The following is a 72,089-nucleotide window of genomic DNA, read 5'->3' on the forward strand; positions in this document are numbered from 1 at the left end:
TAAAAATAAACCATGGAGCATTTGCAGGAGAAAAAATGGTCAGTGATAGCTAGCGCACAGTGCCATCTCTTGTGTGAACTGTCCTAAAGGATGAATTGGAAAGATAACGTGTTCTAAACCTGTTGCTCAACCTGGATATGCAGTGTATGTGTAAGCTAATCAGGGTTCTATATGCAGACCCTTTACATTCCTACAGCAGCCTAATTAAGATTATCAGACTTGCCCACACCTCCATGCAGGTGGCCTCCACTCTTCTGGTGGACACTTTACACAAAATCTTGTAGCACAAACAAGTATTTTGTGATGTTTGTTAGTAAACCTTGCACAATAGATGTGAAAAATCCTTTGGAAGGTGTTCAGTAACTTTATCAGGGTTTTCTGCAGGCCACTGATATTTCCCCACACTAAACTAAACAAACCATATAGAATCCTCTTTCAGTAAGTTACCTTAACACAATTTTTGTGTAAATAATTGAGTAATAAATTACACAATATTATTAATAGTAAATAAGAGTGTAATAAATTTATCAGTCATTAGTGGGAGGGCATGACATTTATTAGTGCTGGTGTAGTGACAATTCAATGCATCACTCAATTGGGTAGTGTTTATTATACATGTGCATTTTGTGTTTCCATATATCTTAAATTGAGGACAAACATTTTAGCATTTTGAGTTCATAGGCACTTTTCTTTCTAATGCTATTAAAATGCATTAAAAAAAAAATCAGAAAAAAACTCAGAACAAATTATGAATTCTAAAACCCAAGGCAGCTAAGTGATTTACATGAAACCTATTTTATTCAATTAATTTAAATTGATTATGGCCCTTTCCTATATTTTCTACTGTGTTTTTTAAAATTTATTTCAACCTAATTTTTTTTTTTACAGTATTGTTCACAAATTTGCCAAGAGGAACATGGGCTTCGGGGACTATATATCAATTATACATTTTATCATTAATTAAGCTGTATATCTCTTCATTTTAAGTTCAGATTTTAACATTTTATTGATATGCCACGTTTTAGGAAATAGATTGGTATTGGTATTTAGTACCGGCATTCTTGTGGAATACACTGTGTGATGAATTGGAATAGAACAGAACCTTGATCAATCTCTGACATTTAGCAATATGCAAAATTGTATAATATTATCTTGTCTTTTGAGATGGAACTAAAACCAGGCTATGGTCATTCTATGTGGTTCAACCTTTGTGGTTCCAGACACTGCGAAGCAACTCACTCTCAATATTTACAATACAATCCCTGAAGTTTCCTATAGACCAGATCTGTGTATCAAAACTGAGGATTAATTATTTAACAGTGTCTGCAGTTACACAGGTAAGTGAGGTCTTGTTTAAAAGATAATGCACTGCTTGTTAATATGCATATTTAGATGTCCAAAGCTTACTCACGGTTTCACTTTATAAAAAATAAAATTAATGTACCAAATGTAAAGTAAAAATAAAAATAAAAACAGAAAGACAACATGGGGATAACAGAGGCTATTATGTTTATTGTGCTAAACAGACGTGATAAACTATTTAAGAAATATGATCAATAAGCAAGCAATTTTAAGTACAATCACAGACAAAGTCTATGCAAAGAGCAAGGCATATGTTAGAAGACAACAAACAAGATTAAAAGCAAACATCATCTTGAAGCATCTTGATATTTTCCCCTAATCCCACTAATGTGACAAGAGGAACCGGAAAGTGAAATGTCCAGTCTAGTTTACAGGTGACCAGGGACAACAAAGAACAGTCTTATAAAATTTATCTCCCACAAAAATAAACTATATGTATAAAAATTTATAATGTTCTTTCTGTCTGAGTGGTCACCAGCTGCTTTTGTTCAGTCTGAAAAAATGAGGTATAAGAAGCCCTAGGAGGTAGTAATGTCTTTTTCTGATTGTACTAAAACAAAGAAAACATACGGTTAGGTGCTGCAGAGCTGAGAGCTCCTCGGGGATTGATATAACATTAAGAAGGTTAATGCTTACTAGAGCAAGGCTCTGACTGGTCAATGACAAAATTGGAATCTAATTGGTGTAGCATGAACACCCCTTAGTTCCTAAATATATAGCTGTTTTATAGGTTTAGCGGACAAGGAAAATTCTAGTCATATGCATGGACTCTACGTAAATCTCCCTGTAGCAGACCTGCTGAGAAAAGACTTTCAAAGAAGTACATATAAAAAGTACCTTCTGGGGGTTTGATGCATTCAATTCATGGGAAAAGCAAGAAAGAGAAAATGTACTGCTTTTTCATAACACATCAGCTTTTTCTAACAAGTATATATTTTAGCAATACTTTTGCATTGATGTGAAAAGCAGAGATAATAGAAGACTCTGAAGTTATGTATGTCTGGCATTTAAATAAATGCAGTACACAAAATAATTCTGCAGAAATCCGCAAAATTCTTGTGTATCAAAGATTTCAAATTTACCGGCAGTACTTCCCATATGTGCAACCAGTCGTGTTCTGACTAGAGAATAAATGATTGCACCCAGGTTCTTTGTCCCATGGCAGTACAGCATTTTAAGTTGTTCAGAATAGAACAAAAACTTGCACATGAATCATTTTCATCAAATTATTCTATGTACTATAAATAATTTATATAAGTCAGGCAATGGCATTATATAGATGCAGAGAGGAAAGCCCTTTCTCACAAAATGCTCTGCAGAAACTAGAGAATAAAATCCTATTGGATCACAGTTTTGACAGAAAACCAAAGCTGGAGCATTATGGATGCAGTTGAATGTAACACGCCTATCACATAAAAGTCAATACCAGGTTAACAGAATTCAACAATCAAGCTTTTTTTTTCTAGCCGTTTTGTACCATGAGGATTACAAACTATACAGCTAGTAATTCCAATATATGTGATGCAGTTACATTTGTCTCTATTTTTACCAAACTGTGCACAAGTAAGCACCCCGAGTAACTCTTTCTCTGGCCCAGTTATTAATACAATGTTAAGAAACTTGTAAATACTGGCTAAACAGAGAATAAAATTCTACTTGAGAACTTAAAATACATCTTAATGCAACTCAATATAAAAAAAAAAAATCACATTTGTGTAAAATACATGAAAATACAATTCAATCCACTACATTAAACACATACTTATGATTGCATTATGCAAAAGCCAAGCTTGCATCTTCCCGCCTACAAAGCTTCAAGTTTCTTTGAAGGTTTTTGTTAGAAGGCAATGAGGTCCATGCTTATGAGTGCTATGTAATTACATTGATCACCATTCATAATAGCTGAAAAGTAGTAGGGAATCTACAGGATGGAGAAAAAATGTTACTTTGCTGGAGACTACCTCTGTTCAGCTTACCCACCATAATTGTAACCATCATGGTGGTGATACCTAATATTGCAGTGCAACCATCGAAATTAAACAAGGTCAAGTTTTAAAATGATGGACTAGAGGTGGAGCTTCCTTGGATTGCCAGCAGTGCAGTTTCACTGGAGCAGGTGCAATACTGATCTTTTATGGGTGAGGTGTGCGATTTTGCACCAGTTTTTGACCTCCACTGGACATCAGTTGATAAACCTAGAAATTAAAGGTATGTGGCATAAGGAAACCCGTCAGTGTTGCAGAGGTATCTCCAGCAGGGATCTAATTGTTTTTATACCTGGTTCCCTTCTAATAACACGAACCAATATATGTGTTTATTCGGTATGAAGTCCTACAGAAATACAACAAACAGGGATTAATTGCAGTCTTAGAAGTACAAATGTTTTAATGGTATCTGTCTGACGTCTGGAGGTACTGTTGTTTTTGTAAAATAATTAGTCCATTCTCCTTTAACAATACAAATCTGAGGTAAATATATGGACAGTAATATTTCAACAAAGGTTTAACATTTGTATTGTGTAAAATCAGAAAGATTCTCCTTAAAAACCTATAAGAATTCAGTACAAAAATATATTCAAGTTAACAGTTCAATATACAGAAATCCAAATACAAGTTGAAGGCAACAAAATGTTAATGCTGAACAAAGATTTTTTGCATAACTGTTAAGGTATGTATGTAGGTAAAGCATTAAAAAGGATAACTAACTGTACTATTAACATTTTCTGTAATGTACTGAGTATAGCAGCATTAGGTTTGAGTTGTAGGGATCTGTAATATTCAGAGGTAGTCATGAAGTGACAATAGTGAAGGAAATAAAAGTTGCTTGCCAAGCATTGGCACGTGATAGGCACATCCTTTTTAATCTATGACCCTGAAAGTTAAACCATACATTTTTACATAGGACTAAATGATGAAAATACATAATTTACAAAAAGGGTTTCTGTTTGTCATCTCGGATGTTTGTCAAAAAAAAAGTGTTAACTAACAATGATGCAAACATTTGCAATTAAAGATAGTTCAGTTTGCACTTTAAAAATTGTTAGTGAAATTCAAAAAGTTAATGAAGACATGTTACAGGGGTTCAAGCTACCAGAAGGCATAAGACTCTGAGGCTTTTAAAACACAGAGATCCAACAAACTAGGTAGAAACCCCACCTTCTGAAGTTTTTACTTCATGGAGTAATTCAGAGGGCTGAGTTTGAATAGCCAAAGATATTACTTGACTGACACTCCACCAAACACTGGCCTTCAGTGATGGGTAACATCTTTAAGTGATCAATACAACACAAATTAAGACTTATTAAACTAAATGTTACTGTCAACATATAATAAGTGTAAAGCTTCTGCTGTATTATTTGTTTTGCTGAGGTACAGACCTTGGTAAAATTGTGGAATTACCAAGTATTTTAAAATGTATGCTGTAATCTAATATTCAAGCATTTTCAACCATAAAAAGTTATTCCTACAGTTCTGCTTATATTATAACAAGACAATCCCTTTATGGGGCTTATTCAATGTTTTAGGATTAGTCTCTCAATTCCATGTGTTTGGAAACATTCAATTTGTATAAATGGAAGACCAGTCCTTAGATCACTGGTCACACATCTACAAAGACAACAGACCACTTTGGGATCTAATTATCTTTTTACTCAAAATTCACGTTTATCAAAAAACGTGTGAATCTTGGGCAAAAACCTGTATTCTGTTGCTCATCCCCAATAGTATAATCTTTATCACCAGTTATTTCTAATTTTCTGAATCATATTACTGATTGGAAATTGACCTCATAAACAAGAAATAAGAAACCGGTGAATGCATTGTTTTGTTTGAAAAAGTTGATATTCCCTTTTCTGCAGAATGCAACACCTACTATGTTTGAAGATTTAGCAAGAACAATTAAAAAAAGAAAGGTAATTCAGTTTTTTGAAAGGCATTTAAACTTAATCTAAATGGTACTTTTGAAGAATTTTCAAAATGACCATTTGCTAAGACATTTGATCCCATACTAGTAATAACATTTTAGGGTCATACTTGGCAATAAGCGTCATTAGTTGAGGAGTGCTGAAAAATGCACTTTGGCTTTAGTGTAGTATGTATTACAAAGAAAATGTATTCCCAAAACATGGCTTTAAATAATCCTTTTTGGGAGTTTTTTTTGTAAAAACCTTTTCTGGAGTCCATTGAGTGACACTGGAATATGATATCTTCAGGTATGTGGCTGCCTTCAAAAGAATTGAACACTGGTAAAAAAAAAAATAAAAACTTTCAACCAGCGCAAGATAGCCCCATCTTAATACCAGACTGTCAGAATGCCTCAGTTTGAAAGCAGTACCAAAATAATGATCATAAACACAAATGGACTATAGACTGCAAAAGGATTATACAGCAAGTTCTTAGAATAAAAAAATCACCTATTGAGGGACACAGGAATCTGATATCTTCAGTACATACCAAAGCAGTCAACTTAGAGGTGGTACCAGCAAATATCAACCAAGCATTTCTGAGGAGTACTCTACATGACAAGTCACCAAAAGAATCAGACAGTTGCCACAAGAGGACTAAGTTTTAATGTACTAACATTTCAGACAAGTGGTTTAAACCCTCAGAACTAAAAACAAGTGTATTGTTATGACAAGGGCAAAACCCCTCAAAGAAAAGAACTGGGGACAGAACTGGGTCTGACAAAATCACTTTGGCCACAGAGTTAGAGGGCCCCAAGAACTGGGGCACATCGGAAATGGATTCTACAAAAGAAAGAGAAGTCCGGTTGCTTGCTTTCAGGTCCACTAAGAATTTAACTTAACAATAAATACAACCTGTTGGGTGGTCCTGGGGGTCTTAGCACCAAGTAGGAGTCACTGAGTCAGCTAGCAGTCCCAAAGGTACCAGTAATAAAGTCCATAATTCCCAAACAAAAGGGAAAATATGATATCTAATTGTCCCCAGTGAGTCTATAACTAGACATGTTGCAGTTCATGTAGTGGTGGGGCTGCAATAAATGGGCCTCAGATACTTACGTCAGCTTAAACAACTAATAGCAGAAATTGATTGGTTGCCAAAGTGGACAGGGCCACAAAAATTGGGCAACAAGAATGGATCATAGTTTGAAGATCCACATGACTGTGCAGAGAAAAAGCAGCAATGAGGATGTGCTTCAGCTTGGAAGAACAGAAAATGCAAAGCTTGTGCAGAACCCACAGAATGGCTGGGTTTGGAAAGGAAGCCTAAAAACTTATTGAGGTAGCTCCCATGTTATGGGCTGATCATCCTACTCACCTATATGATTCCTTAGAGACAGGGCAAGCTAACAACTCTAAACTTGGTAAGTGCTCCCCTGCAAATTCATCCAGTTTTAGGTCTGGATTGTGCCTATACAAAGATCCCAGCACACAAAGATGCTTCCAGCAGTTACACATCCAGTCCAGTTGGCCCAGAGTCAGCTCTCAAGTTGTAGTTGTAAGAAAAAATAATCCTAGCATATTGGAAAATGTAATAGCCATAGCTGCAGGAAACCTGTCTCCCTGAACAGTAGTACAAAAATGAGGCATGGTAGTAGAAGGGGATATCCTAGGTTGGCTGTATGTTTTTTGATACCAGTATGCAATTATCCTAAAGGTGGAAGCATAACCAAAAGGTAATTCATTCCTGTGTCCCTGGATGATACAGAGGTTAGAATTACTTTGGGGACAGAACACAAATATTTAGACAACAATTTGCGACCATTCCTGTCAGAAAAAAACTCCTTTTTAATAGGGAGTCAAAGCAGGAAATTTTGACTATTTTAAAATATTGTCTCAATGGAAACAATTGGGGACAGAACTGTGTCTGACAAAATCACTTTGGCCATAGAATTAGAGGGCCAAAGTGAAATGGATTCTACAGAGGAAAGAGAAGTAAGCCTGCTTGGTTTTAGGACCACTAGAAATTTAGCTTAACAATAAATACAAAGTAGGAGTCACAAAGCCAGCTAGCAGTCCCAAGGATACCCAGTAATACAAATATCCTGAATAATGACTCCATCAGGAAAATACTGGAACAGGAGGGAGAATATGATATCAAATTGTAGAAGAAGGAGATATCCTAGGTTGGCTGTATGTTTTTTTGTTATACCAGTCTGCATTTCTCTTAAAGGTGAAAGGATAACCAAAAGGTAATTCATTCCTCCCTGGATGGTAAAGAGGTTAGAAATTCTTTGGAGGACAGAACAAAAAACATTTACAAATCTAGTTCCAATTCCTGTAAAAAAACCTCCCTGGTGTTTATCCCTCACAACTAAAGTTTATGATAGCTCAAAAAAAATCCTTCTATTCCCCTATATTTTTACTTTAAAATTAAAAAACATAGGATTATACAGCTGATACTGTATACTTAATAAGTAATTACGTCACTTTTAGTCATACACCATGTGGTATAACCATTTTGTTTCAAAACACAGGTTTTAAGCATGTTGCTTCCTTACAGAAACATATGAAGCTACTAAGCAAAAAGTAAAGATCTACAAGAAGCTTTGGGGGAAAAAAATCCCTCATCTTTGGTGTTCTACAGGGGTTTTGTCAAGTTTGGGTGTTAGCAGGTGTGGATTACACATCTTTGCACACCGAGCTTCACCCATTTCAATGCCCATTTTGTCCTTATGTGTATGCAGTGCAGTGAGTGACAATGATTAAACCTGATTCAAGAATGTTTGACCCACACATCTTTTCTCAACAGCGTTATTGATTAGTAGGTTAAAGATAAAAACAGCATTTTTTAAAGAGTTACCATTTATCTGTATCCCCTGTCTTACAGCAGTATTTTAGCACTAAACCTGGGACAGTTAAAAGGATTAGAAAGAAAGTATTGAACAGGTTCTTGAAGAAGTTTTTTGACTTTTGTATTCTGCCCAATGGACAAGAAGTGGAGAGATGGGGGTAGTACAAAGTAAGTGGTCAAAGCAGCGTCTTCTCATTTCTGAGATCCAGATAAGCTGAAGAGACTGAATCTGAATCTAAGAAAAACTGCTCTCTGAGGTAGAAATTCATTTTGGCGGTTGTCTAGTCCTCTTCAGATTCGTGCGAGGAGGCCTCTTCAGTTTCTTCCTAAAATTACCAACAGACAAGATCAAAGTTAATTACTTGGATTAGGGTTAAAAAAACAGAATCACAAAACAGTAAACTCCCTGTTATCTGGCACCCACGGGCAAACAGTAGATTCTGCAAAAATCTTGTTTCTGGTTGCTTGAGAGTTACTATTAAAATAGTATTTTTATACCATTTTAATGTAATTAGTATTAGTGTATATCAATATAGGCACAATAGAAGTACAGTATATGCAGAGTAAGACCCGTTACAAAGACTTGGCTTACGAACGGCAGTGCCGATGGCTGGGCCGTTTGCTTGAGAGTGCCGCGTGTTTGAGTTCTGTATAAAGGGGAGTTTACGGTTTAATACTATCTTTACAACAAAGGGGTGTATGCTTAAACATTGGCTTACTTTTGGTATTTTTATTATTTTACCACAAAAATTATACGCATACCCACTTATATTTAAAACATCAGTCAGTCAGCTCTACAAATAATGTTTTGTTTTTTACAGGTAAATTCTCAAACGTAGAGAAAAATGTAAAACCAAAAATATCTGCACAAAATCTTTCTGCCTTTAGACCTACTAGACTAGCTATGTATGTACGTACGTAAACAACGTAAATAACACTATTAGGTGTATAATTAGATATAAATATAATAGGTATTTATTGGATGTTATTACAACAGCCTGTTGAAGTGAAAGTACATCCAGCTTTTACAGAGAATAACAGAAGTCGGTGTTACCTTTAAATAGGCACAGTTGTATACAATGTTTACAGAACATAAGGGGAGAGGAGGTTTGGTTTACTGTACTTTATTAAAAAAAAAAATCTTTAAATTTAGTTAATAGTTAAAAGTATTTTTCTGTAAATATGAAATTGTACTTAATGTATCGTAATAAAGAGAGCAATGGTGACCAGTAAAGAAGATGCATGTGAAGATAATACATCAAGATGTATTTAAAATGTCTTCCAATTCTTCTTACAATGTACCATGACTGGTATGTCAGCTTAATTAGTCTAATCAGAATATGTTTTTTTTTATAATTTTTCAGGCATTTATAGATGAAATTTTGATGTCATATAGAATACTGAATACTGGTCCTGCAGGCAAAAAACTACATGCTGATACACATTTAATCTTTAAAAATCTGTCAACCATGTAACAATGAATGCTTGTTCTCAACACAAAACAGGAAACAAGACAGGAAAAGTAGCACAAGCAAAGCTGGCATGGAAACCTTAATCTGCTGTCCAAACTGAAAATGGGGTTATACCTTTTATATCCTCTTTTAATTTCATTGAGTGTCTATTAATGTTTTTCCTTTTGTGCCAAAACAATGCATTTGTAATTCATTCTTCCTTCCTAAAAATACATCTGGCTCCACAACTTAACAGTGCACAGGACAATCAATGTTACATATTTTGGACACAAAAAATGCAAATTCCATCTGCTTGTTAAAGTGGACCTCAAGTCCTCCTCCTTCACTTTTGATACTAGCTACCAAAACCACATATGAAAAGTGCGGTCTGAAAGTGGGAAGGATCTGTCACCTGTCTGCCACCTGTCACCAGAGATATAACATCCTGTTTACAGGCGAGTATAATATCAGCACATTTATAATGAACTTTAGATAACCAGAAGCCCAGGAAAAGGGTGGAGGGGGTAGAGTGAACTCTAATTTAAAGCAGATTTTAGGATTTCATTGGTTTGTCTGATTTTCTTCATGGCCAATTGATGTATTCAGACAACAAACTTGCTTTCCAAACTATGGCTACAACATCAATTTATTTATTGTGCATCCTTGCAAGATTTACTTTTTGCTAATATTCTCAAAACGTAAAGCCTTATCGAAGGAAAAAAGGTTAAATGTTTATATGAAATGCATAGTTGAGAGTTCTCTTACCTGCTAAAAAGATTTGTATTCCTGTCCATACAGTACTAAGATTTATACCTGTCTAGCAGTGCAGGAGCCCTGATTTTTTTCTTCAGCTGTTTCTTTTTAAAGGTCTGTCACTGAACAGTGAAAGGAAAAGAAGCACAGCCATGAGTCCCTTTGCTCTCTCCGCTTTTCCAGATGTTCCTTGCACTGCAAGCACAGCTTTCTGACTCCCCTGTTACTTTTACCCCTAAATTCTTACACAGAATGTACAGTAGACTGTAAAAGACTGACTAAGTCAAACTTATTATAGAGCTTGCATTTAAAAATACATTCATTGATGTATTTGCTGTGCAGATGCATGTTCTACCCAGAAGCCCTGCAAGAACATTTCAATAAAACTGACTGAATCTGCTGTTTCTTGACAAATTACTCTCAAACCTTCCTTATTCATCGACTTTGACCTCATGAGTTTTTTTTTTCTAGAAGTTCTACTTTAAGGTAACAATATGTCAAAACATTCCACATTTGTTGTTACTCTAAAAGCACATTTTAAACTATTACCTATATATTCAAGAAAACTTCATGTTCTATAGAAGGCACCTTCTGGTGCCCTTTTTATATCTACCTTCATTGCACATATTCTGGTTTATGCTAAAAGATTTTGAAAAATTCCAAACTTCAAGAAACGGGATCATATCGATATTTTACTGCTTCCCACAGTGCAGTGCTTAAAGACTGAGTCACATTGGGGTCTGGCCATCAGAGTATTCACGCCAGTTTCCCTTCTAAATACACCAACAAAAGTGTGACGACAATATTATCTATTATAAGGGTAAGTTGTTCTGCACCCTACCCTCCTAAAGAGGAGAGATACTTTTAATGACAGCATTATTATTATTTTAACGTTACAAAGTGTATATAGTCTAATACAGTATGTGTCTTTTGAATTAAAGCAGTGAATATCTGGTACTAACCCTTTCCGCTTACAAAACACTTTAACTAATGCAAAGTTTTAGCAGTTACATTTCCCAATAAATTCTGAAAGGTTGAAAACAACCAATCAAAACATGGTTTCTTCACGTGGGTAAGAACTTATTTAAAGGTAAAATTTTAGCAAATACGACAAAATCTTTTAGTTACAAGGAGAGCACAACCACTTTATACTAGGTGCACATACCAAGTTGTGATCAGGGGGGGCTGCACTGTAAAATGGTCAGTAGGTTCTTCTCTGATATTCGAGCCGGACCATCCAGGCTAGTGATTTCGTGTTTTTTTTTTAATCAAAATGTACACATTATGAAACCTACCGAAAACACTTTTACCTACACAGGGGGAAAAAATCCAACTCCTTAACCACTAGCTAAACCAGATTATAAAAGTGTTCATACTTTAATAGATTTAATTTTCCACATGGCTTCATTTTGTCTGGGTAGCTAAGTGACAGAATTTATAACCCTCTTCCTTTCCCAGGCTGCTATACTGCCTCTTAAATAAAGCATGCCTTCAAGTTCCTCTGCATTACATGAGCAGGCTTTCATTCATTAGTGTTTGAAACACTTCAGCTGTGAAGGAGCTCCTAAACGTTACCACGTGTGACGTTGCTTCAGTAGGGCACCCTGGTTAAGGATACAAAGATCCAGCCTTTATTGCTTACTTGAAGCCTTGTGCAAAATGTTGCAAAACACTGTCTTTGTTGTGATGGAACCCCGCCTCCAAAAACCCTCAAACTGCAAAACACCATAAACTGAGAGGATAAATATACACACTGAGGAATGGTTGACAGCTGCACAGATAGGACCACAGCATCAAGCTGTGAAATTTCACACTCACTGGTACTTTTGTCTGCCTGTAGCAATGTGGGAAATAAGACAAACATTAAAAGAAGCCCTTTCTGAGCCACAATGTCCTACAAAAAGGCAGCTTAGGTCACATCCATTAGCTGGCTGAAAAGAAAACCAATCCGCATGCCCAGTTTTAGAAAGAAATTTACACACAAGGGTGTTTAGTCTCAAGATGAGAAATATGCATAGGAAGCTGGATTGTAGCAGTGTTTGAAGTGAATCAATTCACTATTCACCTAAAGTATGCCCAGAGTTTCAATGACAGGCTCCAACTGCCAGGTCCCTGGCAGACTAAACTGCTTAGAGCAAAAACTGTAACATAAATGTTCATGTGTAATCTCATAAAAGGCTCTTCTTTTCCAATAAAAGCCATTTTACCCACTACTATTCTATTCAATATACTAAATGGGGATTATGATAACCTTCTCATATGTCTAATTAGCACTGTTATAATTTGTGCCTCTTTAGAGCTCTCAAAGTTAAGTCTGACCTGTATAATTGTATTCTTAATCCCTAAACACTTTGCTAAAATCTGATTTTAACTATTTCACAATGCTTATTTTCTAACCAGGGTAAAAGAACAACATACCGGTAAATCTATCTTATCTTCGACATAAAGTCACACCATTTTAACCTAACTTAAACTTAAAATTATCATTGCTGAAGCCTGTTACTCCCCTGGTCTTTATAGTTTGAAAAAAATGCCCTGTACTGCATTATATATACTTTGTTAAAATCCATTCCATGTGCATTTCAGTCCACATCCCTCTTTAGTTTCTTATGGCGTCCTAAACTGTAAACTCTTTATTATACAAAAAGAACATTATTGTGTTTTGTCTGTTATTAATATTAGGGGGTGTTATAAGATGTAAACACTACCATTAAAAATACCAATAAAAATGTTTGGTCACAGTTGTTTGAAGGTTGTCTGTAGGCTTCAAAACATTTCCATATGGTATAAGAGACAAAAAAGGAAAAGGTGGCACCAGATATACCCGAGTATAAGCTGACTTTTTCAGCACCCAAAATGTGCTTAAAAAGTTTATTATTAAATTTATTAAATATTGGACATTGTTATGCCTAAAAATTATAAGCCTACAATGAAAAATAAATTTCCATGCAAAAAAATGTAACACTTTTTGCATGGAAATACGGACAGAATAAGAATGCTAGGGGGGCTACAGTGGCTGAATGCAGTAATGCTTTCAGACACTTTTACTGGACAGAATCATACCGCCAGGGAGGTTAAAGAGAATTTAGTGGTTAGGTACGGTTAGTAGTATACCTACCTAACCGCTAAATTCTCACTATGGTATTTGTTCACCATATTATGGCTGTAATGGCCGTATTATGTAATTTTATTGGTATTTATTTTGAATATTAAAACTTACCAGTAGCTGCAGCATTTCCCACCCTCGGCCTATACTCGAGTCAATCAATTTTTCCTGTTTTCCCAAGGTAAAAATAGGTACCTCGGCTTATACTCCGATCGACCTGTACTCGAGTATATAGTATGTAATCCTGTCCAAGGTGACAACATTGCTCCTCCATAGATACAATATGGGGAGGGAAAGTGTGTTTGTTACTGGCAGAATTACCAAGTGAACATAAAATAAATACTAATGCAGCCACCTCATCTAAAAACTGGTAAATTGCAATATATCACATTTTAGTTCTTGGTTTGGAATAAACTTGATAAAATGATAAAAGTGATAAAAATAAAAAGTATCAGAATTCCAAAAAAGCATGCAGTTATGCTTGACACCCACTATATCTAATGGCTAACAAAATATCACACAGTCTCTGCCCTGGTAGAGGTTTGATAAACAGTACCCCAAGTGGACTACCATTAAAAGCAATGTTCTTTAATGTTCTATATGCCACATGGCTTCATCATTACTGTGAAATAATCTAAATTTCAGATCTTAAAAAGGGGAGTTCTGAGAAAATCTGTATTCAAGAGACATACATACACACCTCATTAAGGTCTAGCTATGTGGGAAGGCCAAGTTGCAGCTTCCAGGTCAAGGTATTTAGCCATTGGAAAGGGACTTCAGCAAAGCAACATAAAAGGCCCTTTCAAAGTGGAAGTGCACAGTGATGTTTTTATGAGTACCAGGCATGAGGGCTGCTGAAAACTGAACAGCTTACACAGTCACTTCCACAACCAATTCACAAAGAAAATGAGCACTGCAGCAATGCAAGGAACATTCTTTAGGTGGGGGTATTGTGAGGCTGAGAGAAGCAGGCATAGGTAGCGTTCTCTATGAACCCTTTGTGCTCTGGAATTTTTGGAGTTCAACGAGACCCATTCTGCATTATCATAACAATGCATTACCTCCCGATAAATTTTTAGGTATTAATTTTCATTTTTGTTTCCGTAATATTCTGTGAAGTGCGTACTTTCAACACTGCTGCATTATTATATTTTCAATTCCGGAGCAATAAACTAGAATAGACTATTATTTAGTTTAACATTTTATTTTTACCAAGTTAGATTCTAATCATTCTTTATCTATATATCCCCAAATAGTAATTTGTTGATTTCATGTTTACATGCTAAATGTGACATGTCCAGCTTTGCAATGGCATTGCTTTTGGCTAGTGAGTGCTAGTACTAAAACATATGGATAGCATAATTTTCTTTTTCAGTGAGTGGCTCACCACCCAGTGGGAGAACATTTCAAAATAAACAGGGAAAGGCCTGCTGGGAACAGATCAAGTCATGGACATGAATATAGTAAAAACAAGAAACCAAAATATAAGGAAGGTTTCTACCTCGGAGAAATATGAAGTAGCTTGTGGATGTGGGTCTGGTTTGATACAATATCTTAGTAACCAAGAGGCTAAGAAGCCATAACTTAGTACACATTTACAGTACAAGAGCTGCAATACAGACAAATATAAACTAAGCATTTTATGATTCATAAATAAACTTTAGTCAGTTTTGTTTTAGATGAATTGGATGAAAGAAAACAGAAAACTATATTGTCCTGGTTTAAAGGTGATCAAATTCACATTAGGTAGAAAAGAAACTTTGAGTACAAAAAAAACTAAAATATTTATAGAAATGTGAAAACACCAGTCTGCATTGCATAAAAAAATAAATTAACTTCAATATAGAAGAAAATAGATCAATAGGTATATTCTTAAAGAAAACTCATGGAAAGGGAAGAGATTCCTGTTAATGTTGTTTGAGATATACATTATCCTGCATGAACTTCCATGTAGACTGCATGTTTACATAATTTATCACTATTTCCTTTCACAGTTCAGATTAGAAAGTCCTTATGAGCTCATGTCCTTGTGAGTTCTTAGTCTAAACTCTTCTCCTTTAAAGGGAAACTATATTTAAAACAAAATAACTGTAGTGCAGACTGGACATGGCTTATAAAGTTTACAGTATGTGTCCAACATCCTTTTAGTAACAACTAGGCATGTCAGGCAAGGTTTCACACACAGTAACCGGATGAAAAAAAAATACTGCTTTTTTTCAGACAAAGCTGATAAATACCAGCCCAGTTAAGCCTAACAAAGGAGGGTATATGGGATTTTCTTAACCTGTTTGCAAAAGGGAGTTTATCTCACCAAGTGACAGATGTCATTTGATGTAGGGAGGGCAGTTCTTCCACTAGCCATATCTGTATGTTGCGACAGTATAACGATGGGAGTGTAAGGTATGTGCATGAAATGTTGCATTTTTGTAGGTTAGAGGGGGCTAACTGCAGTGAAGGTATGAATCTGAAAACCCAAAAATGTTGTATACCTGCCTTTTAGAAGTTCCCCCTTCTATATTTTCTTTTTAATCATTAAAGAGGATTTAAAACACAAATGGATCACAATCATTTTGTGTGTATCAAACAACTGCATTGTTTTTTTTCCTCTTTAGGAAAATCCTGTTTTGACCTATTTAGCCCATTACATTTCAGTGTCACTGGTCTTCTGTAGCCTCTATAAACCCCTTTTAATGGCAAAGACCCAAACATGGAATTGTCCCCATGTAGCCGGAGTATGCCTTATGTGGCAATGGGTCAAATTAAAGAGATCCAAAAGCCATATGGGTCTTGTGTCAATGTTCAGAACTGTTTCTTCCCCCATCAGGTCTATGAGAATGTTAAAGTGCTTGAACCAGATCAAATACAGGTTAGCTGCACCTGCACTGAATTATTAATGATCTTAGAACCGTCTTAAACAAATATCAAAAACACATCAAAACCTGTTGACAGAGTTACACGGTTGGCTTTTTACAATTTGGCAGCCATACTTGATAAAGATTTAGTTTGCTAATTAGGATTTAGTCTGCAGCAGCAAGAACATACCTGATCTAACAATGCAGGTATTGTAGTACAGCAATAAGTGACTACTTCAATCTATTCCCACCCAACATGTTCACTTTAAAGTGGACCTAAACTCAAAATTTTAGACAACCCTTTTATTTGAAGTAAAAATTGTGGGGTTTTTTTTGTACGTGCAACACGCTTTTTTTTTTTAATACCTACGTCACGCATCTCGGGAGGCTCTTGGCTGCTCCAAATCTCGGGTATGCTCAGAGGGAGTCCTTTCTTTAAAAGAAGAAAAAAATTGCCGATCTCACACATCATGCATGCGCAGTGAGATCGTCAATCTTTTTTTCCCATCTACATCACCAGATCTTGCGCCTGCACAGTGCGAGATTGGGCGATGTAGGAAAAAGAAACCTGAAGAAGAGAGAAGATGTTGTTGGCGCCCAACGCTTTTCCGTGTCAAAGTGGGACACCGTGATGACATGGAACCCAAACAAAGTAACCTCCTGGCGGTTGACGGATCTGCAGGATTAAAGGTGTGTTTTTTTTTTATTTTGGGTTTAGTTCCGCTTTAAGAAGAACATTGCTGGCTTCCAGTGTTGTCTATACCTTTTCTATTATGAGTACTATTGTACTCATTGGATTAAAAAAAGTAATTTTTAGCAACATTTTCATACTGGGTGCAGTCCCTGGGCCTCCTGGCGAGTCATGTAGTAGTGGAGACTGTCCAAATCAATATACAGCCCCCAACAAGGTAGCATCAGACTACTTCTGTCCATTTTACCCAACTCTGTTTTGTATTGAAAATATTGGTAATCTCAGAATTGTTGTAACCTGGGAATATAACTGCTGTCTATACCTGTGACCACCATTCTCCTCATTCCTTGTCCTTGTGTTACAGAGATATAGTCATACATCAATAAAGTCTGAGAAAAAAGTTTTAGCAGAATAGGGTAAAAACAAAACATATGTATTTTATAGCGACCAGAACACTCAAAAACTCAAAATTTTTCAGAGGTGAAATCAAAAAGTACTGATAACAAAATATTCTTACCTGACTAGATTTTTTCTCTTGTTGTGGCTACAAAAGAAAAAAAAGAACAAAACATATTATTACTGGATGTCACAAAAAAACAAACAAACATGCAAATGAAAAATATCCCTAAACAGTCTTCTACATGAACCAAAATACGAATGTTCAAACTTCATATAATAATTCACTAAACCCAATTGTTGCAGCCAATAGTATTCTTGCACTTGGGCATTTTAACCTTTAAAACAACCAAAACATGGTTTAGTTTTTCAAACAGCCAGAATCAAAGGGACCCATAGACATTAAATAGTGTTACAGTAGTACCCAAATTAAGCAATGACCCCTTGACCTTTCTTTATTTTTTTTAGACTTTATTTTTAAATTCGACATCCAAAAAACAAAATACAGAAAAAAGTTATATCAATATTAGGTATGTACAGCATGTACGTAACAATACCCAAGAGAGACTCTGGTAATACATTTAGATATACATTTTCATATACATCATTCGCCAACACATCTAAGCAGCATTTATTAAATGACAAAGTAAGGAGGAGCGATACTTTTTCCTGGACATGGAGCAAAGCTAGCTCTTGTTTATCCAATTTAGACATACCAGTGAGACTCTTAACAACATCCGCTACCTTGCCCCAAAATGACTGTAGCAGGGGGCAGCTCCAGAATATATGTAGCAACGTACCTCGCTCTGTCCCACATCCCTTCACCTTTTTCAATCACAGACCCACAGTCTTGTGATCATTGTTACCCTAATGTTGTTTGTGTGTTTCCCACATAGGGGTCTGTTTATAAAGCAGTGAATCCGACATTTGCTAAAACATTCCCTGGCAGAAAAACCTTCATATGTTTCAATGGGATTAATTGATTCTTTCCCAGGGAATGTTTCTTAGATTTACAGCTTTTTAAATAGACTCCATAGTGTCATTCTCCATCTACAAAAATCTACAATACATATATGTCAAAAAGATTACACAAGAAACCAGGCAGAAATTGCAAGCTATAGGGAAAAAGATCCAAAGCCCTTAGGTCTTAGATTATTTTTTTCAGGTTAGTGGTGATATAATCAGCACAGAACTGGGCACTACCTAATATGTTATGCTTAATTATAAAGTGTAAAACAGGCTCTAATTATTTACATATACAAATTTAACACACAGTTAAATCAGTTAAATGTAACTTGATAGATAATGTTATTAAGATAATATTACACACCTCTGTACCGTCAGTAATTATGCATTCTAAAGATCTGCACTGTCCACCAACAGACTGTGTTAGAATGTATCCCTCAGTATTGGAACTACATTACTCAGCTTAAAAAAAGCCTCTAACACTTGCAGAGGAAGCTGCAACAACACTCATACTGGAAAGACTGGAACAGACTGGCAGATAGAGCAAATATGAGGGCATCCGACTAAAGATATCCAACTAAATGATAAATATGCCTGACTAATACAAGCTACATACCATAACCTGGATACATTATAACTTTCACTGTCAGAGTAGCACACAATTTGAAGAGTTAGCTTTTGAAAAAAAAAAAGCTTGACCTATGGTCAGCAGCAACATTGACAGGTCCATGTTCTCTCCTCTCAACTAATAAACATTTAAATGGTGGGAAAAAAAGACAGGAGAAACTTCTAAATGGCACCAGATATCAAAATACAAAAGACAAACTCTGAACAGTATAAATACAAATACTTAAAATTATGTAACTAATGACTATTTTTTAGGTTACAAAATGTAAAATCTAAAACAATATTCTTCCTGCGTTACTGAAATTTTAAATCACACCTGAAATAATGTTAAAGCCACATCAAACACAGACATTCTTCTAGTCCAACTGTGCCCTGTTCCTCAGTAAATAAATCTTTGTGTATTGCTTCGCTTCAGGTCCTGAACTCATGTGACTTTGCCACACTGAAGCTCAATGAAAGAGCTGCCAGCTCAACCAAATGTTCCATGAATTACTTTTTGACACTTCAATGAGGGGAAAGACAATGTCTGAAACAGGGCCAGCTCTGGCACACTGCCCAGTATGTGTCATGGTTATTCTGAAAGCTGCCCTTCTTAAAAAAAATTAACTCCATACTTCTCAGACCTCCATACAAACAGACTCATGAAACATTTCAGTGCTTGTCAGGGTTATAACCGTGTGCATGTTTTTCCAGCTTGTGGCACCAAATGGCTCCAGACGCTACACGAAGGTGTTTTTTTTTTCATCTGTTCTTAGATTTATGAATGGTATGCTCTTGAACTTCTAGTAGATTCAACACACTATAAATAGACCTTAGTTTAACTGGGAAAAAACAAGACTAGCATTTTCTTTTTCTTTTTTATTTATCTGGAACATATATTCTTGGTCTGTGTGTGTTTTTTTTTTTAAATTTTTAGAACATGCAAAGACAAGAACTCTCTCTTACTGTACACTTTTTTTTATTCTGTAAAGTATAATTTCTGTTCTATAAACTCAAGGAACCCCTACAAAACTTACCTTTCCACTCAGGAGCTATGCTCTGAAAATATCCTGAAAGCTTTTAGCAACTTGGTTAACCTTCCCCAGGTTAAAAAAAATACTGCCCAAATCTGTACACACAGTTACACCACGTTGTGCACAGTAAGTAAAATCATATTAGACTAATTTAGCAGTTTATTAATGGATAACTAGACAGGACAGACACCAATTTCAGCCCACAAAAAGGCATGTGGTGTCATTTCTTTTAAATAAATACATTACTGGCAGATCAAAAGGTATCTTACTGTAGCTGTAGGGTCTTTATAAAGGGATAATGCATGGCAAAAAGCATGCAAGTGGACTCTTATCAGGCATGTTTGGTGGGTAAGCCAGGTTTTAGGATACGTACACGTCAGATGATTCTTGTCCTATAATAGCCTCAGGGCTGATATCAGACGAGAATCTGGCGTGTGTACAGTGCTCCTCGTTCATGTATCCTTCCTGGTGGATCCATGGATGGCGAACGATCGTAATGGAAATGAAGGGGAGAAAGCGCAGCGGGGTGTCTCTCCATCGGTCTCCCCCTCCCCTCTCCAATGAGCAGACCTGCATGTTAAGTGCTTGTTCATGCATCGTCCAGTCTTTTTCCAGTCATGAAAAATCCTTTCCAACAACAATTATTGAAGGTTTGTACGCAGCCTTGGTAGCATCTTTGGTCAATATACTTTAGTTGATAACTTCACAAATCTGTCCATATCTAGAGAAGGTAATCGAATATAAACAGAAAAATATTTTATTCAAATGCTAGATTGTGCTTTGGCCCACCCCTACCTTTGAGGGACCAATAGATATCTGAAAGGAAACCGACAAATCATGTAGATAACTGAGAATATGTGTTTTTCTTTTCATAGCAGACTATCTTTGAATTTGGGCTTTCAAGTAGAACACTAAGGTTTATTTAAAATCTGTGCATTTGCATTTACATCCTGCTTCCCAATTGATCCTCAGATGCTCAAGTAATTCCATACTTTACTGGGTGAGTAAATACTTGCTCCTCTGCCTCCATGCAATGCCTTCTCCTGCTGATCCCTACGATACATCAGATCTAGATCACCAAAAATACAGTTATCCACCCAGTCTAATTTTCCTATTGCATATTTACCTTAATGAACTAACTGCAACCCACAGGAATCTCCAGCACCACTAGCCGATATGTTATTTGTGATAGCTGTGCAGTAGAGAGAAATTGACTTAACGTGGCTCCTGCAGAGAGACAGCATCAAAGAATTCCTGCAGGCTATAGTTATCTAATTTAGGCAAATATACAATAAAGTTGGGTTGTGAAAGAAAATGCAGTGCAGTTATCCCTTAAGCTTACCTAAACTCAAATAAAAAAAAACGAAAAGACATGTACCGTATTTTTCAGCGTATAAGACGCTCCGGCATATAAGACGCACCCAATTTTAAAGGAGGAAAATCTAGAAAAAAATCGCGGGGGCACGTGTGCCGGCTTCTCCTCGCTCGGAGGAGGAGGAGACACGCGCTGCAGCCAGGAGGAGAGGAGAGAAGAAGCACGCGGGATCGCGGTATCGGGTGAGTATGATATTTTAATTATTTTTAAAAACTGTGTTTGCTGTATAAGATGCACCCACTTTTCCCCCCCAGTTTTGGGGAAGAAAAAGTGCGTCTTATACGCCGAAAAATACGGTAACTAGTGAGGATAGATGCAACACGAGCAACAGAGAAGCTGAAATGCTTAACGTTCCTAAAGAAAATGGATCCTGAGAACCATTCTACAACGGCAATGGCATTTTTACAAAGTGCAGAATCTCTAAAATGTGATTTAAAAGATTGCAAACCTCTTTCATTTTTTACTTTGTCATGCTCAAAGGTTTGGTATTTTGCAAAGGGATCTGCGGGCGATAATCTTGTTACACTGAGGCCACAGCCATGTGAAACAGCATCTGGTTGGAGGAAGAAACCACTTTTGTTGAACACCTGCACTTCACATAGAAGGTACAATAAGTTAATCAAACCATAATGCTTTCCCTGGTAAATTTAATGATAAACACATAACCAATGCTAGGAGGTAAACTAATAGATGCATATGTGGGACAGCTTATCTCCCACCATTTAATATTTATTAGGATTTTTAGTTAGTTACTGTACCACAGCAACCAATTATATTCAAACCTGCAATAGAAGAGATACAAATAAAGAAAATTAGAGGCTGACCGAGTACTGTGTATTAATATTTATACAGATGTATCTTGTATAAATTCCAGTTCCCAAAACCTCTGAAACTGCTTCACGGTAAGCTCAGGCCTTTATGAGATTTATGGGGACACTCTACTGTTGTCATCATTAAAGGAGAGAAGGTGAGTCTACATGCGCAACAGGTGTAAAAGCAAGGACAGCCAATCCTCCAAGAGAAAAGAGTCATTGGCAAGACATTTAAAAGGGCAAGTCAAAATTTGAATGTAAAAAATATGTAGTCCTCGACATCGTATCGGAAATGAAATCCCCGGCGATACATGGCGCTGGCCTCTTTTTTTTTTTTTTTCCAGCAATGGATTTAAATTACATCTCATCTGGAGAATTTTGTGTGAAACATCAGGGAGGGAAGCAATTTGGGCTCCATCTAGATCTACAGGTCTAAATATTGCCTGTGTCGTGGAAGGAAATCTGTCTTCAAGTTTTGGACGATCATCACCTGGGCAGAATATGAGTGGAAATCTTCTCTATGGGGGTTTTAGACACCAATAAAATTCTAATAATATTTATAACTCTTCCTTGTTATAAAAGATTTTGTATTACTTTCCCTGGTCCAGTTTCTGTTCAGAAAGGTGTAAGTCAAAAAGATGTAACCCCCATTATCTTGTCTGACACACAGATAGGAAGTAACCCCTACCTGTCCTTGTTCAACCACAATGTGCTTTGTGAACACAATACAAAGCTATCTTTGATTAGGCTATGTACACACCTGCAATAATTGTTGATTGATTGTGGTTGAATGATTGATGATCGATCAATGATTATGCACGAATATTTGGAACGATCCTATAGTGCACGATTCCGTATATGCTGTAAGGATATGATCGTTCAAATATAATCCACCAATAATGTACAAACACTAGATACGATCGTTTGAACGATGCAGGAAGTGAGGTGTATTAGTGAAAGTGTACTGCAGAACCATCCATGATCACTGAATGACCGTACACACAATAGATTGCGAACGATCGTCGCCCAATCATATCTGCCGGGATGGGCGTTCATTTCCAGCGACATTCCTCATTTGTCAGCATCGCTGGCCAGTCATTGTGCACTTTTTTTTGTTAAAGACTATTGGCTGATCAATCATTTCCAACGACAGTAATTGCACTTGTGTACGTAGCCTTAAGTAAGAAACAATAAAAATGAACAACAGTATGCAGTGCTAAATAAGAATTGCGTCTAGAGCCACCAGAACTACAGGGAGAGATGTATTGTACAACAGGTGCAAACAGTAAGTTTTCCTGGGTAATGCTGCAGTGTAGATATTACTTAATATCTACTACCTAAAGGTAACTTTAATATCCAATTACAATTCCTAAAATAGCTTTAAAACAGACCATCTGTGACTTCTTTAGGTGCTTATTACGTGAAGTTATTCTTGCTCAAAATACAGATAGTTTTACAAAGAGCCTCCAGTGTGTTTATTTGGTTTCTAAAGCCAGCTATCAATAGAAAAAAAGTACTACCATTTAACTGCATATTTACACAATAGAGTTAAGATAATCAATTCTACTGAAAAGACAACCAGGAGTAAAAAAGGTAAAAAAAAAAATTCCTACTGCTTTGTTTAAATCAGTGTTGCAAATAATATAAGGGTTAACACATGAAACAAAAAAAAAGTAAAAAACAATGATAACACTTGTATCTCATGTCCCAGTATTACCAAAATCCAAAAATAGGCGTGAGTCCTTGTGTGTAATATGTTAGTAAAACATAAATATTTTCCCATTAGACTGGATGTTTGTTTTAAAATAAAACTATACCCAAACTTTAAAACAAACCATCATTCACCTCTGTATCTAAAAGTATAGGGGAGAAATATGTGTTTCACTTAAGTTTAAGTTCACTAAAAGTCATTTTTTCTTTTAATTGCAATAGAATGTTGGCAGCTTGCCAACCCTCTTTTAAAGACACACAGCAGGTGTTTCTAAGATGTTAAGCTACGTACACACTTCCAATTATTATCGTTGGAAAACGAACGACGAACGTTCATGCACGATATATACGACCGATCGTATAGCACCGATCCTGCACATAGAGTTAACGACACGATCGTTCGTAGATATTGTACACACAATAGATACGATCGTTTAAGCGATAGAGGAACTATGTGCACGACAGGAAAGTGAACGGACGTTCGTTCATCACGCATGCTCTGAACATGGACGATCAACAAACGACCGTACACACGAACGATGTTCAACGATCGTCGTCCAATCCGATCCGTCGGTCCGGTCGTTCGTTTCCAGCGACTTTCCTCGTTCGTCGGCGTCGTTGGTTACTTTTTTACGAACGATTTTTTGCCCAATCGTTCGTTCGTCGTTCGATTGGAACGATAAAAATTGGAAGTGTGTACGCACCTTTAGACTGCATTCATATCTGTGTGGCTGTGCTAGCCTATTCATTAACTAAGTAAGGTAAGCCACAAATCACGGCTTACCTTGCGCTTGTCAGGAATGAATGAACTCCCGGGACTGGCTAATCAAGATGGCCCAAGATTGTAGAATTGTGACCCCCCCCCCCCCCCGCAACACTATAGGGATGGGTGAGGAATCATAGATTTATTTCCACTACAACAAGCACTAAATTAAACTTTTTCTAAATAGCTTTTAAAAATACACATAACATTATGCTACAAAATAATAATACTATTTCAGTGGGTTAAGAAAATATTTTGATCATTAGTTCTGTATAGAAATTAATGGAATATATATAGTTACTATGTTACCAATAAAATGTTAGTTTTGACAGGCATTCCCTAGATAAAATGGGCAGTTGCTAACAGTGTAATTAGGCAGTTGAACTAGACTTTGTTGCATGTTTTTACCTGATATATAACCATTTATTATAGAAGGAGGAAAGCTATAATTTCTGTTTCCTGCCTGGAGGCTGTGCTATACCTTACAATCTCCTAGATTCAACAGGCAATAGATTTTATTTGGGATAAGGCATGTCTTAACTCATTAGTCACATTTTTATCTCTAACATCACTCCATGGGAGAACTAGACCAATTTGCAGACACAGATTTGTTTCATCTATTCAAACTGAAAATTTCACATTCCTTCCTCCTCAATTCAGGTCAATGAAGGTCAACCTTTTTAACTTTTGTGGGCTTTCTCCTGATGCATAGGAATGGACAACTTCAGTATAGCTTATTGCTTCTAATGCATTAAATTATTTATATAAAAGAGCTAATAAACCACAAGCAGGACTTTCTTTTCACAAAATTAAAGGTGTGAAATCTATTTTTACCATACTGGGGTAGATGCCCTTTCAACCGATAATGTGGTTCATATCGATTTTTGAGCCTGTCTGAAAATCACTGCTTCCTTTTCTCCACAAAAAGAGAGATGTTGGGTTAAAGAAGCTAATTTTTAAAAAAAATGGACAGATCATTGATCTTTTTAATAAAAAATCATTACTTTGAACATGTATTGTCTATAGGACAATGATGCAATACGAGGGGGTGCGGAGAAGTTCCTGGCTTTTGCCCCTTCCAGATGAAATGGAAAAATGAGCGTGGGGCATAAGACAGCCTAATATCTTAGTATGTAACTGCGCAAATATCAGGTCTTTGCGATTCTGAAAACTGTTTTTTCTTTTAGTGAGAAGCTGTGATGGCAGAGGCACAAGCAAGTTTCACGTCTTTGGAGTTACGGGCCGTCATGAAGTTTTTCTTTCTCCAGGGAAAGTCAGCAAAGGACATTCACACCGAGATGTCACAAACACTGGGGGAGAAGTGTCCTTCAACTTCCACTGCCAAAACCTGGATATCTTGTTTCAAGGACTAGGCATTTCACCGCTGAAGAGGAGCTCGAGCTCCGCAGTTGGCACCCCCAACCTCAACTGACCCAGCAACCTGCGATGCTGTCCACAAGCTGATTATTAAGGACCAGTGAATATCCACAAATAAGATAGCCCAGATACTTGACATTTTACGGTAGCGTGTTGGGTTTGTTATCACCACTATCCTAGACATGCGCAAGCTTTCAGCGAAGTGGGTGCCAAAATGTTTGAACAGTGATCAGAAGAAGGAACTAGTTGAAGCATCCAAAGCCGTTTTGGCCCATTTTAAAGCTGCACAGCTGACTGAAGCTGACTTTTTGGCTAGGTTAGTGACTGAGGATGAAACCTGGCTCTACATCCATGATCCTGAAACCAAGGAACAGTCAAAAAATTGGCGCCACAGCGGGTCCCGAATAAGTTCCTAACCCAGAAATCGGCCAAAAAAGTAATGGCATCCGTTTTCTGGGACAAAGACAAGTATCACCAGACAGTATTATGTTACCCTCCTGGACCAGCTGAAGGAGGCAATTAAGATGAAATTCTGTGGAAAGTTGACCAAAGGGATCCTTTTTTTTGCAGGCCAATGCATCTGCACACGCATCCAAGGTTGTTGCTGCTAAATTGAACACCCTGGGTTTCCAATTGGTCCACCATCCCCCCTACTCACCTGACCTGGCCCCTTCAGACTATTATCTGTTCCTGAATTTGAAGAAACACCTGAAAGGGCAACGTTTTGAGGACATTTCTGATGTCAAAAATGCTGCTGGGAGCTGGTTTGCGGCCCAACCAAAGGACTTTTATTTGAGCGGTCTACAAAAGCTGCAACTACACTGTACCAAGTGCATCAGTCCCAGGGGGGAACATGTTATTTCATAACTCTGGCTCTCTTCTTTAAGGGAAAAGCCATGAACTTCTCAGCACTCCCTCGTATCAGTTGCGGTGGCCACCAATACAACACCCCACTGTTTTAGGCTTCAAAAGTATAAACATACAGCCACAAATGCTGATCCAAATAGCTTGAAACAACTTTGTCGACCCAGCAGAAACAAAGATGCATAAAGTGTCCTTTCTGCTGGATCAGTAGTTCAAGTAGATCAAGTTGTTTCAAGCTTTTTGAATCAATATTCGACCTCGAGTTGGTATGCATTAGTTAGTTCCAGCATAATAAATGTTACCACATTTGTTCTAGAGCAGGTACCAAAAATATCTGGACAAAAAACATTCTCCTATTTGCTACCTTTTGTTCTGGTAATTATAACTTTAAGTGTTCTCTCAATAGCGAATGCAAAAAAATGTGTTGATCACATCGGAAATAAAGAGCTGGTCTGTCTTGTGCACACTTTCAGTGAAAGTTTAGGAAGTCCTATTAGGCCTGTAAGTTCTTATCCTATTATATCATGATTAGGATTATGCTTTAGAAAAGAGGAGTGTGTGGGTTTAACAAGTTTAGCAATTGACAACGCAGCAGGGCTGACACTACTTTGCTGACAAATGCACACATTTTTTTTGGACTAACGACAGGATTCAAGAGAACAGCCGAGTGGATTTCTAGCAGATCAACAAGTATTTTTCCGATGCTTTAAGGGTCTAAAAGTGATAAAACACACAGAAATAAGTATACATTTGCTGAGATGTACTGCATATAACTTTGGTTACCATTTGAGGTATGTGTAAACCCCAAGTCAATTTTCAATATGTCTGGCATCACGCCTCACTCTCAATAGTTTTCATAGGCAAATTTAATTTTTTTGTGAAAGGTGGTTACTGGTGGGCTCTTTAGGTAGGAAACTTTGTAAGTGAATCACAAAAAAAAATTTAGAAAAACTGTATACACAGAGGCATACATGCAAAGTTTACTGAAAACAGAGTTAGGGTTTACATTACCAATTTGCAAGCATAAAACCAAAATTTCTTTAAAAACCTGCCTATAGTTCCGCGTGACCTATGTATGATCTAACACTCCCATTTTTCTGGCCTTCCAGGGTTAGGCACCGACTTTGAACTGGTCCACTAATTTGCTGGGTTCATAGCAGGTCACACAGTCCACTGCTACAAGCTATGGGGGGGGACTTGGACATAGATAATTGTGGAAAAACATGCCTGGGATAGCTTAGAACTAGCAGGGGAAAAGAGAAGGGAGGGGAACAGTTCACTTCCATGCAACTGAGGCTTTGTGATTCCTCCAGTAATATTACACATTTTTTTTCTGTAGCATGAAAAGATCCCTTTAATGCCTGCGCCCCATCACATAGCAGACTATGTCTATGAATGGCACCTATCAGAGTCTAGGATAAATCTAGTGATTAGAGAGAATTTGCCAAAGGGCTTTTGTAGCTCAGAAAAATGCCTACTCCAAAATGGAATGCAGTGAATTCCTGGGAGCACAGGTCCTCCTTTGTTGGAACTCTAGTGGTATTCTGGAGCAAATAAAGGCACAAAAAGGGATCTGAGATGCAATAAGTATTTGGAAAAATGTTCAAAGGGTTCATTTAAACATTCCTTGCAGTTAACTGAATCAATCTGTTTAGCATAATATACAATCTTTAGAATCATCATTCTGAGATATTGTATATAATCCAATCTAGTTTAGTATAGCCCTGTTATTCTAAGACTTTTTTTCCTACTAATTTACCAGCGCATAGTGCTGTACTACAATGTAACACAAAGTTATTTTTTATTTTTAACAGGCAATGTAGAGTGGTTTTGTATATATTTTCTATAGTCTGGAATATACCTGACTTTTTAAGTCAGATCACATGAAATTTTGTATATGAATATTTTGTAATAATATTTTGTACTCTTCTATCTGGCCAGTAAGAGCTTTAGGCTAGTTTTCATTTTGTTTGTCTACTTGCCATCTGTTAACATAACCCATTAGCTTAAGCTGTAATTTACACATACACAAATGAGGCAGATCAATGAATTGTGTTCCTTTGACTTATCTGAAGTGACAAGACAAAGTAAATTGAAACATGATTAAAACAAGGTTACTCCAGTCATGTTCTAGAAATAAAAAATACATTTAAATATGCTGTACAAATGAAATCTCTTTCCTTCACCAGTTTCAGTATTTGTGTGTACATGTGGAGGGGGCTTAAATTATGAAATTTTTGTTGCGGTGTTCTCACTTTTAAGCTACCCCTTTCTACGTCTTTCTGCCAAAAGACGCAATTCATGGCCTAATGTACTTCTTTTGAGCCCAGACTCCTAAAGCTCTTATATACAAGTACTGCAATAGGCAGATATCAATATCAAATTTACTTGTACTTACTTAAGCATTCAATTATGTATTAAAAATGAAAAAAAAAACATTAAAAATGAAAAAACTTTAGATATTTTTGTCTAGTTTTTTAGATTAAAATACAAATTGGTAGACGGTAAACGATTTCGTCAAGATTTGGAGTATACTGTACGGTAGACACAGACCAATGCAAAACAGTTACTAGTTTATTCTTAAACAAAATAAGACATGTGAAACTGGTCGTTTTTTTAAGGATGCATGGGACCTTTTCTGCAGCTCTTTATGAGTTTAAAATGTTTTTGTGAGGAACCCATACTACTTAACAACCATAAAAAAAGAATTAGGATAAACCATAACCATAAAACCGAATATCAGAATAAAAATAAATGAAAAAAAAAGACACAAAATTAATTGTTCAGTTTGCAGTCCTATACTGCCTATCAAGTAGCAGAGGTCTGTTTTTTTACTAAAATACTGTACAAATAAGTTGCAGCACTGTGTAATATGGGATCAATCCTGCTACTGAAAATTACATATATAGCAGCTCACATTATAAACAATATATAAACAAAATGAGGGTAAATTTTAGCAGTGTGCTAAAGCTAATAAAAATTTACTGTTTAGCCGGAGCTTAATGGTTTATTGTATCACACTGTAACCCCAACCTAAAGTGACCAGCCAGCCCCACATTTGACAAAGTGTGGAGAATTGCAATCTACTTTCAGTACAAAGGTGCCAGTTGACACACATTGCTATAAAACATTGCATGAATTCTACTTTTAAACTCTAAAGCCGCATACACACGTGCAATTCACGATCCTTTCCAACGATAAGAACCGCAAGATGCATGAACGAGTGCTGTACATACAACACCCTTCTGCTCGATGGAGAAGGGAGGGGGAGAGCGACGGAGCGGCACCCTGCTGCGTGCTCTCCCCCTTCCCTTGCATTAGGATCGCTTGTCGTTCATCGTTCGTGGATCCGCCGGGACGGATGACGTGGGCTGTACGCACGACAGATTCTCGCCCGATATCCGGCCGTTGTCGATTATCGGGCGAGAAAAATTTGACGCTTAACCTAGCAGCCCATTGCTGAATGCAGTTTGGCAGAACTGAGCATGTCATATCCTACATATCAAAGCCCTGCCCCCAACATTTGCAACCCCACCTCCTTTATTTGGGGTGTCCCAGCAGGGGCAAAGAGCTGTACATCCTACCAACTGATGGCCAGAATGCAACTTCACATGTGTGCCCTCCTAGGATGTTTAATTTTCTACTATATCGGCTCTCATCTTCATAACACTTTTCACAAACCACTATCATGAAAACTCAAGACCACTAAACATACTAAGAGTTTAAAAAAAGAAAAAAACCCTTAAACCCTCTCTGTTGCATGCACATATTTCCCAAGTATAAGTATACCTGCAATTCCTATTCACAAAAGAGATTTATTGTTGTCTGCACCCACACAAAGGTGCCAGAACAGGCAATACCCATAAGGATTTAAACATTCTACACTTAATATTCTTGGACATCAAGACTTACATGGACACCTACACACACTTGGAATGCATACACCAAAATTGCCTGCACAATGACAGGTGCCACTTTGTGTTAATAAATCCTAATATATGCAGACAGGACCACATGAAAACTAGACTAGCAAAGCAAATACTGTGGGAATATGTCTAGGCTAAAGCTTAGCTTATCCTGGAAAATACCACCCATACTATCAAAATCTGATCAGTACTTTATTAATGCACTTTTCAGACAACCTCATACTCTAAACAGAAAAATGGGTTATATCATTGATTAAAATGTAGGAAAATTGGCATTTAAAACCCTGCAAAAACACACCGTGAATTAAAACTCAGCAGGAGAGACTTGAGAACTCAGAGGAGAGAACTCACACAATAGTCTTGCTATACTGTATTTGTTAAAAGTTGTGCTGTACTAACAGCAATTAGAAAGTTCAGCTGTAATTTCACCCCTCATTCATACAAGACCTCCTCTCACCTTAAACAGGAAGCAGGGGCTGGCTTGCTTGAGCTTGAATATAATAGAAGTCTGTGAATGCAGTGCGGCATAGTAATCAATATAAATCTGTCATAGGCACAAGTAATAAGGAAGAGGAATGTCTGCAGTACACACAACTAAATATCTTGGTTATTCACAGGCACAAATTCAGACCTGATGCACATTTAAGCAGGCAGAATATGTGCATTTAAAAAGATTTGTTTGGACGCAACATGGAACATTACTTTATTTTAAACAAACATACACCATTTGATCTGTCCACTAAAAAAATACACAATTCAATATTCTTGAAAGATTTCCAAACCCAAGAACATAAATTTAGTTTTCAGCCTACCAGTCCTTGGTGTTCATCATCCAGGGGGAGACTATTTTTAACAAATACAGAAAATGCTCTTTGATCTGTCAGAAATGTTGTGTATTTAACACTTGATTTTGTTAACCAATATTTATTTCAGTTTTTATGGGATATAAAGAGTAGGACATTATATCAGTGGGAGGGAAGATGGGGGGATAGAAGAGAAGGAGAACATGGGAGACCCAGTACCAGGCAGGTCCCAATCACTGCAGGTAATTCTTCCTGTACCCTATTGGCAGTGGTCCATAGGGTAAGAAAGTCAACTAAATAGGTTAAATGGGTCTGGTAAGATGGAATACAAATTAAGTATAACCAGAAGGCACATAAGGCTCGCAATGTTTTCTCAGCATGTATGCAAAGCAGTTGAATCTTCTATGAACACTGCCCTTCAGCTACGAAAACCAAAGGAATGTAGTAGGCACTGGATCTCCAAAACTTGTAAAAAGGTCCCTGCTGCATTTATTCAGTGTCTAGTTGCGCATTGTCTTTAAAGAGTGTGAAGTTGTTCAATATAAGAAAAATGGAAGTTGGGTTGTCTCCCAGGTCACAAGTTGTAATGTGAAGTGTGATATACTGGATGCTATTCCTAAAGAGTGGATGCATATGTATTCCCAGAATATTTCTAGTATTGTCCTGCTTTTCCACAAAACCTACAAGTACCAGTGGGATAGTAATTTTCATCCATGTTCCTGGAATTTGTTATTGGGAATTTTTGCACATAGTCCTTTTGTTGTTCATGCAAAAAACTGGTTGACAGAGTTGTCTCCCATCTTTTCAGATAGTGAGGGGAGAAGTAATCTTGAAGTTTCTGTTTATAAAGAAAATTGTCATTTTGGAATTGCATAGGTCTGAAATGGTGCATAACACATTTGTCAAAGATAGTTGAGTGAAGCTGGTGGGGATCAAATTGTGAATCCCTTGGACTTATATTTTCCTCCTGTAAAAACCAAGCTCAAGATATAGGAAAATCATCAGCCCTCATATTCTTAGCATGTTGAAGATGCCTAAATCTGGTGTTCTCAAGTTGTGGATGAATGAAATAAGGGTTTTCAAAGATAGTGGTAAGGGGGAGGGGTGAGTGGACTAAAGTATCCCCAATAGATGTTCGTTCAGAATTCATGAAGGAGGCAGATTTATGTCATGAGGGAATACTAATTTAGCTGGTTCAGAAGTTTTGCCACTGGGTATAGAATTGATAGCTTGGGCTATTTCCAATGGTTAGATGGGGGTTTCATAACTAACTTTGGGATGATTAAAGTTAGTGTAGATGGATAGTGTTAAAAATGTTTTTGCCATGGCTGAGATGTTAGGAATGGGAGTTAAATAGACATCTTAGAAGTAGTGTTTTAAAGTACAGAAAGATTTGTTGTTGGGGGTTTGAATTTTTCTCCTGTGCAAGAAATAATTGTATAGATTTATGTCATGAGGGAATATTTTAGCTAGTAGGGACCCAAATATTTCCACAATGATAGAATTTTAAATTAAGCTTTTTTCAGGGATTGGTGGTGTAAATTATCAAGGAAGAGAGGTCTGATTGTGTCTGATTTTGATTTTCAATTTTATGTAAACCCTAACAATGTCCTCCTGGTCTAAATATACAATTGAAATGGTTTTAATATATTTATGATAAGAGCCAAATAGCACCTATTTGATCCTGTCAGAAATGGAGTGAGCTTGTAAGCTCTATTGCATTCGGCAGTGTTATCTCAACTTGTATAAATGAACCCTGCCCAGTTCTCTAAACTAAAGAAAACATTCTATGTTACTGAAATAAGGAGAGAGGGATTTTTTCCCCTATTAGTTAGACTTCCTATCTTAGGGTGACAATGCTGCACTGCTATAAGTACAGTAATCAGTAGTTATGTTATTGCAAGATCATTGCGTGCAGAAAAGAAATAAAATCATGGAAAATGAATGCATCCACAATATCCAGGGGCTCCTAAGGTGCATTTACTACATTTTTGCTTGTTGGATTTAATACTATTCACATAGACTGGGATAGTTTCTATGGAAATAAAAAGGATGCCAAAAAGTCAGTGAATTTGGCAATTTGTTACTTTAGAATTACCCAACCTTCCTAGCAATATGAACACTTAAATATATCCAAGAATACTGCATCATACACAGAGGGTAAAATCAGTCATGGCCTTAATATTTTTATTGATGCCTCAGTGTATACTACTTATATTTCCAGGGGTTTCCTCAATGTCTGGCAGGACTGAACTCTAAAAATAAGTATTTTAAGTTTTACAAAGTTTAAAAGAATGTTTCCTACAAGCAACTGGCCATTGTGGGACCAACACACACACACACACACACACACACACAAAGTAGACTGTAATTTAGAAAACTGAGAAATGAAGTTAAATATTTTGCATGTGAGGCATGCCTGTACTATAAAAAGCATGTGATGTCTGTGTGTGACCGAATCTTCACTGCTCTGACAGAAAAATCCTTTCCAAGCTTTCCCTGTTTAAAGAGTACAAAATGAATCACAATCATGTGGCTTAGATCCCTGCCAAATTCCTTTTTTCTGCTACCACTATGACTGTCTCCGAGTGCTGCCAACAGCATTTGTCTTCTTGCCAAGATCAATTGGCTGAGTGCTGAAGTGGGAGGCAATTTTTTTCCTTTTTTCGCTTTCTTAATGAAACAAACAGGCAGCACTCATTGTGTTTTGTTTGTAGGAAGAAAATGTATAAAATACAGAAAGCAAATGAAGTGGATTGAATGTGTATCACAGACTAAAATTTTGTTTCTTCTAATGCACTGATAATATTTACATTACAAAAAAGCTGGTAGAAAAAAAGTGCCAAAAAACGTTATCTACGCATGTAGATGATTTTTTCACAATGTAGACTAGCGCGGCAATGGTGTTCAGTAGGCACAAAGCAATTACATGTAACTGCTTGGTTATAAGGTGGTGATGTATGACCTTCCATGGGCTACCCTGCAGCACTTATTCACCTGGGACCAGTGACTGGCTTACCGAAGGCTGGTGGCTGAACGGGCACTGAAATATAACCACCAATTCTCACTGTAGTAAACCCAAAAGCGCTTAGCGCTAAGCTCTGGTCTGAAAAAAAAAAAATTCAACAGTGTTTTTAGCTAGATATCCTGGGTAGTTTGCAGTGGAGACAGACTACCTTTTAAATGGCAGAAGAAACTGTAAAGTCTCTTCTGCCAACACTAATTTTTAGCAGCCTGTCAGCATTTTTTTGATGAAATGATAGAGCACACTGTGCTATGCATGTACAGCTCAGAGTCTAGTATCGGTATGGTTCTGTGCATAGATAAAATACCTACCATGTCTATCCATATAGATAAAATATTTCTGACCCAGCTTCAAAGATTCTGAACTCAGAAATAGAGGTCAAAATGGAAAAGTTCTGGCAAATGTTGCTGCCCATCAACCTAGGAAGGGTTACAATGTATTTTCCAAACAATATGATGTCCTTCATTCCACAGTAGGAAAGATTATTCACAAGTGGAAACCATTCAAGACAGTTGCCAGTATTCCCAAGAGTGGAAATCCCAGCATATTCACCCCAAGGTCAGACCGTGCAATCAAAGAAATTGACTGCATGTGTGAAAAACCAAATACCCCCCCCCATGATTCAATAGCTTGTAGATCCACCTTTATCAGCAATAATATAATACAATAATCATTTTTGTATGAATTTATGAGTCTCTTACATCATTGTGGAAGAATTTTAGCTCATACTTTTTTTAACACTTTGCTCCAGTGCGTTGAGCTGTCACAGAGATGGCCTCACATTCAACTCTAGAATTCTTTGGTGTGCAGAGGTTTTCAGGATCAACTTAATGACTGCAAGGTGCCCAGGTCCTATGGATGCAAAACAAGCCCAAATCATCACCCCTCCACCACAATGCTTGACAGTTGGTATGAGGCGTTTGTGCTGATATACGGTTTGGTTTTTGCCAAGGCAAAAATGGCACTGTGCATTATGGCTAAATATTTACAATTTATTCTTGTCTGTCCAAAGGATATTTTTCGAGAGAGAAATGTGGTTTGCTTAGATGCCACTTTACAAACCTAAGCTGTGCTACCAGGTACTTTTTTGGAAGGAGAGACTTTTTCCTGGTAACTGTACCTGATAAGTCATGCTTGTTTAGTCTTTTTCTATTTGTAAATCCAGGCAAAAAATATAGGAATGGCTCCTCTATGATTAGACTATGATTAGATGTCCAGGTGCTGGTGCAAGATGAAAAGCACATTCAAGTCTCCTTGTAGTACTGCAACAGTGCAAAGGATGTGATAACTGCTTTCCACGATACATTTCAAATTTCCGTTTTAAGTTTTCGAATGGAACTTTTGAATATTATCCTGGAGTCAAACAATCACATCCTTTTTTCTAATTGTACTGTTAAGGACTTACCATTAAACATGCTAAATAAGGCCCGTAGAGTCAGAAGTGCAGTCAAAGAAATTGTAACAAATCTCCTCCCAAAAAAGAACCTGGTAGCATGGTTTAGGTTTGTAAAGTGGCATCTAAGCAAACCACATTTCTCTCTCGAAAAATATTCTTTGGACAGACAAGAAAAAATTGTAAATATTTAGCCATAATGCACAGTGGCATGTTTGCAATACCATAAACCAAACCGTATATCAGCACAAACACCTCATACCAACTGTCAAGCATTGTGGTGGAGGGGTGATGATTGAGGGCTTGTTTTGCATCCATAGGAGCTGGGCACTTTGCAGTCATTAGGTTGATACTGAACACCTTTGCACACCAAAGTATTCTAGATTTGAATGTGAGGCCATCTCTGTGACATCTCAATGCACTGACGCAAAGTGTTAAAAAAGAATGAGATAACATTCCTCCACAATGATGTAAGAGACTGATTCGTACAAAAAATGATTATTGCAAGCTATTGCTGATAAAGGTGGATCTACAAGATATTGATGGGGTGTGTCTGGTTCTTCACGCATTTGGCTATATTTTTGTTAAATGGCACAGTGAAATCTGTTGTGTGGTGCTTTACACCTGGGGTTAGATTACATAATTGTAGAACCTGCTGAGGCCTAGATGATTTTTTAATTATGTTCTGTTACCTAAAACCTTAGAATTGAATGAGAATGTTTTTCCCATGACTGTAATGTTTAGTAAATTAGTATTATTAGTAATTTGTATGTTATTATGAAATGTGTATGGTATATGTAACTTTTGGCCATCATATGAATTTTATACTATGTATAAACAATGAAAAAAAAGGCTTTAATAATTAATAGCTGATCATCTCTCTTTTTTCTAGTCATGACTTGTTCTGCACTGCAGCTGCTATATTAAAGGCAATGTTTTGCTTCTTCATGCCCAAGCGTCCATCAAAGGGAACAATGAACAGCAAAGAAGTAGTATCACCTAATCCACTGCCAGTCTCCTGAGAGAAGCAGTCAGAGGCAGCAGTACCTTAGATATGACACTGCAGATATACAACAGCAACATGGCTGTAGGTACATACCAGGAACTGCATTGTTTATTAGGTTTCATTCAAGACAAAAAGGCCATTTATGAGGTAATTCAACGTTAAGTGAGTAGCTTCACTAGCCTTCACCATGTGGGCATGGCAACCTTTGTTTATCAAAGCATATACCTGCATAAATCAAGCATGGTTTAGGAATCAGCATCCAAGTGCTAAAAAACAGAATTTAAACAAAAGGAATTTTTTATAAAAATAACTTTGCATACCTACTTGATCAAATCAAAAACCTGTTTAAGAAGAAAAATGTAGTATGACAAGGATACAAAACATTTTTACAGTGTTCTATTTTAGAATTCAGTGTTTTAGAGAAGTCTGTGCAAAAACAAATAGCTTGCCTGCACAAAGTGAAATTGCAAGATAGCACTCTTTACCGAAGACAGGAATCCTTGAATGAATGTATGAATCTTGGCCATGTTCCATGCAGATATATCAAAGTGTGTTTAGTTCCATTAAAACCACATTATAAATAGACTGTACAAGGTACAGATATATGTGTAGAACAGCAGTATGTTTAACGTGGCAAAAATAAAACCCCCCCCAAAAAAAAAAAACATGAAGACATGGAATTTGTGGAATGAATACAGAAAATACCATGAAAAGGTATTGTAAGGTCATTGCACATTAAGGTTTAAATATGTTAGCTAACTTATTCAGAGTGAACTAAAAACAAGCTGTCATTAAAAAAACAAATACTTCTACTGATAGTAGATATTTCTATTGTAGAAGTAAAAATTTCAAAATCAAAAGCTGCTTTTTGGTTTTAGGGCTGTTAATATTTGGCCAACGCTTGGTCAAAGTTAAACAACCTCTAATTTATCAAAGATAAAGAGGACCTCTGCTGACAGGGACATTATGAGATAAAGATTTACCCCAGTTACATGTTAAAAAAGGTACCAAACTTCATTCTAATAGTCAACAAGCAACTTATCTCTAAATGTATCTCTTTAATAAATAAATGCATTTGATTATGTTTAACTTGTTTGCATCCTTAGTGCTTGCATTTAGACCATTTTAAATTTTGTATCTGCTTTACTTTTCACCTAGTGTTACCTAGTGTGTGTCCTCTGTGCAATGTTCTTGTCTGTACAAATACTAACCATGGACTAAAGCCAACTGGCAAAGAATAATCCAAGCATCCAATGCTGCTGCTTGTTCTAGCAAGGCTTTGCACATTAAAAACATTGTCATAAAAATATTTTGTGCATAAGTTATACTTTTTAATTAGAACTCTTTGCTGCAGCCTGTAAAGAGCTTCTGTAATTTTCTTTTGAGACTAAAGGCAGGAAGTGTTGCATTGTACCCATTGTCCTGCTAGTCCCTGGTTTCTAAAAGGAGAAAAAAACTTGATGCTGGTGGATATTCATTAGTTAACTGTTCCAAAGCCCAACACTAAAATGTACACTATTCTGTGAGCATACTTGTGTATATGAAATGCAGTCACCATTAAACACTGTCTTCTTGTAGAAACAGAACAACTAGGCGGCAGAAAAATATCACTTTACCAGTTTTTGAATCTGACCATTGGTATTGGTAAGTCAAAAACGTTTTAACAGCAGGCCAGGTTGGCATGCAATTTCTGCAAGACTGATTAACAGCAAACAGACATTTGTCTACAATAACACTTCATTTAAGAGGGAGAATTTAATAAACAGTTGAAAAAATGGCAGAATATCCTTCATCAAATTTTGATGACCCTGTAATTACCAATGTCTCCTAGCTCCTTTCAGTTTGTTTCCTGTGTTTTGAAAAAAAAAAAGAAAGCATTAAAAACAGCATGCCTCCAATTACATTCTGACATTATATGGAAGCCACCTGTACACTTTGTCCTTTGATTTAAATTGTTCAAAAACAATAATATTTAGCAATTTGCATATAACTAGTTGTAATATTGAAAAAGTACTAAATGAGTCATGTTTCCTCTATAATATTCATATCCTAGGTATCTAAAATCTGTCCAAAATTTGTAAATGGATGTCAGAACGTACAAGTGGCACCTCCCATCGTTAGCAGTCTACATTTTTGTAACCGCTTACATATTTTTGGTAAACCACTGTAAAATAAACACACTTTCCAAAAGCCGAGCAATAACTCATTTAAAAAGGCATGTGGTATAATAGCAATTTCACGTTGCTGTAACACTGCCCTTCCCGGGATTTATACTTAGCTATTCTTCAATGGGGAAACATCAGAAATACATGTTGTACATGATCATGTTCAGAGACTTAAACACTAATGTGATGGAAACTTTTTGCAATATGCTGAAAACGTGTACCTTAAACTGGGAACAAAGTAACCCACATGGGACTATTCTGTATAATTTATGCTGAGTACTAAAATATTGGGAACATAAAGATAAAAACAATGGCCTTTTACCAAAGACGCAACTTTATCCAATTTTTTTTTTCTACTTTTTAAAAATCTGCTCCCTGTTCAGTAGTCTGAATAAACATCAAGCCAGTTTTATCTTGGAAACATATTTTACTTGTTAGTTTAGGAAGTGAATGCAAGTCAATACACGGTGTCTCCCAAAGGTGTCACAAACCTGTGAGCTGTAGTCCCACCTGTGCTTTGGGCAACTGGCTGGGAGACTCTGCTTATATTTGCTGCTCTACCTCATAGCTTCTCCAGCAGAGTGCAGTGAAAGACTGCCTGTGTGTGAAACCTAGAGTATTCCCGAGCATGGGAAACCCCCGCCCCCCCTCCACCATGATCTGTGTGGCTTAGGGATGTAATACGGTAAACGTCAGCTGGCATTACAACAACAGATGTTATACAAGGAGGTCATCGCAAAACACAGAAAACTATACATGTTTGTGAATATATGTTACGAGAGAAGACAGATGCGGATAAGCATTTGATTCTCTACCACAAAAGCTAAGGAAATGTAAGAAAACCCAATACAGCACAGAAATAATGGTCATTGTTCCGACAACCAACTGGCATAGATTGTAGATAAAACACTATAAATCACGGGTCCAATGCCAAATAAAATGTTAGAGCTAGATGAAAAATTTAGACGTGATAGCTGGCGCACAGCCATACCATTAACAGCTTTTTTCAAATAAAAATGGTGCAGCACTGCTCACTAATTCTCGACTGCCTTGAGGCTCTTGGGTGCATGTCGGAGCATCTCAGGCATGCGTAGAAGGAGCCTTTTCGCTCAAACAGAATGCACAGTGGGATCGTCAATTTTTTTTTTTCATCCTACGTCCCCCGATCTCACACCTGGGTCAGGTGGTGTAGGATGAAGAACCAACTGCAACATATAGTTTTTTGTAGTAAATAGTAACTGGAAATGTTAGAAAATTTTGCTTGGTCACCAATGTTTTTTTCCCCATAATAAGATGTGCCATGCATGTGGTGCCACACTAGGTCAAAGTTTATCAGGTAAAAAAAATCTGCTGTAAAAAAAAAAAAAAAAAGACTTCAGTGCTCATTGTACCTTGAATAGGCTTTCCAACAAGATGGCAAATCTCTGTCAACAATAAACAGATCACGTTCTTTTTGTGAATGCTCAACTAAAGCATGTCACCAAGTTGAAAAGAAGAGTTGTGGCACATACAGTTAATTTAATGTTAATGGGCAGATCTTTAATCTAGCATCACAGATCTGCCTACAGCATTGACCGACCAAAAGAAGGACATAAACTTTTACAAAAACATGCGTAATATTCTTGTCGATCTATAAATTTAATGCTAATAAAACCTGATAGACACATACTATCTGCTTCATGCACAGTCTGCCAATGAGGCTTTGTGTTTCTTCATCCAGTTCTAAGTTCTAGGACTTACTGGTGTCCTGAGCTGGGTGAAGTATGTGATGTATCAAAGACTTTACTAGCAGAAAACGTCACAGGAAAACATGACTGATACCAGAACATTTCTGAGACCAGAATAGATATCCCATTGGTAGACTTTGCCTCCATGTTTGATCCTGTGACAACTGGAAAAAAATGTTTTATTCAAACGAGAGAGGGAATCTCTTCAGCCTTTATTTTACCTTCCTTGGTGCCTTCTTTTACCACCTCTTTAACAAATTATTACAGGTTCTAAATAAAAACTTTATATATTACATATGTTATTTGGGACCTAGAGGCATTATCACTAGGTCTCTGTGCTTCTCTTCCAAATGCAAGCCAATGCTGACAGTGGAAGGGGCTGGTAGAGTGTAGCTGCTCTAGATAACTGCCACATGGGATGCCAAGCCTCCATAATGGAAAGAACTGAAATCCAAATAATGAGACGCACTGTAACATTTAATCAGAGTAAGATTTTAAGTACAGGAGCAGAGCTTGTACCATTGTAAAAATATGGAAAGTCTGGAGTTCAGCTTTAAAGTTGAAAAAAATGGGACCTATATCAAACCAATGACAACACAGTATCTGCCACTATGTTAATCTACTTTCTGCCTTGTTGTCTGTTCAGACCAAATAAGCATAGCACAACAGCTTCACAACACTCTGGCCTTTGCAGCGCTGGGTCGCAGGTTTGAATCATGGCCAGGACACTATCTGCATGGAGTTTGCAGGTTCTCCCCGTGTTTGCGTAGGATTCCTGCGGGTATTTGAAACCACCACTACATATCTCCCATCCTATTGTGTGTGAAATTCCCCCACCTACTAGATTGTAAGCTCTTCGGGGCAAGGTCCTCTCCTCCTGTATCACCGTCTGTATTAGTCTGTCATTTGCAATCCCTATTTAATGTACAGCGCTGCGTAATATGTTGGCGCTATATAAATCCTGTTTAATAATAATATTAATAATAATACTCCAGTTTCCTCCCACATCCCAAAAACATGCAGTTGGGTTAATTGGCTACCCCCCTAAAAAAATTTACCCTAGAATGTATTAAAAGACATATGACTGAGGAAGGGACATTAGATTGTGAGCCTCTTTGAGGGACAGCTAGTGACATGACTATGGACTTTGTACAGTGCTGGGTAACATGATGGCGCTATATAAATACTGTGTAATATTAATAATATTTAATAATACCATTCAGAATCATTATATACTATTTCACACAATATATACCTTTCAAAGGCATGCCAATGTATCGGCAACTTCAACAGGTACAACCATATTAAAATATCAAGGACACATTTGTTGTCTTTCAAAATGGAGGATGTTGGAGCACATGTATTTATTTTGGTTTTGCTGTTTATACTGTAACATCTTTTTAATACAAAAAAAGCATCTTTATTATACCATTTACATAATTCTAAACTGCAACAGAAAAAAATGGTATTTTATAAAAGACTGTAAATATAAAAAACAATGTTACCATTAAAACATGATGTTTACACTAGCCTAACAGGGGATCTTTTGATTTTATGGTCAATTAAACTTATGTGGCCAACTAAAGTATAAAACACAACTGACTAATCTAAGAGGTAACTAAAGATGAACATGTCACATGGACTAAATGAGTACCCAAAAGGAAAAATACAGATCAATGTATGCTCCATATAGGTAATTCTGGTAAAATATAACTTTATATTTTAAAGCATTTAGCCGGATTTTACTCTTCACGATGAAACAAATTCAATATATGTAATCCAAGTAAAGATTATGCAAATATTTGCAGTTAGTTAAATGGGTATGGACAATACCTCTCCCCCCGTAAGTATTTGCCACTCAGCTAACAGGTATTTGAATGACTCACAGTTGGGAAATGCGTGCTAGTTTAATCATGATTTCTCCTAATATAAAAATTACCACCAATACTAGCTTGGTTTTCTTTGCAGGAACAATTGTTTTTTGTTTTTTGATAGCAATGGCCCTGTATGGTTTCATCCACTCTGCAGAACATATAACATATATCATATAACAGAAACCGTATCAACTAGTAAGTAACAGATAATCATGTAAAAATGTACAGTGCTAAACTATCACACCCAATTTCCTCAATGAAATACACATTTTTAAACAAAAGCCAAATTTTAATTGACACATTGGGGTATGAAGGTGAAATACAATTTTGCAAGGTATATTTTACTTTAGCTTAGTGAATAAGTGGATCTTCTGCTGACTTCAGACATCTAATCATGTGCAAGGAAAAATCCTGTTTTTTGAGTTTCCTTGCACATGATTGGGTATTTACAAAGCATTTTTTACATTTACTAGTGATTTATCCCTTCCAAGGTGATAATTTATTGTGGTGAACATCCCAAATTCCATCAGCAAATCAACCACCTTGTCATCAAAGATTTCCAATGCAGTTAGCACTGTGCAGGTGTAACTGCATTTCCTAGCACATAATAATACATCTGCCCTATTCAACACATTGTACAAAAAAGGAATATGTATACAGGAACATGGTAACACTGTGGTAAACTCTAAAAATTGAATCACAGAAGTTGTATTAGGCTTACATTAATCAACAAAGGTCAATGGTGAGGTCAACCTGTGTATAAGACAGGTGATCTACTTCCTAGCATGCAGACTATCTAAATGATCTTCCGTCTTCTTCCTGGATATTACAGTGTCTGACCAGTACACCTAGGGTCCGTGCTGCTTGCAGCTGTAGAAGAACGCAGTGTGCAAAGCTTGGGAAAGTGCAGCCCTGCTGCTCCATGTCAACATTCCACCCCCTCTGCCTTTCCCAAGGTCTCAGGCAGAAAACCCTTTTTTGTTCTTATCAGTTCAAACAAGAACAATGAATTCCTCTAGCCCACAAGAATGTGACAAGGTGCCAACAAAGCCAACCAGGAAGGTGATGTATGGCCTATAGGCTACAGCTCAGATAGATTATACAATCCATTATTACAATCAATCTGCATTTTATATAAACATTTTGCCTTCAGACAAGGTGGCAAAATAAACTACCCAGAGAATTTGAAATGCAGAATATCTATATTGTGTTTGTGCATAAAATTAGCCACTTTTAAGTCTGGTGAAGGGGCATTGGAACAATAAAATAAACAACTTTTATGACATTTTTAATATTATAAAAGAAAAATTTAGATAAATTAAAATTACGCCTGAATTATAACTTTGTAATGGATGAGTTGTGTAGAAGCAAAGGCAATTATAATGATTTTGTTATATTTACAGAACAAAGTATTTACAGGAAAGTGTGAAGAGGCTAATGATCTGAAATGTAATGATTTGTTGTCTATGTCCACTTTGCCTGAAAACCATTGGGAGCTAGTGGGAATCATCTTGTCCCTGTTCCTTTCCCTTCCACTGAAATATCACGATTGACCCAGGACTCTCCTGGGAAGATAGGTCTTACCCACTCATCTATGTTGTTTTTTTTATTTTTAATTTTTAGTGTCTGATGCAGACTTTTATATCTATTACATACAGCAGAGAAGTAGCTACAAATGGTTGTGTTTTACATGTGTATGTTTAAAGCATGTTGACCATATAATGTTAACAGTTTTTTTTATATTTCCTAACATTACAGGGTAATTACATTCTAATAATTTTATTGTAAATAGAGATTACCATATAAATCCACAACAGCTCCATTTTACATATATAATAGTGTGGATTTGGGCTTTTAAAGTGTTTTTAGCTTACATTTTGGAGAAGAAAAAACACACACACATTCTATGGAAGCTAGAGTTTAATGATGACAGTACAAATGATTGTGTGATTTTTGGTGACCTGACCTTGCAGTAGATCTCACAAACAGACAACAGGAATGCTTTGAAGTTTAATGATAAAACACACTTTTTGTTCAAAGATTTTTATCTCAGGTCCATGCTGCATGAAGTTTCAACAAATCTGTATCTTCTGTAAATTTCTAACATTTGTACAACAAAATGCAAGTAAACATTTAGATCAATATCATGAACTTTGTATATGTCCTGGTAACATGTTTTACCATTTTAACAACACATCCAGCTTCTGTGTATATTTACTCTGTTACCTATGTTAACTAAAGAATAGCCAATATTTATGATCAGATCTTTTTGGACTGCATTTTTGAAATTCTAAAAATAACGGAAGAACAAATGTACAATGATTTAAGCAAGGTGAAACTAGTATATGTTTTAGTTCATATATGTTTAAAAATAAATCTGCATCCTATAGTTTACCATTGGAAGAACTTATTTTGGCTGCAGTGGAACTAAAATCATATCAACAAGTCAACAGCTGCTGGTGAAACAGGTTGGTTTCTATCAAATCCAAAGCGTTACTTGTAATAATTCAGACCTGAATGTTCTAACGTACCATTTCTGTGTTAGAACCTTAATTTATATTTTTCTGCAAAATATGCAGCATAGCAAACTCAGATTGTGCAAACTTTCATTTTTAATCACTTTCCAGTAAAAATTAACTTGGTAATTATATGGGATGCCCATCTTAACCCATATGATAACATGAAAACCAGCAAAATACAACAACCTCACAATCAGGCGTTCTTTCATTTTTTTGGCTCTAAGATTCTAAAAAATATTATACTTTATTTCTTCAGGGTTAGCACAGCCACAGAGTTACTTCACAACTGGTCTATGCACTTTGTTTTGGAATAAAACTGTTAATGTACTCATATAGGTATTTAAAAAACAAAACAAAAAAAACATTAAAATACATTATTGATTAAAAAGGGAAAGCTAACAACCGTTGCCAGATTTCCCTTTCCCATGAGGAGATATTACTTGACTCAATATCGAAGAGGGACAACTTCTTTTCTTAACTTTCATTACTTTCTCTCAGTGACAACAGGGGGTGACTCCCCAGTAGGAAACACAGATGGCAATAAAATTGACAATGGTTCTAACACTTTAATACTCTATCCAAAATTAAAATTTTGGTTAGAAGTAACCTTTAAGCAGGTTTTCTCCAATGCATTGACAGGAAAGACTGTTGTTTCCTAATAGAGAACACAGCAAGGTGCTTGCTGACGTTTATTCTGCCTAGACTAGCATTTATGAAAAAAAAAGAACAAACAATGTTCAGGTTTAAAGCCTCATGAAATTAGTCAAACCCACAAAAGTATTTTTCAATTTTTACCAAGGACCAAGGATTTTAAACCAATAATCACTTAAAATAAACAATTTTAGCATGAAACAGTAAGTATCCCTATTACAAAATCCAGCAAATCATTGGTTGTCACATTTGAAAAAGCATCTTCAAGAACTAAAAACATCCTTTCAGTGCAATCAGGAGACCAGTCCTGCAATGCATGAGAAACCACCAAGCATAAGACTCACAGCCAACAGCCAGCAAAAAAGCTCCAGTGGAGAGACTTCCATCAGCGCAAAGAACACAACAGTTAAAGAAGTTTCTGATTTTCCTTATTAAATCAGAAAAAAAACATTGGAAAATGTTAAGGAAGGAGAAAAGTGATCAACCTAAAAATGTGAGGCTACACTGGTTCTTTAAAAAGTGTAATCCTGAGGTCTGATAAAAGAACATGCTGAAACTCATCAATAACCTGGAAAAAGTAAGAATCCCGTTTTCTTCAATGCAATGTTTTAGTAGTTAGTAACCAGGCTTAAAAACTTTCACATGGGGGCAGTTGGAGCTTGCATAGCTCTAAACAAGCAACTTTGTAGTAGTTTAAAGTAGTTTATGTGGGCTTTGAATGGAAGCACAGAGGTGTGTGGGAAAGCAGAAACTGAGGAGTCTGCTATCAGGAAAATGGTTACAATTTCAAACAAACAACAGGTTTGCTGTAAAGCAGACATGCACTTAAATAAACAGATTAACTAAACGGAAAACATCAGGTGAGGAAGAGTTGGTACATCTTTTTAAGTTGAGGAGGGTTTTAGTGTTATAATATTAAAGCCCAAATCCAAACATTTACAAAACTATTAACATTACTCTCACCCAACTCATAAACCATTTAGTTCTCATTGACCGGGCTGCTGGATGTCTTGGAACCCAGAAATGAAATAGGAATTATTCTTTTGTCTAATCACCTAAAACAAAACCTGATAAAAGTAATAAGTAACTCATCAGCTGTTAGGGGATAATTATTTTGTGAATGCCCAGAGTTCTGCTTTAATAGAATTAGTGTACAAAATATAGAAGAACTAGATTTTCACTATGAATAACTCGTTTGTAAAGGAAGTCATATTGACGGGGAAGAACAAAAATGTAAATTCACACATTCATAGGAAAGAACATTTATATTTAAACTTATAATAAAAAATGTTACACAGAAGCTTGATTCATGCTCTATAGAGGTTTAAAACTTCAAAAAGTTAGTACACAATCCTTACTGACAGTGGAGAATAGGCACTCTATATATTGAGTGTGATACAGAATTATTCTATGTAGAAGGGAGAACAATCAGGGTGCTCCAAAGTGAACTAATTTTTAGTGTATAGGAGTGCATTATTCTAGGGCTAAGGCACAGTCATGTGAAATGGGTATTGGTGCAAATAATTATTATTACACCAACAAAAAAAACTATGTTCTGGTAATTTATGGTTCCTACTACCAACAACTACTACCAGCAACTAGCTGTTGATAGCTTTACAAATGCATTGAAAATCAGCTGTTGCATTTTTAGTTTAATGAAAGGTTTCCCATTAAAAAAAACAAAACAAAAAAAAACTTGGGACTAGCATTGCTTTGGTAAATCTGTAATCTCATTCACAATAATACTGAACAGATGATTCATTGCCCCGGAATTAACATTCAGGTTATGAGTCAGAATGACAGGCTTCATAAGAAAGGAATTTAGCTTCATGACAGATTCTGTTATGGCAAACTACAGTTTTGGGTGGCCCACAAGTATTTTTGTAGCACAGGAAGAATAAAATAGGCAAGCAAGGAACCTTACATGCACAACAGCCAAAATACACTAAGACCTTCTTTAATGCAAACATCAAGTAACTGTCCAACTCTGTTAACCTTCTCTATTACAACAATATTACTAAAATATATATTTTTACTACATATTTGTAGGACACCAGCTTTATACAGTGCTATACAAAGTCCACAGAACCATTAGTCCCTGCCCCTTGAAGGAGCTTACAAACTATTATCTCTATCACAAGTATACATTAGTCATAGCATAGCATTAGTCAAATTGAAGTGATCTTACCACTAGGTTTCTGTAAATCTACTAAAGAATAGCTACAGAAACAAAGGAAATATACTCCATGCAGAAAGGGTATGTTGTCAGAGTCTAGCCTATGCCCCAAAGCAGAAAGGCATGAATTACTTATTGTCCCAAACACTATACTCATGTATTAAATATCAGGTCAGTGAATGAACAAGTATTAGGGCAAGGATAAGGGTAACAGCCCTACAGATTTAACCATCAAAAGGAGTCAGTCGTTTCCACTTTTCACTTTAAAATGTAATAAATCTGTTCATTACGGAACAATGATCTGTTTCCAAATATATGTTCTGTTATGTTCTGAACTGTTCTGTCCCTAAAGAAATGATTACATTTTCATGGTAGCCATGGGGAACTCTAGATACGGTATTGGACCACATAAGTTCCATCCTGTCCTACAAAATGCATGAGCTGGACCTACGAGTATCCTTGGTAAGTAAATACTTCTCAACACAAAGTCCTATTTACTCAAGAGCCACTACAATCATAGGAGAAATACAATTTACATAATAATTGTACCACACATAATGTGAATCTTTCAAGCCTTCCAATCAGCGGAGGCCAATAAACATTCCACAGTACACTTACCCATTTTCTGGGGCGTCCTCGCGGACGTTTTTCACCACTGCCCTCTTCTTTCTAAAACAAAAAAAGTAATAATTTGGTATTCATCAAAAAAAAGAATCAATTTACTTCCTAATGAAATTGCATACACTTATTGCATGATAATTGCCGCATGTCTATTTTTTTGTCCATTGCCAATCATTTAAAAATGAATTTGCGCACTCATCAAAACTTATCAAAAGTAATGCATTGAAAAACATGGTACGCAGCACACAATACGTGAAGGGACCCTAAAAGGAAGCCTTACTTAGAAAACATGGGGAATACCATTTCTGCCCTATCCTAAATATGCTGATTGCCAGGATGTCACATTGATCCTAAAGCTGCAACACTGTAAGAGGCATTGACATGAAAGAACTGCAAGTTCTGAGTTTTCTCCTAATTTGCATAATCATAAAGCTTACTTTACAGCTATGAAATAAATGCCTAAATGAGTTTTTATCATAGTTAATACAACCCAGGGTGCAATATATGTGTTGATGCATAAGTATAGTAGCTACCAATACACCTGTGCTACAGCTCACCAAAACCTAAATTTGCAGTCTAATAGGAAGCTGGTGTGCATAAGCACAGGAGAAAGCTTGTATTAGGAGAAAATATATTTTTTCCCTTTTGGCCAAGATCAAGTTTGGTTTATATTCCTATTAGTTTCTGGGACTAGCACTGGGGAATGGCAAGGGATTACGTCATTAACCTTTTTTTCTCCTATTCTCACATCGTGCACCAGGTACATCCCCCATTTGTAAGCAGAAGACCCTCAAAGATAGCCTATGTGTCCATGGCTCAGAATACCTGCAGTGTGTGTGCCTTTGCTGTGACAGTCCAGGGGTCCCAGAAGAGGTAATTTGGGTCAAGAGGAATCTACAGTGATTTTAAATATGGTACCAAAGACACTTGCACCTTTTTGCACCCTCCTTCTGGGCCTTTAGGCTGAGGACATTTTTATATTGGAAGAAAGGCCAGCTTTTGTCTTACACATTGGCACCTTAAAGAACTAATTTTTAATATCGGTCTCACTACACAGCACTTTTTCTCTTTGGAAGATAATGTATAATGTATATAGGGGAAGTTAGGAAATATTTGGATTTTGTGCAAAAATATTTAAACATTTTCTGTATTTGAAATGATTTTCTGTATTTGTACATACATTTTTTTGCCCAGGCATACACTTAAAATCCAGCAAGTCAAATACAAAAAAAGTTAAACATGATGCTGCATGTTACAGAGTAAATTTATACAAAACTGGTGGAAAGAAATCTAGTGAAAAATAGAACCAGTTAGTGTCCAGACTTCTTTCTCAATCTGAAAAATATAAACTAGCTTTACATGATATATAATTTACATTAAATAGACAAAAGATTTGAATCAGTCAAAAAAAAGAAACCCATCGCCTATTCAAAGAACAGAACACTACTGTCTAATAAGCACTTGAATGTTCCACAGTAGCTGGAAACAATCACTAACGATCCCTTTCAATGACTAAAACTAAGTAAGAAGCTTTACTGTATTTGAACACAAATGTGTTTTATAAATTTGGACTGTGGGATCATTAAAGCGGAAAATATTTTAACTTTATTCATTAATCTTTCAATTTTTTGCATTTGGAATTTAAAATTATTTTTTAATATTTATGTTCTGGTTACATGTCTACCTATTTGTGTGATTTTCTTGAGCCTTTCCTATTGTAACTGAATCATGTGAAAAAAACAAATCATGTGGCTAAAGCTGAATACATTGTATTATATCACAAAATCATGTGATCTCTTCCTTTGTTGCCATGTGATTTAAACTACTCTTGTTCCCTTAATTAACCTTAGTTCTCCAATCAACCTTAAAGAGGAACTGAACTCTGGAAGATGTTCCCATAAAAAGGTAAGCAAAGAGTGAAGGACTAGTCATTAGCATTACCTGGAGTTTCTCTGCCTTTGTGGTTTTCTCATTACTAACTTAACATGCCTTGTGAGGTGTCCTTTGTTGAGGTGGCCCTTTTTGTTGGAGGCAGAGGCTTGCTTCCTCATGTCAGAGTCTCCAGCAAGGAGAACACTGATCAACACAACAGATAAATTACCAAACATTACTTTTAATGGTTAAAGTAGGGTACTGCATGAATATGAATGATGCCAAAGCAATTTATGATATAGGATGATAATACTAAGAATGGCTTCAATAATTTCTGAGACAGGGACCAGGAACTAGCAGGCACAACAGAGGTCCCAATTATATTCTAATATATGTCTGTGATGGAAGGGACAGTTCCAAATTAATTCTGGAGTCCAAGAAAAGCAGGCAAAGAGAACATATCTAGCTATTAGTATTGCTTTTTGGTCTCAATGCAAATGATCATTTCACCTTTACTAACCTACCATGATCTTTCTGCAAAGCATCTGTGAGACTGCATTCTTGGTAAAGACAGGACTCCCATTACAGCCAGAAACTTAGACAGCAGCAGAGTAGTGGGATCACCAAAACTCAAAAGACTAGCAGTTGGAGGTGGCAGTGGTTTAGATTCTACAGTGCAGCTATACAGCTATGAGGAGAAGATGCAGGATTCCCTACACTTAGTATGAAAGGCACTGCTATTCTTATGAAGCAATTCTGTTTGTAACACTTTTGTAGAACAGAATTTATATAAGAAAAAATATACCTACCTAGATCTACAAATTTTTTTTGGCACTTTACCAATTTTATCCTCCACTTAAGGTTTTTTAATATATACCCCGTTTACCCTAGTTTCCTTATAAGCAGTGTAGGAATTTGATTGAGATGAGTATTGTGAAAGCAGAAGATTGTTTCATTGTGGTGGTAACTGAGTTAGGTGGCTTTAGGGAACAGTAGAATGTAAGATATGCAAAATAAAGCCAAATTGCCACTATTTCCATAATGCAAAATGTATATTTCTTTTTTTAATTAAACTGCTTCTCTTAGACTGCTTTTAAGTTTTATGCAATTCATTACCCAAGAGGTGTTTAAATAATATATTTATATCAATTATCTATCCTTTATCAACTAGAAACTTTTTTTTAATATTGTTAATTGTTTTACAACATGATCTAGCAAATACCACACATACAACATGTGACATGTTAAAGGCAATAATTCACTATTTCCTATAAATGCAGATTTTTATATGTGCACACTACTGTATGACAAAGTTGGGTTTCCTTTGCTTAGTAATAAAGTAATGTTTTGCTACATATGTATCTATATATAAGCACAAATTAGTATTACCTGGGGCTGTGTGGTCTATTGTGCATCTATTGTTCTTCCTACTTTGGGTGTCATATAGTCACACCTGATACATCCACCAACTGAATCCAAGGATGAGAAGAAAGCAGCTGAAACAGGTATTTCTGCCACCAATTTGCTGTTATGCATTTATGAAGGCACTTGTGATTAGAAATTGCTTTTTTAATTTTTGAGTTTGGTTGGGCTTTAAACAACCCATCTTGGTCACCATGCCCAAAAAATGTTGAACAGTAAATAAGAAGCAACAGACTCATGGATAACCTCTGTCCCAATGCCAGTATGTTCTTTATCATTTGCAAGTGCACATTCAATGCTCAAGAGCTGTCCACCCCCTTTACAGTACTAGAGTGCTTCTATAAAGGCAATTACACAATGGTAAAATTCGGAACTTGAATTAGTTGCATTTAAAAAACCATTTAGTTGGCAACAAACACAAATTCGTATTAATTGGGGTTTAACACATATATCAAATTTAGTATTTAGCTAAAGTGACAAGTGAAATTTACAGATTTTAATAGCATACCGTACTATTGATGGTTGTAAAGTTAAGGCCACTCGTGGCTGATTACCTTGCTGCCTTTCACTTTCTATTACATTAATACATTTCTGAGAGCAAGAATTTGAGATTGTGCTGCTTTAAAAACTCATCCACACAAAGTATGCTTGACATATGGTTGTGTCTGGAAAAGCAAGGGTTTGCAATACATATTATTCAGTGCACTTACAGTTGGATGTTTTTATAAGAAAGCTTTCGTTTTAAAGAAACAAAGAAGCTGCTACTTTTTAAAGAAACAAAGAAGCTGCTACTTTTGCAAATGCTAGTTGGTTTTCTAATCCATATGCCTGTTTTGGTTCACCTACTCTAAGTATTAAGGCAAGTTGGTTTGATCAGTAGAAAGGTAACACACATCTGCTGAGGGAGTTCAGCAATAGTAGTCCCCATGTCTCCCTTAGGTGGAGGTTTATTTTACAGCCCATCAAAACACAAATGTCAATTTTAACACCTAATTACTGGAAAAATGAGGCTTAGTTCATGAAGCAGTCATCTATTACTTCTCTGCTGCTTCTGTGTCAAAGTTAGTCACCTTGAAGTAGTATATGGTTGGTATGTAAAGCGTTTCCAAACTTGCCAGCAGGTACGATTTTATGGGATATCATAAGCAATTTGGCATAGGATTTTATAAAGGGGGAATGTGCAATCTAAGACTATATAGTGGGTCTACTTAAATATGCATTGTTATCCATGAAGGCACAATATCTATTGGGTGTCTGACTATCTAGTTCTTGAATTCCATAGCTTTAATCTAAGTCAGTAACTCAACTCTGTGGCCTCCTGTCCATTTGCAATTCTTCTAACAAATTAAAACATGTACAGAAGTATGGTAAAACCTTGCAAAAAGTAACAGCTTGTCTGCAATGTGTATATATATATATATATATATATATATATATATATATATATATATATATATATATATATATATATATATATATATATATATATATACATATACACACACACATACATACATACACACACACACATTTTTACAGCTTAATCTTCAGGGTTAGTACCAATGCCAAAATGTGAAAAAAAAAATTAAATAAAAATAAATGCCCATTGTAAACTATAAATTTATGGCGTGTCAAAAAATAATTCTAACTGTACAGTATATATAGACCTCATGCTATTGAACTTCTCATAACTGTATTATAGATGTCTCTATAGATGTCATCTGTTGAGGGAAATGCTTGAAATGGGAACATACAGACTCCCAGACTACTTACTAGTTTTAGAGTAATGATGTTTAATCTGTACGGCTTCATTGCGAATGATGTCATTGGCCTCAAATTAGCATCTAACCAAGGAGCCAAAAATGGTAACTCATGTTAGTGGATTATCACACATGTATTTTGATTCATGAAAGGTTCATCTCAGTTTAGGGGCTATTAATATGAGAAATTCCTATTACCTATTTCATTGGATTATTCTTGTTATGCAGGTATGCTGTATTACAAAACTCTTTGGGCGCACAGTAAGCATTTTCCTGGCCATAGACGGGCTAATAAAACACATTAACGCTTGTTTTTTTATTGCAGCATAGATGTTGGCCAGTATAGATAGGCTTGTTTTTTGTGAAGTTATCAGCCTTATTTAATGGAGAATTGGTACTTTAATATGCCAGTTCCAATAAACAACCAGAACTCAATATGTTGATGTCAGATTAGTATAAAACGCAGTGTTCTCCCCAGCCCCAATTAGCTAGGCACACCACCCGGCACTTTTCATTAACCACCCGGCTGTTTTTGGGTAGTTACTGATAAGTTGGGTCACAATACAAGGACTGCCACCCGCCTAAAATTTCCTCCCACCCGGTTAAAAAAAAATCCTGGGTTGAGCACTGAAACGTATTCCTATTAACTGTTATAAGTAACTGAAAAACAGTCTACTCAATTAAAATATTACATTTATAGTCATTTACTTTGTGAAATGCCTTTAATGCCATGTTATATAGACATGTGTAGGTGACCCTTTCAATAGCCGTCACACAGTGCTATAAGCATTTTTTCCAAAATCACAAGTCAACAATTGAAGGGTAAGGTACAAGAAACCAGCCAAAGATTTAACTTGACTGCCCATAGAACAAAAACAGAAAATCTGCTGCAAGCACTTACAGTACCTTCAAATACCTTGCAATAAAGTTGAAAAATAGGTGGATCGAAAAGGTAAAGTCAAATTCATCCACAACTAATCTGCCCTTTCTGAATCCTATATATTTTAATTGGCCAGTAAGCCAATTATAAACCAATAGAAATAGGATGGGCAATGTAAAATTCATAATGTATGAAATAAATACATTTTTACCACATAATATATCTTTTACTGAAGACATTTACCATATTAACTTTTGCAGAAGGAAAGCAGACTGTGGAAGCCTTTTTTATTGTCTTATGTATAAGGTTTTAGTGGGTGCAACACCTCTTTATGAATAGATAAGAACCTTGTTTACCAGGGTATATCATTAACTCACTTTTTATCATTTTCGTTGTTTCTGGACCACTTAAACAATGTCTTTGTATATTAAATTCCAACACACACACACACACACACACTTGCACCCTTCCCTGACAATTGCAGAGCACAGTTGTAGCTAGTGCTGTAAAGTATAAGTTTAAAAAAGTTAAACTGCGTACACACTTCCAATTTTTATCGTTCAAAATGAACGAGGAACGATCGATTGGGCAAAAATCGTTCGTAAAAAAAGTAACCAACGACGCAAAATGGAAATGAACGACCGGACCGGCCGATCGGATTGGACGACGATCGTTGACCATCGTACGTGTGTACGGTCGTTCAGTGATCGTTCATGGTCTCAGCATGTGCGACGAACGAACGTTCGCTCACTTCCTGTATCGTCCAACGATCGGATCTATTGTGTGTACAATATCTGCGAACGATCGTGTCGTTATCTGTATGCACAGGATCGGTGCTATACGATCGTTCGCAGATATCGTGCAGGATCGTTCGTCGTTCGTTTACCAACGATAATAATTGGAAGTGTGTACGTAGCTTTAGTTTTACCTAAACTAATCTAAATGAAAAATAATAGTTTCCTTTACAGTTTTATGGTTGCTCTCTCTGCAAAATCCATTTGACTAGCTGTCAGTAAAGGTCACAGCAGGAATCCCTGATTTAGCCTGGTCTTGAAACCTTGTCACTGAGGTCTGAGGGTCAAAACACAGTCATTTTGCCAAATATTCATTTTTGAGCCACTCTTGCCCAGGTTTTATTCAGAAAATCCAATGAAAAGCTGAACACAATGCCCATCTACATTCCCTCATAACAGGAAGTACTCAATTTCAAAGACAGTTTAGACAGCAAATATAATATCAGTTCATACTTTATCAAGTTATACTTCTCTATGTAAATATTTGAGAATTAAATAATACATCTAAAAGTTTAAACAATGTATATTTTTACACATCTACTTCACAGACAATTTTGCAGAAAAAAAAATTGCTGTAGTATCAGGAAATTGCATTAAACCCCCTACTAAATAATCTAAAAACAACATTTAAAACAACTTATATCTCTGAAACGATAAAAATGACTACTGATTGTTGATTAAGGTTTGGGTATATCAATACCACTCTCAAAAAGAGCTAAATATGTATACTGCTATACTATTTTAAACAGATAGGACTAAATTGGTATTTCAGTCCACAGCTCCTTTAGAACAGACATTTAAAATACATTCCCTAGCTTCTGCTGAATATTTCTAATTCTGTTATAAAGGATTAAACGTAAACTACGCAATGTATTACCTGTGCATATCTAACACTTTGCACAGCACTAAAAGAGATAATCGTCTTGTATAAGGAGCTTATTTTCACTGATTGGTGATATGTCTGTGCTTGTTTAATACCTAACCAAATAGATGCATGGTGCTGACCCTAAATATTTAAAAGACAGATAATAGGATGTCAGAGTATCTGGTTTGTCATATAAAAGTTAGCACATAAAATAAATTGTCTATCTGTTATAAAAGTGACTAAGCAGTGAAATGTCTTACTACATAGGTCAAATAAAATATTTTGATCCAGGGAAATATGACTGAATTCTGGAAGGGGCAGGGGAGTTTTTCCCACCCGAGTGGCAATATTGCAACAGGTATTTAATGTACAACACTGCATAATATGTTTGCGCTATATAAATACTATTATTAATAACAACAACAGGTGCCTGGGGAAGGGGGGTTAAGGTTGTGGGAGGGTTGGTGTAAAATATATATATTTATACATACACTCACAGTTTCTTCTTCTTTTGGTACCTTCAGTAACAACACATTTAACTCCCCATTGGTGTCTCCATTTCCCAATACCTTTTTTTTTCATTTTTTTATTCTTTCCCTAAATTTCCAGAAAGAACACATAATACATTTTTCTCATGGCTCACAGGAGAACACCCAATCAATTAATCATGAAAGTCTTCTCATGCCTGCTTAGTGGGTTGTAGAGTTGCTGGTTCAGCTTCCATGTTGTGGACACAGTAGTAAATTCCATGGAGTTCATTTATGAACACAAGCTGCACACTATTCTTCCCACTGATCTACCTTGTTCCCCTTCCTAAAAATGCTTAAGTCTGCCTTTTCTAGGAGGGGACATGCAAGAGGGCCATCATGCAATAGAAGACACTAATGTACCCAAGAACCTTATCAGAAGATGGTTAAGAAGACTGTTACTTTATTACAATTAGATAACACATGCAGACAATAAAATCAATACAAACCAAAAAACATAAATACTGGTCAGTTTTACTGATAAAAGAAAAGTGAGCAAGTCTTAAATAAAACAGGGAATGATGAACAATACATGTCAACATTACTTTTACAGCTAATTATCCTTTCATCTATCTACTTTTGTTTGCAAACAACTGGGCATTTATGTATTGGCCAAAGCAGTTAATGTTTTGATAATCTGCTAAACTTTACTGACTATTGAGTCAGAAACATTTAACCAGTTTAGTATGACTGGTTAAATAAAAAAAAACTGTTGGGTTGGAAATCCCCCTTGCTTTAAGAGCAATCACATGATGCATGATCAATGCACGAAATGATTTATTTCTGAAAGAAAACTGATCAGATTGATGCATGTGAATTTACAGTTTGTGCATCAAACATTAATTTTAGACATCTAATCAATGTAACAAAGTAGGATAAATTACCAATCACATAAGACAATAACATGTCTATTACCACTATATAATATCTCAAACCTACACTCAAGTATATAGGTTTTAAAAAAAGTATCAAATGCTAAAAGTTTTTTTTGTAACACTAATAAAAAAAAGAGGACACTGGATGATGGTATTTTAAAATCCAGGGTACCAGGGAAAAAGGTAAAGGTTAAGATAATAATGAGAAATCATGTAAAATAATAAAGCAAATGTATCTTTTAAGACATACACAATAAAATTGCAGTTACTTCCCATAAGAAAACAATGCATTGTGTGCTTCTGGCAACTCTTTAACAATTAAATGAGCCTTCAAACCCTTTAAAAATGTAGAGAAAGATCAAAAAGTGTAAGCCACATGGAACATCTCATATGTTCCAATTATACTGTTAAATAAAGATAAGAACAAATGCTCTCACTTCTCAGAATGACAACTATGTGAATGTTACTTGTTAACTGCCATTAGAAAGTTTCCCTTTGCCTTACTGGTGTAATGGATAAATATTGGGTCAGATTCACATACATAACACATATGTTTCAGAAATAAGACCTTTTGATTACTGATATTTTCAGTGTGAATAGAGAGCAAGTGGGTACAGCAAAACAAAGCTATGGAAATGGAACACTGATGATTGTCAAGTGTGTGCTGGGGAAGTGTGTGTGTGGAAGGGGGGCTGGTTGTAAACATGGTAAAGTTTTGTGGTTTACTTTAATAGTCTCCGATTTGTAACATTTGCCATGCCAGTAGGTATGCATGGATAATAGATGGAAGTGGCAGAGCTCCATAGAAAATGACACATGTTGATCACACATTTAGAAAGCATGTGCTGCTAAGCTCACCTTTTGTGCAGATTTGGAAGGACCTTTGTTTTTGCTCCCCTTAGGTCTTCCTCTGGGTCTTTTAGGAGAAGGCTCTCCAGTCGCTGGCTCCTAAATACAGAAATAAACTTGATATACTAGAAAGAATTTAACATGGGAAAATCTCCTACCCTGCTAATCTCAAGGCAGCTAAAGCTTCTTTGCCATGATATACTGAAGTATTAAACCCTTACAGGGAAACATATGTAACTAATGTACAAAATCCAATGATTTGCAGGAAAGGAAAACATTTACACACTGAGATAGGTCATAAAAACTTAAGTTGTGCACTTTTGAGTTGTAACTTTTCTTCCTAACCAATGACATACAATCTCATTACAATTGATATCCTGAAATATAAAAAACAAATAAAACAAAAAGCATGAACCACATTATATGTTTAAAGTGCACATTTTATTCGCTGGGAACTTTTCCAAACACACACATGTGGTCTCTCCAAAGCACAGTTTGAACAAAACAGAGGAAGCCCCAAAAAAAAAAAACACAAGGGTGACAAAATGATGACACCAGTCTAATGATATCTGGAAGGAGAATGCATGGAGTCATTATTTTGTGAATAATAAAAGGGAAAATACCACCGATCTTGTTTACAGCACTAATCCTTTGTAAACAAGACCTTCTATTCAGGACAAGTCAGCATGTTTTGTCACAATTAAACCAAAAACACACAAAAACATACTTTGCTGATACTGCATCATGTGATCTGGTTACAACACACTAAGATCATCACAATCAATGCACCGCCTTGCCTGCAAATATAAAAATGCCTTTTTTTGGGGAAAATAAATCAAATGCTCCCAGGGACAGTGGGAATCATTGCGGCATTACAGCACCAGGGATAGCTGTATTGTAGAAAGTCGGTAAATGTATTTTCCCTCCTGAAAAGCACACAAGATCCAGGCAGCACAAGTCATGAATGAAAGCAGCCCCATGCACACAGCACTGAATTCTGCAAACATTTTATTTGTACACATCAGCATTGCTATGAATAGTAGCGGCATGCCATAAAGAAGGGAATTCCCATTGTGTGAGGCGTGCATGGGATGCTTTGTGCAGGGAAAGGTAAATGCTGCGTGTGCTTCACATAGACCCCCTGCATGCATTCACTCCCATAAGGTGGACACACACACACACACGAGTGCAGCGTATGCGTGGAGCCATTGTGTGAGGCATGCGCGCCTCGCCTGAACCTATAGATGCGGGTACTGACTTTTTGCGGTTTCCGGGGTCTCCCTCGTGCCCTCTTCGGTGACTCTGAGGGGGATGCAGGCTGCTCCGCGGAAGTGGATTGGCGGGCACTTTCCCTTGAGCTCATGGTGAATGCTCACACCTCAGCGATTCGCTGCTGCACCTTGAGGGATCCACACGAGGAGCCGCCGCCGCCGCCGCCGCACCGGACGTCCTGCTGCTGCCAAAGCTGAGAGAAGAAGAGGAGGAGAGCGGGGGGATCTCGTGTAATGGAGAGAGCAGCAAGTCTAGAGGGGGCTCTGACAATACTGATCAATGACACTTGTATGGCAGCTCGGATTAGGACAGGTCACGGGAGGTGACAACACGTTCCTACATGGGGCTAGCAGTGACCGGAGGTTAGCACGTCTTAGTGTTGCTGTATGCCCACACGTGTGTGTGATTTGGGGGGTAAGGGAGGTCTTGTGTTTGTGTGAGTAGGGCATGTGATATTATAAGGACGGCCCACGGATTAGAGTGGGATGGCTAAAAAAAACACCTTTACCCGTGGGTGGAAAAAATAGGAGGAGGCAGCGGTTACAGGGCTGAAGCCCCGCCAGATACAACACAAACACGACGACAGTGTGCCGGGGAGACACGCTCACGTGGCCGCCAGACTTAAAGTGCGGTGGCCCCGCTCCAAGGCAGCTTAAAGGGGCAGCCCGGGGATTCCCTGAGCGAACAAAGACCGGGGAGTACTGGGTACGGGGCCGGCCTGATATACCGACATCCCCCGGACCACACAGCTCTCCCTCATGTCAAGGGAGCTCTCCTCACTGCTCTCATACGCCAGGGGATTCATTGCCTGAGCCCAGCATTCACACAAACCTCACCGGTTACATAGATCTCGTTTAAAAATGAGTGAAAGTCGTGGGATTCCCTGGGGAAAACATTAACACATGAAGTAAAACCTGTTTAAATTCTTGAACTTCATTTTTAAGGGCCTGTTTATACCTCCGTGGTGTGTAACGCCAGCTTTAGCACGCACCTTACTGAAATGTTTGCACTTAGCCGAGCCGTGTTGTGGTAACGTGCGCTTTTTACTTCATTAAAACACCGAATGGGAGCTTAAAGGGGAACTAAACAAAACCACTTTACAGGAATGCACAGGTGATGTCCGTTCTGTAACCTCCTTGGCGGTATAATTAATTTAGTATTTTTACAACCGGTACTAAAGGACGCCGGGGGCTTGTGAGGACCAGGTAAGCCTTCAATTGAGTGTAGCTCAGGTACCACTTTTTGTCATCAAATTTAACCCCGAGCCACACTCGGGATTACCGCCAGGGGTGTAATAACCCAATTTACCTACCTGATTGCATTTTTGCGTGTGCCGGGGATGAATGAACTCTCACGTCAAGATGGGCAAAGGAGACGACCACCCGGCACTACAGTAATCACCCAGGGTTTTTTGGGTACTTACTGAAAAGTTGGGTCACAATATAGGGGAATGCCACCCACCTACTGCTTTGTTATTCTGACGCAGCCTAATAATTTTGGGGAGAATACATTTGAGGGTACAAAGGCAGCAATGGTGAGTCCTATGCTTTGTGCTAAAACATGTCCCACTCCTTCATCAAAATCTACTTACCTTTAGACTCCTGAGGATGACTTCATGATTTTTCATTTTTACTGCATAGAAGTGTAAGGTAAGTATGTTCTTTAACTTTTCTTCACAGAGAAAGGAAGGGTTAAAACTCCTGTCTGGTCTTCTTTTGCTGTGCGTACCCTACCAACGACATTTACCTTAACTTCTTGTACTACAGATGCTACAGGAAAGGCGAGAAAAGCTTTCCAAGTTGAATATCTCAGAAGGGTCATCTCTGAGAGTTGTCCGTGGAACAGGTGGTCCTGCTCAAACAGTTTCCTGCACCTGTTGGTTTATTGCCATCTAAAACTAAAATAAGCATTTTGTGCCTTTACATACAATTGATCTGTTTCCAAGGAGTATGGTGTCCTGGAATGGCCCAGTTTCAAGCATGCCTTGGGATAAATGATCCATTCTGAACATCCTAGAGGGCAATAATAAGAGAATACAACTGTCTTCATTGCTAATAAATAAACATGAAAACTATGTCAACCTGTTGGGAATCTTTCCTGGGATTGAAAATGATAATTCAACCATTCTATGTTTAAAAGGAAAAGATCATATTGCACAATTGTTCTGCAAACATGGCAAACCAAAGATCATGTGCAGACATTTCCTTTCTGTTAAACCAATCTATTTGAGTCCTGATGAGTGGTTATCAATATCAGTGAAAAACAGAAAATGTTCCCCTCCTCACTTCAGGACATAAAGTGTGGAGCCACCTCTAAATAATTTAACAAGATTAGTGGCGAGCAACAAAGAAAGAGGTTTGAGGCTTACTTGTTTTGGGTATAATCTTAATTTTGTATTTTTACACATTCAATCAATACATAATTACAATGAGTATACATTAATGATTTTACTCTAGTCCTGTTAGCACTTTACAGGATTCTGGTACTTCAGACTATACATAAGTGCTCTACTTATAAATAACTACAATTTGACCGTATTTGTCATATACGCCCCAACACGTTTTGCCACAATTAGGCTTCCTCAGGGATGTGATAGTAAACAAACTTTACGATCTATAAGCGATGAAAATCAGTTAAGAGAACATTATATGTGATAAGAACAATAGGTGAAGATTTGGCGAGGTCTCAGCTGGAATAATTTCCGGATAAAGAATTCCTTAATTATATATTTTTAGCCGATTGCTGGTAATAGTACATAGGAAGTGTCAACACGCTCCCTCACTGTCAACTTTTTCCTTCATTCTTTAATTGGTTTCAGCACTTCAGCTTTGATTGCTACAGCAATATAGTTTTAGTCATATGGGCATATACCAAAATTGTTAGCTGCAGTGCACGTGTATTTTTCTTCTGAAATAAAAATCCTGTCTCGTCCTTATGAAAATTATTATACCTTGTCCTTATGTCACCAATATTATACTGCTTGTACCCAAGGTTGAAGCACAAAGAGCCCCAGTTGACTGTTTTCTACATCTGCCAGTGCTTATGATTGGGGAACCTCAAAGAATACTGCTAACCCAAATATTTTTATTGATATAAGTGTATCTTTACCTAAAGTCTCTAAAAAAAATGGGATGGAATAGAAAAATGGTAAAAACCCAGGTTTCCAAATGCAGTTCTAACTTTCTGCCACTCCATATCCATGTAAAGATATACTTTTAGTCTGAATATCTGTTCACTCACAGCAAATCTCCTGTGGGAGTTGTCTTAATATTGCCCTACATACTTTTTTCTTGTCCACGTGTACCCTGCTATGCGCTCCGAAGATGTTCCGACATTCAAGGATAATAATATGCACACTGCAATACAAATACAAGTTCTTTCAGGAATGCCGGGATGGAGTTGAATGCCCTCCATCACCTCACGTAACAACATCACCAACCTTTATTGAAAGTTCTGGTGCACAAAGAAAGTGAATTTCAGCCTATTAAATTGAAGAAAGATCATACTTACTGCCTCTGAGCACCCATTTTTTTTGAAGGAAACATTTGTTGTGAGTCCTGTGAAACTGATAAACATCATACTGAAAAAGAAATGTATGACCCCCTTTTGAAATCTTACTGTTAACTGAGGTTCCGTTTAATATATTTTTTTATAGAGTGCTGTTAATTCTAAGTTTCAAAGATTTCCCTTTCCCTAGCAGTGTCATATGAAAAATATGTTTTAGAAGAGTCAGGGAAGACGAGAACCTCCATTAGATATATTCCACAGTCTCTCTGGTATAGATTTACCCCGGTTTATTACCTGTATGAAGAGCTGAAATGACAAAGGTGGCACATTTCCCATATGAGAACCCCTGGAAGCTAAAGCAGGACTTGACAGGACTTGTTCCTGACACCCTCACTTCAAATAATGGTTTGCTTTTTGCTCTGTTACCTCATAAGTGCCAAAGGGCACGTGGCAAACTCAGGTACTGTGTATTAACAAAAAGAGAAAAGTTGCAAGCGTTTATAGTCTAGTCCAGTACAGATTTATTGGAGTTCCATGGACAAACTGATCAGTTCCATGTCACTAATCCCCGTGCCTTCTCCTGTATAACCCACTCCCCTGCTGCCCCATGCACTCCCCTGCTGCCAGCACAAACTCTGCTCAGGAATCCCATTCCCTGGGCACTTTCTGGCTCAGATCATGTTTCTCTTTTGACACCTGCCCCTTTACCTCAGAGGACTAGAATATTTGGCAGACACCATCCACCTGCACGCAGAAATGTGAACACCTTCTGAACTGCCTCTTCTCCAGCACTCCCTCTGGTGGTGGGTTCAGATACCTGCAGGTCACATGGTCTGCTTTAACATGATCTTCCCTATATAAGGAAGTGAATGGCAATAGGACGTTGTGTGAACAAGGAGTTCTCCTAAGCTCTGCTTTCAGGTTCCCATGCGCATTCCCTGTTCCTGCTTCTAACTCTCTAGTATACCGACCTTGGCTCTGTCCAACTACTGATTGCCACCAGCCCTGACCTTTGGCTTGTCCGACTATGCTTCTGTCTCATGCTCCTGTACTACACTTTGGTCCTACCCAGTCAACAGTTACCAGCAAACTGGACACAACCTCCTAAAGTCCATTGGCCCTTGCAGGGTGCACTGGTGAAGCCGGAGGCTAGTGTCTTGGACTCTGCACCCTGTACATGTCTCTGCCAAGCAGGCTGGTGACACATAGGGTCATTTTTCCAATTGACTGGTAGAATATTATATGGGCAGCTTATATTCTTATTGACTTTACAGATACTGTAACTATGTACTTTTTCATTTTAGCTTTATCATAGGCAGTACAAACTTTTAAATTGAAAAAAAATAGGAACAGGTTGGTGGCTATGATAGGGAGGGATTTGGGTGTAGCTAGGGCCAGTCCCTGGGTAAAGACAGAGATATCCCGATATATCTTTTTCTGTGTTTGAAATGTTGGAGAGTATGAAATAATATAGTACCTGTTGTTTACTTGATGCCACTACATGCAAGCAAGTACATACACCAATCATTAGACTGATGGCTGAATCATGTCTTTACCTCTGACTGTTTTATGTCTATGACCAAGTAGCTATTTTACTTATGATTTATCCAGTGGGGGTGTTTACCATGATATTCTCTTTCAATTATAAACCTGGTCTCAATATGACAAAAGTTAATAATCTGCATATGATTCATTTAAACAGAAGCAAACGGTGTAAATATGAATATATTGCATCCCACAGCTAAGTATTCATTTATGTGACAGTCTAGTAGGGAAGTTGACATTTACATTAGATATTTAGGAAGGTACAGCAGTGGGTCAGAGTGGTGGAAAATTAAACTTTGACAGTAAAATATAATGCAGATATTTTTTATCTAAAATACAAATGATCACAAGTAAATTATTTTAATATTGTAATATCATTTACAAATATAGAGGGAAAAAAAAACAAGACCAACGTCTCTTGGTCATTTTAACATGGGGGGAACCCCTTGAAATCCCTGCTATAATTACTATGTCAACAATTTGCAGTACATTTTATGGTGGTTATTAGGAAGAATTCGTATTACAGATAGCCAAAAAGATGATTGGTATCTTATAAACTGACTTACCACTCACAAACTGCTCATTGCTCAAAGAGACCCTAGCAACTTTTGGAAGAACCCTGGTTAAGACTTATTGCATTAGACTTTAATCCTAGTTAACCTGTTGTTTCCACAGTTCAAGGAATAGCAACAATACTTTATCATATTCCAAATGGCAGTAGAAAAGTACCTTGCTAAAATTCTCCTGAGCAACATGATCTCACTTATATGATCAGTAGACATATTCGTTTTCATCAAATAAAATCAAATTATTTAATAATGAACCTTAAAATCCACTATCAGAGTGATAACGTGGCTGCACATCAAAGCAATGTTCTGGGGTTTCTTAACTTTTAAAGCAAATTGAACAGCCAATGTTTACTTTTCATTTTAACTTTATCATAGGCAGTACAAACATTTACATGTGCTCAAAATTTGCTGTTTTCATTACCTATGTTCTGGCGTTATCTGTCATGGAATTGGATGTACTGAGTCTGTGCAACACTGATTCATGAGATTTTGTAGGAAGTGTTTTTGACATACCAGTTCCACGGGTATCTCTTGGCATTCTGCATGAAAGCTTGGATGGTCAGTTTGTGTCTCTTGGCTGCACAATCATAACCAAGCTCAGCTTGCCTATATCACCTGTAGTCCATTCTTCCACTACTATGTCATTACCAGTGCTTATTAGGAACTAACTTCATGCCTCCCTCCCATTCCTGCTGTGTAAATGACAGTGTTTACCACAAAGACATGCAGACTACTAGAAGAAGAAGCTAACAAAGGTTGAGCAGCTGACCACTAAATACAAACTCTCAATATGGAAACTAATTATTTATTTTTTCTTTTAAAATAACATAATTTTGGAATTAATATTATTAAAGGAATTATAGTGTGAACTATATGGGGTGAAAATGGCCCCAATATTTTGATCTAAGTTAAATAGGCAGATAAACTACGTGTTTATGACTATTTTTACCTGTAAAGAAATTTTAGATTCATTCTTCCATTTTGCATTTGACTCACTTGCCAGACAACAAACGCATGTAGACAGTCTCCAGAAGTAAAACAACTTAATGTAGGACCCACCCCAGCCTGTGAATAGATAACAAATTTGCAGCAGCATACTGCTAAAATATACCAGCATTTTCCTGTGTTAGACTGACAGCAGGGAGCTAAGAAGTAAAGCTATGATTATGTCAATGTCGATCTCCTCGCTTGCTGTTCTGCTTTGCTCAAAATTACAAAAGATTTAAAGATTTAGTAACTTTTGCTAATGCTATGTAAAATTAATATTTTTTTGATATAAAACTGGAATAGATGTTTTTAATACATCTGGAGTTCTCCTTTACTTTCATTTTTTTTAAAGGAGTGGGGAAAGCTAATTAAGCCTTTTTATTTACTAAGACGTTTATATGTGATGACTGTTAAGTGTTAAACTGGAGACTTGAGAACATACGATTTGAATTGCCAGTTGGCATGTTGCTCACTATATAAAGCCAACCTATATGACTCATATACATATTTGCTGTCGAATTCACTCCGGAAATATACATTTCTGCATGTGTATGTAAAAATAATGTCATTAGGTACTTCCAAAATATATATGGAAATATTAGGATTACTTTCTGTATATCTGGTAGTGGCCCGGCAGATAAGTACTAAAGTACTCTAATCTGATGCCAGCATGTCAAACTCCATAAATATTGGACTTCACTCTTTGTGCATGCTAGTGTTTTGTGTAACATATAAGTGACTAAGCACTGACTCACACTTCTGTTCTGTACAACTGCTAATGGCTAAAAGTGACTCATAATTCACAACTCAAAATTCTTTGTATATTTAATTGTATGATCTAGATGAGTATTTAAAAAGACTGTGAAAGGAGGCTGACGTTCAAACAGTGTGGTGGTGTCAGCATACTAACAAACAGAATGTTTTGTTGCATTATTGTGTTTGTCATATTTCTGTGATTTCATTAACACTGTGGTGAGTCACCTATTGTAGTTAAATAATATGGTTCTTACTTTACAAGGCTTTTTGGATCACCAGCACTATTTCCCCAGATTCTTAATATCTGCCGCAAACAAAATGTATAGACCAAAAGTGCAAGTTTGGAGCTTATGCAGAAACAAAGCAATGGAAATATATAGGGATCAGTTAGATAATATACTTGACCTTCTTACAAGGTCCTAGGAACACCGACTATATTCCATCTGATGAGAACAAATTCCAGCACAATGCAGGACCACCTTCTCACAAGATTTTGGATCCCCATAGTCCCAGTATCATAGCACACAAGACTGAAATGAGACTACTATAGATGTGTGAGAATGCCTGTTGTGCTTTACAAATAGGTAAGCAGAAAGGATTCCCATAACATAACATTACTGACACACTGCTGACATTAGCAGATCTTCGAAGCACTGTAGCATCAGCTGTATTCATCTTGGCATCTAATTTTTTTTTCTTTTAAAAAACATTTTTTATTCATCTTGGATATTTTGATCCTGCCTTGCTGTGTTTCTCTAGCAGGTCAAAAGCAGACTCTTACTGTCATCTTATGTCACTCCTGGAAAGACCTTTAAAAAACCAATGAAAAATAAAAAAAAAGCTTGTTTGCCTCTTATATTCAAATACAGGTAGTCCCTGGGTTACATACGAGATAAGGACTGTAGGTTTGTTCTTAAGCTTAATTTGTATGTAAGTCGGAACAGGTATTTTAATAAATGCAATTAGGACAGATGTTTGTTCCAACATATTATTAGGCAGAGTGGTCTCATCCTCACTGTGAGGTAATCCCAAACAAAGCAAAAAAAAAAAAAAAAAAAAAAATATTCATTAACTTCTGGAGCAAGCTGTGCTTTGATATGCAAAAAGAAACAACTGCAGAGTTTGTCTTGGTCATTAAAGAGTTACAAGAGGCTGCAGAAAGAGCTCACCCCTCTAAGATCACCCACAACATCAGCTGTGTTTAGCAAAAGATTTCTTCTGCAAGTCATGCAAACCGCCCCCTCCCCCCTTCAAGCCTCGGCTCTGCACAGAAGCGAGCAGGGAGGCAGGCGTCTGTATGTCAGATGTCCTTAACCCTGGGACTACCTGTATATACAAAAGGATTCTGTAACATTTGAAGTCTATTCATGCATTTTTTGGATTTTAGTTTTTATAACATTATTTAGAGGTTTTTTTTCTCGATGGGTTACAAAAATATTACAAACAGAAATCACAGTATGAAAATTCATAAACAAGAGGAATACAATAACTACATTACATAAGTAGCATAATGGAACCTTCCCAAAAACAGATAATCATACAGATCAAAAATAGCATCCCAAACCATTGTATGAATCATGAACTATAAAAGGCAAAGGACATTGATGTTTCTGTTTGATAGACAATACAATAGACAAACCAAATTATTTTGACAACAGGAATATTGAGTTGAATGTGCTCCAAGGAAAGATATATTATATAACCAGGTCCCACTTACAAGTACCGTACAGAATAGAAATGGCTTGTTGTAAATAACTTCACTGCTGTACACTCTTGGCTCATGTATTCCCTAAAGTCCCTTTTGTCTTGAAACTGTAACCAAAAATACCTGGTTGCATGGAACTTCTCTTTAGTAGCCTGAATATTAGAAGTGCGGTCCTCCATAAGCCTTATTGTTAATTGGCTGAAACCACAGGGCTAAGGTGGGTGGCTCCAGAAGTCTCCACAGTAGAGGCACACACGAGTGGGGCACATTTATTAGACGTCATGCAACTGACTGGCGGTACCCTTCACTGATTGATCATTGTGATGAAGAAGGAAGTAGGTTTGGTGCTCGAGAACAGGGTGGTCTGTGAATTTTTGGACAGTTTCCCTAACCTTTCCCCAAAGGGGTCATAGCACATTGGATGACCGGAGAATGTGTTAGAGAGTCCCCCTTTCTCTGCCGCTCTATGTAGATGGGCATATACTTCCACCTAGACAGAACTTTATAACCCAATTCCTGAGTTCTACAACTAATGGAATATCTATGGGACAGTTCAATAATCCTAGTCTTCTGTTGGAGAGTGAAGGTGGTATTTACTTCCCAAGCTTGCACGAATGGTGGGGACAAATCCCCCAGTGGTTCATTAAGCACAGAAAAATCCTGGAAAGTACATGTCGCACCATCCCCTCCTCTACACAGAGACTTACAAAGGACGTCATTGGCTGTGTAAAACTTCTCTATAGAGCCAGTGTCTTAAAAAATGGGCCACCTCACTGAATTTTTCATGATTGTTGCATGATTTACAGAAGATATAACCTAGGGGACTGTATTGAGAATAAAATTTGATTACGAGTTACTGGTACTGCTGTTTGAACAGGATCCTTCTGTATTTTACTAGTTTTATATTGTGTTTGCTGAATATTTTTCTTCTAGTGCCTTACATTACAATGTTCATTTTGGAGCCCCTGTGTACCCCTTAGTGTTCTCAATTACTGAGTTTGTTATCTGTAATCCCCTTTCTTTTCGTATTTCTTTTTTAGTAAAAAAAATGTATTTGTTAAAAAAAAACTACAATTTAAAAAAAAACACTTGCAGTGCCCTCCAGAATGCTAAATAGAAGGGTAGATTTGGGAGAGTCAGTTCCTCAACTGTACTGCACTGTATTCAACTTTTGCCCCAGGCCCGGGTCTTTAAGGCCTGGGGCAAAAGTTGGGTGACCAATATTTGGGAAAATAAGGAAAGGTTGTGGTGAGATATTGGGACTGATTCATTAAAGCTCTCTGAGGCTTGAAAGGATACAAATTTCATCAGTAAAATTGAGTAATCCTGCAAACCTGGAATTGATTTGTTGAAGCTATTTGTTATTTGTTAGCAAATGTTTTAATACTGGAACAGATCTACTCCAGGTTTTTTGGATCACCAAGGTTCACTAATAAAAGTGTATATTCTCCATTCTTGAAGAGCTTTATCAAATCAGAGCCATTGCATTTACTAAAGTGCTGTGTACAGATTCTCCGAATGGTTCAACTTGAGCTTTTCTATAGGTTGCACCCAAGGCAGCACGTTAAAAGATGTGATGGAATCCATTGCTTGCATCTGCCAAGATGGCACCAGTCAACCACACTGTTTAGGTGAGCTGCTGTGTGACAGAGAGATAAGTTTGGAGTTCACAAAACCCTGGCTGCCCATCTTGAAGGAGGATGGTAGGACATGCATTGGGACCGTTTGCAATAAAAATAATAACCATAGGAACACTTGAAGAACCATTTAAGAACCATTTATTCTTAGTTATATTGATATGGCCAAACCAGGTAAAGACTGGTTAGATCTTCTCATAGTTTCATGATCCAAGGGCAACAATTCATGTATTAACAGCCAATAAATCCCCAGAAACATAGGTTCCTATGTATTTAATCTCAGTGTCTGCCCATTTAAAGGAGTAGGAGAGGGATAGCTGCCCCAGAAGACGCAGTGATAATGAGAGATTTAGGACCTCTGACTTAGTTGACCTCTGAAGTAGTTGATTTTGAAGTGTACTATCTCAGATTAGGAATTTTATAAAAACTTAGTATGACAAATATGTAATACAGAGTGCTGCCACAACACTTTATAGGGCATGCTGTGGCTTCCAATAAGAAGATTCATCACTGGGAAATCCTGTGTTCAATCTCCAATGTTAATCCTCTCAATCCTTTTGCTGTGAGTGTAATCTGATCTTCCGTTATTCAGGTCTGTTCATAACATACCAGTAAATTAGCCACTAGAGAACTGAAGAATAGCCTCAAACAAACTTCCTGTTTGCGGCATGAATATTAATGCAAAGAGACCTGGCTGCATTCTCCAAGTGATATATGTCATAGCTTTGGAAGATGAGTATAGTTGGGAGCTCAGGAGAATATCCTTCATCCTCACAGAACCATTACCTGATAGACTGGTTAGATGATTATACATCCTAAATAAAATATGAATATTGCATATAGTTATTGTGTAACTTTTATACAGCAGATGAGCTGTCTGTTTCTTTTCACGTTATTTACAGGCTTAACTTGCCCCCTAGGTTGAAAAATGATTCAAATAATTAATTTATTAAAATAACTTATTAGGTATCATATGCTCTGTTAAGGTTTCAAGCAATGAGACCCAAAAGACAGGGAGTTAACGGCTGTGTTGTTTTATCCCATATTGATCTGGTAAACCAGGCATGTTTATTGTATTAAAAGTTATTGATTGAATCAATTTTGTATGCATATAATAACAAATAGATAATAAACATTAGTATAAAACATATTAACTTAAAAAAAAAAAAAATACAACTGAAAACAATTAATATTACCTTAGATCTGACTGTGAAACATTGTTAAAAATGACATTGGGCATGACTAGATTTGTTCACTAGGAAGGACAGACCAAATTAGATAATACCACAATTTCTGAATTTGTTTTAGTGTTCGTTTATTGCCTATTTATGTTATTCATGTATCCTAAAGATTACATAATTGTTTCACTGCTCACATATAACTTACTTTTATACAATAGTTAAAATTTGCTTCAATAATAGATTTGATAATATAAAACTAATACAAATAAAAGTAGGGGAAAAGAACATGGGAAACAAAGTAAACATGTGGCTCAAAAGCCCTGTAACTTA

The 72,089-nt window shown here is 36.8% G+C and overlaps 1 protein-coding gene across 1 annotated transcript; it reads right to left on the minus strand.

Moving 5' to 3' along the window:
• Positions 1-1,486: 1,486 nt before the first annotated feature.
• HMGA2 (high mobility group AT-hook 2) lies at positions 1,487-60,428 on the minus strand. The gene is made up of 5 exons (XM_072401295.1): positions 59,859-60,428; positions 58,610-58,699; positions 48,754-48,804; positions 17,485-17,511; positions 1,487-8,440 (listed from the first exon to the last, which is right to left on the minus strand). Exons 1-5 carry the CDS (start codon positions 59,961-59,963, stop codon positions 8,396-8,398), a joined length of 318 nt encoding a protein of 105 aa, XP_072257396.1. The 5' UTR covers positions 59,964-60,428; the 3' UTR covers positions 1,487-8,395.
• Between the last annotated feature and the right edge of the window lie 11,661 nt (positions 60,429-72,089).

The sequence above is a fragment of the Pyxicephalus adspersus genome, chromosome 2 (genome assembly GCF_032062135.1).
Source record: "Pyxicephalus adspersus chromosome 2, UCB_Pads_2.0, whole genome shotgun sequence".
Taxonomy (NCBI): Eukaryota; Metazoa; Chordata; class Amphibia; order Anura; family Pyxicephalidae; genus Pyxicephalus; species Pyxicephalus adspersus.

Bases quoted from the DNA above. Each gene is read 5' to 3' on its own strand.
- HMGA2 (XM_072401295.1), bottom strand. From the start codon at position 59,963: ATGAGCTCAAGGGAAAGTGCCCGCCAATCCACTTCCGCGGAGCAGCCT. The intron at 58,700-59,858 runs GTCAGTACCCGC...TTCTGTATTTAG, and splicing joins GACCCCGGAAACCGCAAAAA to GAGCCAGCGACTGGAGAGCC. The intron at 48,805-58,609 runs GTGAGCTTAGCA...TTTTTGTTTTAG, and splicing joins CTTCCAAATCTGCACAAAAG to AAAGAAGAGGGCAGTGGTGA.